This window comes from Cucumis melo, chromosome 3 (genome assembly GCF_025177605.1).
Source record: "Cucumis melo cultivar AY chromosome 3, USDA_Cmelo_AY_1.0, whole genome shotgun sequence".
Taxonomy (NCBI): domain Eukaryota; kingdom Viridiplantae; phylum Streptophyta; class Magnoliopsida; order Cucurbitales; family Cucurbitaceae; genus Cucumis; species Cucumis melo.
In genome coordinates this window covers 21,229,929-21,302,017 of record NC_066859.1, presented here as the reverse complement: position 1 = coordinate 21,302,017, position 72,089 = coordinate 21,229,929, and the positions used below count along the sequence as shown (strand labels likewise).

The window sequence follows — 72,089 nt, the reverse complement described above, 5'->3', positions numbered from 1 at the left end:
TTGATTGCCCTCCGAACTACCTTTGTTCTTCATTTCGGTTGCATCCTTTTCCAAAACCACGACCTCGACTGCGATATCCTCCTCTTCCTTGACCTTGATTCGTCAAACGATCATTGTCGCCATACTTTGGGACTGAATCCTATACCTGAAACACTTTTTTTTCGTTTCTTTTCGTCGATCTATTGATTCTCGACTCATGTGCTTGAAGAGATCCCATTAATTCAATTAATGTGAAAGTGGATAGATCCCTTAATTCTTCTATTGAAACCACTACATGATCAAACTTTGGAGTCAAGCTTCTCAATACTTTCTTCACTATGGTCTGATCTGTAATCTTCTCGTTGTAGGTTTGCATCTTCGTTGCTTGTGACAAAAAATCAGCAATTGATTCTCCATTTTTTATCATCAAGGTCTTAAAGTCTCGCCTAAGTGATTGCAATTTCACCACAAGTACTTTTTAATCTCCTTGAAACGCCTTTTGCAAAATCAGCCACGCTTCCTTTGACGTTGTTGCTGTAGTAATTTGTGAAAAAACGCTGTCATGAACTACTTGTTGAATGATCGCCTACGCCTTCGAGTCTTTCTTCCTGTTCTTCCACAACTTGCCTTCGTCCTCAGGATCCGCATAGGCTTGCTCTACCAAGTCCAATAAGTCTTGAGATCTGAGAAGAGTCTTTATACGAATGCTCCAAAATTCGTAGCCTTCTCCTTTAAAGATTGGAATGAGTGGTTGTGCTGTACCCATAGCATTGCCGTTACTGCTCATCTTTTCTCACTGTGTTTACACTCAACTCACTCTCTTAAATTTGCTCTGATACAAAAATTTGTTGGAAATTTTGAGACAACCGAAAAACAAAAGCAAATTATTTGACCAAATTTTTATATCTCGAATGAATAAACAATTAAAATGCCTTATATAGGCTTACAATAATAGATTCTTACTAAAAAAGACCATGTTAATACTCCACTTACCCACAAACTTGATTTAATTAACAACCCATTAATAGAAATAATAAAAAAAAACCATTAATTTAGGATCTAAACTAAAAATTATAACCACGTCATATTGAATCAGTCTTCAATAGAACTGTAGTACATTGTGTTTTCTAAGTTTGGATTTGATTATGATTTGAAATTTAGAATGTAGTAATTTGGATTATTTTATTTGCAGGAAAATTTGGACTGTATTAATCTAGGTTATGTTATTTGGATATTGTGTTTGCTAACAGATTTTAGTTCAAGAGTTGTTATGATTTTAATAATGAAACCAATCTGATTATATACTTTTAGATTCAGATGGTATATATTAAATAATATGGTGTATATCAGGTTATTATACATTATAATTTGAAGTTAACTGAAATGGAAACTGTGATAAATGCAAACTGTGATAAATACATTATAATTATAATTTGAAGTATATTTACAATATTATTACGTATATGATTTCGAAATGCAAAGTTGGACCTAGATAACTAAGGCAATTAATGTATACATCATTGGTAAATATGTAATTTTAAGGAAATTAGTGCATATATAAACTAAAAACTGGAATGTTCTGTATAATACTTTTTTCTATATATGTAATAATAATATGTATATAACATATAATAAACTTTGTAATCTGTTATACATTAAAATGGAAAGAATATCATGTGGTTGAAAAATAGGAAAATGTTGACGTGTATATTTTCAATAATATGAAGTATATAAGAACATATAAGTAAGGAAAATAATGTAAAGATAATTATAGACATATGGATTTTTTTTCAAAATTGAGGATACGTTTATAATTGAAAATAAATTTTTAACAATATTACAATATAAAAAATTTAATTATAAGTATAAACATAATAAATGAAGAATAATCTAGTTCAATAAGGCAACTTGCATCTCTTGCGGTTATGACTAACATGTCTACAACGGTCACATTTTATGTGTCTCTTGAACTCCATTCTTGAAGGAATTCTAATCTTCTTCAGTCGACCAACAACACGTTTTACATTAGGTGGAAGGATAACAATGGACATACTATCATCAGGTATTTGTCATTTGACGATGATCGCCTAAGAGATTTATTACTCCTCTCTATATTGAACTCAAAGTGCTATTCAAGTAAAGGGGTGAGACATATAACTTAATTGATAAATGTTTCATGGTGAAAACAACACATGCATGGACACAAGGTTTTTCCAATATATCCCACATCCTACAACTACAAACCTTCGTAGGTAAGTAAATCACATATAGGAAAGTTCCATCTATGACCTAGTATTTCATGTTATTAACCGGATTAACCTACAATGGAAAAATATAAGAGAATTTCTTAATGTACATATGAAATATGGGGACGTATATTAAGCATAGGTAATAATAGATAAAATGAGCATACCTTCATTGATCGACTACGTTCATTTCTTCGTTCAAAAAACCATCTTTGCAACATCATTCGCAAAACCTCAAGCATTAAGCATATTGGTAACTCCCTAACCTTTAGCATAACAAAATTCAAACTCTCAGATTTATTAGTGGTTATGATATTATATCTCCTACGTGGTGAGTAGGCACGAGACCACTTAAAACTAATGGATTGAAGCTCCTCACGTATACCAGGGAAAGAAGATTCCAACAAACGCATTTCGTGTTCGAAGTCTACAATATTAAATGCCTTCCCACATGCATGAAATACTGTATCGACTATTCTCTTATACTTCAACTTTAGGTTCCTAAGTAAATGAACAAGACACATGCAATGTAAAACGTTGGTAAATACTACCTCTATAGCTTTGCATATATTTTTATGCCTATCAGATACTATGACAACCTCATTCCGGCCACTTATAATTCTCTTTAATTGGTTGCAAAGCTAGGTCCATGAGGAATTATTCTCAGAATCCACAATACAAAAGGCTAGTGAAAAAAATCTTATCATTGGCATCAGGTGTCGAAGTAGATAACAAAGTACCACCATACTTGTTCTTCAAACTTTTTTCATCAATAAAAATGACTGGACGATAATGTTGCCAACCAGAAAGGGAAGTAGATAATGCCATGAAAAACTAAAGAAATCTACCATCGATATCAACTTTGTATTCAACAATAGAACCTATCAACATAAACAAAATCAGAACATATGACAAAAACATGTTAACAAAATAATGACGAAAAATTTGTAAAATAAATGCATAAGTATATTGCTAATATACTTGGGTTGTTGAGTTCCAATATGTATGCAAATCTGGATAGCATCTTGTAGAAGTCCTCTAGAGATCCACGAATATCATCCAATGCAGCCTCACGAGCACGTCATACTTTTTGGCAAGATATTAAACCATGTTCAGCACGAATGAAATGAACTATATCTTTGGGAGTTGACAATTCAGAACTAGCTAAAGATATTTTGTTCTTAATTAGGTCTTTGATAACAGTAAATATAACCTGTCTATGATCGGTTAATGGAATATCTACTGAACATGTATGTTCAGAATCAAACCTAATAAGTGTTGAGTTTTATGTCCTAAAACTCGTAGATAGTAAATATAATCAATTGACCGTTATTAATAAAGTGTTTTATTATTATAATTTTAATAAATGTTATTGATTATTAGTTTTGTCTTAATAACCTAAATCCAATAAACTAACATCCTAAGTTGTTTGATGAGTCTTGAACAGTATGTAGAGACATACGGGGATCAATGTTCAAGATCAGCTTAAAGGGTCTATAGTATAGGGTTAAAGTTAAGTACCTTATCCTGTTAATACTATGGATACGACTCACTTTGTATTTGATACAAACACATTGATCTAATGCGTTCATGTATGTGACATGCGAGTGAGGGTATTCTATGCAATGAGTTTGCATAAGACCGGACCACGAAATAGTAATCACTAGATATAGTTCCGCTAACTAGTTGGGTTTCTATTTCATTAGGATGACCTAGGTAACTCAGTCTTAATCCTAAGTGTATTATGAACTCCTATTTGCGAGGGATTGTCCTTTAATTTGTACAGGTGAGAGTGGCTAGATTGCCGACTCAATATGCTTATCATTTTTGGGACAAGACCGAGTGGGGAGCTGAGAACATAATCACACAAGATGGAATTCACTCCTTCCCGACTTTAGGGTAAGTAGATAAGTGTTCCCTTAAGTGGTGTCTTCGAGACTTGAACAAAGGGTCCTACCCTCTTTATGGCACGAGAGGGGTTTCTGTTTAGTGGTTGTATCGTAAACAGGTTGTTTATTAGAGGAGCACTGGTATTTAGGGACTAGAGTTAACTCAGGGGTAAAACGATAATTTGACCCAGCTGGTATTACGAACACTTGTGAAGGACTAACTTACTGGTATTGGTCTATATTCGTAGACACAGAAATATATCTACAGTGAGAAGAGTTCAGCTGTGAGTTTTTAGTAGAGTGTACACATAGTTAACGAATATTGATTAATGTGGTTAATGAGTTTAGGCAATTAATCTCGTATCGTTGTAGTTTATGATTTGTAGGTCCATTAGGTCCCCTTCCTAGCTCATAAAGAGTAATGCAATTTATTTATATTAGTTGTAATTTGAAATGTTCAAATTTACTTTGAGAATTAATATAATGTATGTTGATACATTATAATATAAAGTTTATATTTTAATTAGACTTTATTATACAAATTAATTTTGGATATGATTCAAAATTATATTATGAGAGGATAAAATATTTAAATGAGTTCAAATATTAATTTAATGTGAATTAGATTCATATTAAAACTATAGGTTAAAATTTAATGTGTATGTGATACATATTAAAACTATAGGATATGAGAGAAATTTAATATTTAAATATGATCCAAATTTTGGATTAAATTAAATATAAGATATTTAATTTAGAAATTAATTAATTGGATAATTAATTAATAGTTTAGTCTAATTTGATTTAATTAAATTTTATTAAATTAAATTAATTAAATTAAAACTATAGGTTATGCAAGAGATATTCATTTAAATATGATTTAAATGAAATATTAAAATATAATTTAATTGATTATTAAATTAATTAATTATTTAATTTAATTAATTAATTTAATATATATTTATTAAATTAATAGGGAACGTGGGTGGTTTTCCCATGTTCCCATTTATTCTCTCAACTTTTCCCACTTCTTCCGTCTGAAGAAGAGAGAATTTTTGCGTAACAAAACAGAAGGTGAGTTCTGGGAATACTGAGACTCTCCCATTCTCTCTGTAAAGAAAAATTCTTTCAATCCAATTTGGTTCCCACAAACCATCTCAATCGGAGAATAGGAAGGTTTCTAAGTGGTGGTGCCCTAAGTTAGTGTTGATAGATTCAAAGTCGTCAACAAGAGTAAGTTCTTCTTCTCTGTATTTTCTTCAAAGCATGTTTAGCCATAGAAATTATTTTTGTAATTTTGCCAATGTATTGGTATTTTTTAAAGTTCCAATTAAAATTGGATCTCTGTAATTCTTCAGCTGTAAAGAGTTTTTCTTTATCCCTTCAATAAGAACCCAAAATAACCTATCCCCATGAATACAACAAGAAGCACGCGAGGACCATTTGCAATTTCCAATGGCGCATTGCAAAATCATAACTTCCTCGAATGATTTCACAGTTACGTATTGAAAATTGTCTCTAAGAGCAATGACTTGTATGCACTGTTTGAACAAAGATTTGGTTGAATACATGCCATGGACTTTCAGTGCAAAATTGGAATCTACCTTAGACATATCTATGTTTTCAAAAAATCGACCACCATCATCATGAATTTGAGTTTGAAAAGAACTGGACGACGATGAATCCAAACAAATAGATAAAGGGCCAACATAATAAACAATAAGGGCAATATGACGCTCAACATTCGATCTTATTATATGGTAAACTCATTTAACATCATTACCATTCGTTATAGCCAAATCCTTCTTAACACATTCTATAGGACCTAGGCAAATGTATATATCAATATTGTTCATATCAATAATACTGCCTAACTTGGATCTAAGGATAGTGTACAATTCTTTATAGCACATATGTTCATTAACTGTAATCTTGGACACGTTAAATTAACGTAATTGTGTGATTCATTGAAAAAACCATCGAAGTAGACTGCAATTCTGACCATCTTGACAAACATATTACAAATATATGTAACTATTACTGTATATCCAAACGTATGTATTATGGTATATAATAAGAGATAAATATGTAAATAAGTATACTGCAATTGGAGCAATCTGGAAAATATAAAGGGGTATATATTTACAAAAATAGATAAGATAAATAACTACTGTATAAGAACTTATATGACTAACTGGATATAATATGTGAAGGCGGATGGAATCGTTGAATAAATTTTCGATGGTGAAGCTCTAAACATAGTGATACAAAAAGAAGTTTCCGGCTGTGGAATAAATTTTCGACAAAGAACAAATTTCCGACGATGGAGGACTTTTGACAGGGAAGAAATCAATAAATATTCTAGCAGAGGATCAAATAGAATTGGTGGATGATTTGATATACATGAGCCGACGAAAACAATTTATGAGAAGATGAGAAGAAGACGGCATACGAAAAAATGGGAATAATTAAATTAAGAAATCTATTTTTAAAAAATATTTCCATATTAAGACATATATTATTTGATTATAATTAAAATGCATTTACACAAGTAAACGTTTTTTTATTAATATAATTATTGCATATTAATTAAAATTATAATTAAGGAAATTATAATTTAGACAATTATGATAACAATAATGTAATTAAGGAAATAATTAATTCTTAATTTCGAAATTGGTATATAATTAATGTTAATCATAAGGATAAAATTGTCCTAAAAATAAGTGAATTCCTAGTTATGTAAAAAAATCATAATTTAGGATTTTTATGAAATTTCATAGGCAAATTAGACCTTTCCTCTAAATATTTCTTATAGTAATTATAAGTGCCCAGAAGGGGAATGACAAATTTATTTTTAAATTAACAAAATAGTAAAACAGAAAAATCTGAAAAGAAAATTGTAGGAGCAATGTCTTAAATGCCCTTATCTAAATGTCAAACTTGAATCTTAAATACAATTGTTAAATAAACCCCAAATACCCTATAATTAAATAAAATTTCTAATACACAATTAACACCTATCACCATCAAAACTTCACATAATTTTTGCAGTCATTTCATATCTTTTTCAATTCGTGTGCGTTCAGGCAAAAACAATTGAAGCTAGCTTCCAGCTTCGTCCCCTTCAAACTCTTCAAAGTCTTCATACATTTTGCGCAGATTAAGAGATTTTCTTCTTGTCAACTCCTCCAACCGAAGACTTACATGTCGAACAACCTACTACAAACCCCCAAAAGAACCACAACTAAAAAACAGAACACCCACGACGAAACTCATCGTAAAACCCACCGTAAACCCACGATCAACGTTGGACGTTGTCAAACACTGCTTGAAAAAGCCCATCGTCGCTTACATCAAAACTCTGATGTCTTCCTCTTCGTCGACCACACTTTTCTCCTCTCTTGTTTGTAAGAAAAACTTTCTCCCTCTAATGTTTGTCTCTTACGTCGGCTGCCCCCTCTCTCCTAATCTCCATCTTTTCTTTTCTCAAATAAAACCTAAAAGAAGAAGATTCAAATAATTACAAGAATGCCATTGAGGCATAATTACAATTCTAATATTTAAATTCAAATTGTTATTAAAAATATATATTATGTATTATTTAATAAATTATTTATAATATAAAAACTAAAAAATTGATATTTATATTTGGCATTATTTTACGGGAGGATCTAAAATTTAAATTCAAATTGTTATTAAAAATATTTATTGCATATTATTTAATAAATTATTTAAAATATAATAAAACTGAAAATCTTTTATATTTGTCATTACTATAGGGGAGGTTGTTGCAATCTTGCCTAGCAACAAAATAGCAAATTTAGTTAAGATTTACCAAATCTCAATGTTGTTTGCATAATAAACGGTCTTCATGTTATTTCCAATATCCTGTCTCATTTTTTGAGCTACTCAAATACACTGTATTTGTAATATATGAATTATCATATACTCAGGGAAACGATACTATATCTTGATGACCAAATCTTTTACCTTTTTGTATGTGTCCCAAATATATTGTTTATAACATCATTCATACTCGACATATACAATGTTTGGAAAATCTTAATTCTATTGGTTAGAATAAAGTCGTTTAGTTAAACAACCGTTATTATGATTCAATAACACTATTTAGAAAATCGTTCTTATTTTTTATTTTGTAATAAATCCATCTTAATGTTAAGTTTTTTGGATTTGAAAAGCATATGATTATATGAGTAAATAAATATTGATATTTGAATATATGATCATGATATAAAACGAATAGTTTATCACATTATTTAAAAATATAAATTATAATGTAATTGTGTTAGCAACATATGCTATACATTGTTTCAAATACTGTGGATCTAATATGAAAAGAATACTATTGTCATGTAACTCTATAGAAAATCAACACAATCAAACTTGGATGATTTAACCAATAAACCGATTTTGTTAAATAAAAAAAATAAACAATAAAATAAATTGAACAAATCAAATATATTCAAATTTATACTTCCCTTATATTTTTCAAACAAATATTTTCAAGTAGGTTAATGAAATATATTTATTTACTAACCATAAAAATATTTTTAAGGAGTTCAATAAAATATTTTGGATTAAATCGAATTTATTAATTTTTTTTGTTAATAAATAAACAAATTTTGAGATTATTAAAACAAATTAAAACTAATAAATTTGAATTGTTATTTTTAGCATTTGAATCATCCAATCAAATCGTTATTTGTAGCATCATTTTAGGGATAACGTATAAAATTTGAATTCAAAATAACAATTATGTATTATTTATGAAATCATTGTTAAATCAGCAAAATTTGGGGATGAAAATATTGTAGATGAAGTTTGTTATCTTTACTATTATTTTAGGGAGGATAATCTAACTCAAATTTAAGTTTAGCCTCTTTAGCATAATTTTAGAAATTCAAATTATCGATTTAAAATTAAGATTTAAAATTAAGGTACAAATTTGAATTAAAACTAACGATTTTAGGGTGAGATAGTTATTTCTAAACTCAAAATGTTAATAAATATCAATTATGTATTATGTATTATTTATGTCTATTTTTTGATAAATAGTTTGAAGAATAAAATATGCGAATTAGTTGAATTTATCTTTAACGTTATTTTAAGGATATGAGTTAAAATTTGAATTCAAATTGACGATTTTAAGGGATGATTTAAAAATGTAAATTCAAATTGTTATAAAAAATATGTGATATATATTGTTTAATAAAGTTTTGATAAATAATATGCAACGACCAAACTTTTTATACTGAGGTCATTACTACTAAAAGAAATTTAAAAACTTTCTTAACCAAATGAGAAAACAACCCTAATTTTAAATGAAAACCTCAAATAATTATTCAAAGTTATAAATAAATAAATAAATAAATGTAAAGATAAATCTAAAATAAAGTCCTAGCTCGTGTCCAATCTAGTTTTGAAGAAAATAACCAAATAATACAAAAACATACTGAAATCATAATTGTAAAGTAAAGGCGGAAGCAAAAAGTTTCCCTATGGCACGTTACGGTCACTTCGTGTCATTTGCCGGCTTTCCTCTACTATTACCTCTACCTCTGTTTGAAAAATTAAACATAAAAAGAGCCAATATAAACATATACTAAGTAAGGGACATACTATTAGTCCCGCAAGGTGTCTGTTAACTTCCCATTAGAGTCTTGTAAAGAAGTACCCCTAAACTGGCGTGTTTCTAAACACACACAATCTAATAATCCCTAGGAACATCTTTGATCTTCGATGAACTCAAAGGAACACCTAAGATAAAAATGGTCTTTCGTGAACTCGAAAGAACACCTAGGACAAACAGATCTCCAGTGAACCCGAAGGAACACTTAAGACAATTGAACTGTAAGTGATCCTGTCGGACCACTCATATATATATAACATCTCATGAGACTGGTGATCCCGTCAGACAATACAATCATAAAAAGATGGTGATCCCTAGGAACACCCATATGGGTATGACTCTAATAGATAAAGTTAATAGAATATCATATTCATGGCATGTAGCACATCATAACATCATAAACATGGCATAAGTATTAATCATAACGTTATAAATCATGAGATTAATATTTCATGCATTGACATAACGTTATAACTTAGTCATAACTATCAGTCATCATCATACGTCATCAATACATTATCAATTTTAGCTACCTTAATGCGCAAACTTTAACTTCATTACAAGGGTTTAGTAAGAAAATCTCTTACTTGGAGATTAGCTCAACCAAAAATAATCCTAATAGCAATAGTCAAGCTTTCCTAAACAATCAAGTCCTAAATACAGACAAAATTAATTTAATAATTCTGTTAACCAATATCTATCCAAATTTAATTAGGGGTTCCAACTTACCAACAAATAGGGTTGAAACCAACTCAACCTTAGGCAGAAATTCTCAGGTAACTACTTCTAAGATTCAACTAAAAATCCTTCAAGAAAAATAATCCAACTTAAAATAAATTTCCACTTAAATCCAAAATTAAATTACTTAGGGTCCAAAAATTAATATCTCATGAGTATTATCCAAAACCCATTAAAAACTTACTCAAATAAGGGGAAAAAGACAAAAACAAAATAAGCTTAGTGGCTTGAAAATGGATTAGTGGCTCAACTAGAAAAAGGGTACGGTGCGTGTAGCTCGGTTGAAGGAGGAGAAGGGTGCGCGTACGACTCGACTAAAGGAGGAGAAGGGTGCACATGCGGCTTAAATGCAGGGATGGCTCGGCTTGATGCAGACGTTTGGCTAGCATGCAGCTTGCAAAAGAGTGATTGGCTTGAGTGGACTCGGCTAGATTTGAGGAGTTCGACTGGGTGCTTACAATGACGAAATGACTGACGCTTGCGACTTGGAAGGGAAACTCAGCTTGGGTTGCTGATTGATGGAGGATGGCTCGGCTAAAGACTTGGCTGGTGACGTTGACGGAGGAAACGCAAAGGTCGACGAACAAACAACTGTCACGCGGTGGCCGACGGCTTGCGAATAGAGACGTTTTGGACGAAAACGCGACAAAAGACAACGGAGTGGAATGAAGGAGGAAGATGACGGAAGTGGCTGCGGACTACAACTTTGATTGGCGGCGATTAGGGTTTGTAAAGATGTACTAGAAATTTTTGAGAAGGAAGATGAAGATAAATAGTAACTTCACGCTTCACAAGGTCCTATTTAAGAAAAAATAATTATAATATTATTATTATTATTTTTCCTTTCTTTTTCCTTAACAAAACTCACCTCTTCTCTCTACTCATTTAAACAAATCAAATCTCCTTTTTAAAAACTCGAATATCCTCTCTCCTCATTAACTCTTCCCATCAATTTTTTTTATCTTCTCTTCCTTTCTCCCAAAATAATATATATTTTCTTAAATAATTATATTATCCCCACTAATATAATTATTCTTAACATTCTCACAAATTTAATTAATTATATATACACATATATATAATTAATCATAATTCCCTCAACTTTACCAAATATAAATCAACCAATCACACTTCACTAATTAATCCTACTTCCCAAAATCAAACAATTTCAACAATTAACTCAAATAACACCCAAAATAATTTCAACATGGTTAAAATTAAACTTAGGATAATTAAAATTAAAATTACCTTATTTTGGGGCATTACATAGTATGAAATATAAAAAATTGTGAATGAATTGATTTAAATCCTAATAATTTGCAAATTTAGTTGAAACTAAAGTCATATCTTTTAGGGGATGTTGATGCAATCTTTTGTAGAAAGAGAATATTTTTTGATTTAGTTAAGATTCACCAAAAGTGAATATGATTACAAATATACTATATTTTGTCTTGTTTTTTTTACCTATACAAATACACTATATTTGTATGCAAGGAATTGTCCTTTGTAAATGGGTATACTCGAGCAAAAAAAAAAAAATCAAAAAAGTTATCTAGCAGGCAGTTTTGCTATAAATCAACTTATTTTTTGGATTTGCTATTTTTCTATTTGCTATCCAATATTTTGCTGTATCGACAGTTTTCTTAGGTTAATTTTTCTGGATATGACAAAATATCAAAATATTTACGGGTCATCTTACCTTCAAGGCATGACTCACATACAGGTAAAGAATTTTCTTCTAACTCACTTAGAAGTCCATTCTTTACTAATCTCTCAATCCTATTGAGATTTATGTGCCCCAATCTTAGGTGTCAAAGATGAGCATTTTCTTTTGGAGAAATTTTAAGTCTTTTATTTTGAGTCATTGCAGTTTTGAACATTTCAGTATTAATAAGGGCTTTAGATGTTAATGATCTTAACACATAAAGATTATTTTCTAACTTTGCAGAACAAATCTCAACACCATTTTTGTAAATAAACACTTTATTTACATTAAAGTTAACGAGTAAGATTGTTCTAGTAAACACTTTACAGAAATCAAGTTCCTTTTTAAATCAGGAACAACATATACATTTTCTAATAAAATAAAAGATTTCTGTAAACAAAGTTGAAGCCCTCCCACTACAATCGCTGAGACGGCATGCCCAGTTCCAACTCGCATAGTCATCTCTCCAGTCTCCAACTACCGCCAGGAACTAATTTCCTGAAATGAAGAACAAACATGATTAGTGGCACCTGAATCTATTATCCAGGCTGAATCATCATTTTCCACTAAACAAGTCTTTAACACTAGTAAATCATATTTACCTTGTTTGGCCTTCTTCTTTTCTGCCAAGTACTTGGGACAGTTTCTCTTCCAATGTCCCTCTTGGTTGTAATGGAAACATATTCCCTTTGCAATCTTGGCTTTCTTGCTCGTTTTAGTAGCAGCGAGGTTAGCTTTATTTCCTTGGCCACCCTTCTTCTTCTTCCACTTTTTATTGCCAGATGAAGAAGGCATAGACTTAGTTCCAGAGGTCGAACCTCTATGGAACTTTCTTGTGGAAGTAGCAACATTTGCCTCTCCTTTCTGTCCCTTGATTTTCATCAGAGTCTCGAAAGTCTGTAGCTCGTTGAGAAGGGTGGTAAGGGTATAAGCAATCTTATTCATAACAGCATTGCTTCTAAATTGTAGGAAACTCTCTAGCAGAGATTCCAAAATAAAGCTAACCTGACTGGCTTCATCGATGACAGCCCCATTCATTTCTGCCACGTTGAAATGAACCATCATATTGAGAACATGTTCTCGCACTAAGGCTCCCTCATTCATACGGGCATTATAAATGTATTTCAGAGCATCATGCTTGATCTGATAAGAGGCCTGACCAAACATCTCCTGCAAGGAGTCCATAATCTCACGAGCAGTGAGCATTGATTCATGTTTCTTGGCCAATACTTCAGATAAGCTTGCCAAGAGGTATGCTTGGGCTTTTTCATTTGCCTTGGCCCAGCGCTCATATGCTTCTCGAACAGTTCGAGTTGCATTAGCAGCTGGGACTTGAGGACACTCCTCAACTAGGACAAATCTAAGGGCATCGATGATTAGCACAGTGTTAATAGTATTTTTTTCAAGATGCATAATTATTGCCATTAAATTTATCAGCAACCAGCATATTCAAAGTAGCACTCGTCATTATCAAATTGTTGAAAACATACAATTTATTTATATTAGTTATACTAGCATTTTCCATATAAAACCAATCAATTTAGCAAAATTTTAATGTATCCTAAGTGATATCTATTTTGCAATGATGCTTCAGTGAGGTAGGATAAAAACCTCTGTAGGGTGATTAATTATCCCTTCACTAAATTGAGACAATCTCAACTAAATATTACACCAAATAACTCTTATTCCTATAATAGTTAGTCATCATTGTTTAGTCAAGAAATGATTAACTTACTTAAAAATTTCTTGTAAGTGTAACCCTTCATTTTAGATTCTAGAGTTCCGCAAACCGATTGGAGCAAAAACTAAAGAAATCCTATCCATTTCTAGAGTTTGAGTAAAATCTAATGCAAATACCTTCCGTAGGGAGGACACAAGCAAAGGTGCCTCAAGGCCGAGCATGAGAATTTACTAGAAACTAATGAAAGATTGCGGGATGTGTTGACACACATCCCTCTCCCACTTACTATAAACACTATCTCCATTCACCTTGTTATTGACTTACACAAACACCACCCGTAGGGGGACACAAGCAAAGGTGCCTCGAGGTCGAGCATAAGTCTCACGGTGTGAATGTTTAAGTTGAAACATGAAAAGAAAAATGAAGTATCATATACCTCATTTCCTCCCACTTAGTGTTTTACTTAAAAATTAATTAACTTAGAAAATACGACTAATTATTTATCTAAGTCCATTGTTAAATTGGCCCAATATAACTCTTATACTGGATAGTTTAACAATATATGATTATTCTTCATCAAACACTTTGATAAATATAATCAATAATCATGTATTGTATGCTTATAAAATGTTTGACTAATTCACCTTCCAGGTCAGTTCCCAGGTAGGGGTGTTCCGTTACCGTCAGCTTAAGTACCCCAGCCTAGACAGAACCTTCCTTAGACAAAGGTCCCTTATAGACAAATATTTTATAAATTTAATCTTTTATTGATATCATTTTAATCCTATTAAAACGAGAAAAGATTAATCCTATTTCTAATCTCATTAGAAATATTATTCATTAAGGTCTAGGTGAATTAATTTTAAACTATTTAAAACTAATTGTGACCTTATGTTAGCATGCAACTCTTTATTATAGATTTAATTCTAAATTCATAAACTTATAACACTTATAAGAAAAGAAAATAATTAAAACCTATAAACATGCAATTCTAATGTCATTTAATAATTATATTCACTAAGTAATGACATGCTCAATGCATTTTCATTTTTATCACACAATACAACAATTATATTAATGCAATGAAAATAAAAACATCCATCAATCAAACTATATAATACAACATTTTAAAATATAGGATGATGCATGGATATATTAGTTATACATGCTATCATATAATATAACAATTATATTAAATATGATGAATGAGCATGCTTAGAAAATCATGCAACTAAAATACAACACTTATATTTAAGAATGATGCATGATAATTATAATCATAAGGTGAGATTTTAAACTATATGACATATATTATGCATATAATTAGTTTAATCAAACATCACATGCAATAAAAGATTAAATAGCAAAATAGACCGAATTTGGCATCCCTAAAAAAATAATCAAATTAATATAATCAAATTATATTAATTTAATTAATTAAAACCAAAAAGAAAAAAAAACGAAAAAACTACACGATCTGGAACTTGAAGCCACGATCTCATACATCAATTTATATTATATCATATATAATATAACCAATGGTTTAGATCTCTCATATAATTTATAGTTCTAATATGAATCGAATTCAATTTTAGCCTATAGTTTATTTATGAATCTTATTCATATTATTATTATTATTTGAATCATATTCAAATATTAACTTCTCTCATAAAAACTTTACATTATAATGTATCAAATACATTATATTAATTGTATCATATACAATTTATTCCCTTTAATCAATTTGAACAATTCAAATTAAACCAAAATTTGATTCTCATCTATCCTTATTGAGCTAACAAGGGGACCTTATATACCTACAGATTGAAACTCCAATGAAATGAGATTAATTAATTAAACTCTTTAATTAAATTAATCTCTATTCATTAACTATTAGTCATTCCACTAAAGACTAATAGTTTCACTCTTCTTACTGTAGATATATTTTTGTGTTCATTAGATATAACCAATCAACAGTGCAATGACCCTTCACAAATTGCTCGTAAGTACAGCTAGGCCAAAAATTACCGTTTTGCCCCTGTAGTTACATCTAACTCCTTAAGTACCACTGATTCCTCTAATGAACAATAATTATAGTCCTACTATAACTGAACTCCTCTCAGACCAAGAGAGGGTGTGGCACCACATTGTTCAAGCCCTGGAATCAACCCTTAAGAGAGCAATTTCTCTACTTACTCTATCTATAGAGGAGTGAATTTCTTCTTGTGTAGCTGTGTTCCCAGCTCCCCAATAAGACGAATCCCCAAAATGGTAGGCATATTGAGTCGACTACATAGGCCACTCTCACCAATACAAATCAAAAGATCGCCTTCATAGGCAGGAGTTCACAACTCACTCAGGATTCAGGTCAAGTCACCTATAGTCATCCTGGTGAAATGTAGTCTCAACTAGTGACGGTGTTAATAAGAGAGACTATTCATTTCATGGTCCGGTCTTATACAAACTCTTTGTATAGAATACACCCGCTCTAATGTCTCGACATGAATGATTAGAATCAAATCATTTGTAACACTTTAGAACAATTGTAACAACTACAAAGCAGGCTGTATTCGTAGTGTCACTAGGATAAGGTATCCAGCCTTATCCATTTACTACAGACCATTTAGGTTATCACTTAAACATGATCCACTTGTATGTCTCCACATACATGTTTAGGTTACAGAAGATAACCTTGGATGTTAGTTTATTGGTTTGTGAGTTAATGCAACTAAATGTCAAATAAAATAGAACACATTATTTTATTAGATAAATAAAAAGTTTGTATAATATATACAATAACAAACTACAAGATCACGAGATTTAGGGCATCAACCCCAACAGTCGCGACATTGTTCAATATGTCTAAGTACATATTACTTATTTTCATAAATAATATCGTGAGCAACATTGTATGCAAAAATGTTATTAAGTTATTTAAGTATGATTCCATTTCTTGTCATGACATATAATTTTATCAAGATCTCTTTACTATCTTTTTTTTTTTTTACTTTAAGATTCTTATGAGTACTCATATTCAGGATTTCTTCTAGAATATACATATTCTTAACTGATTATTAATTGATTATTTCTTCTTTAAGAATCTTTCTCTTTAGAACTCACATTTGCCTATCATGCTTCAAGCGTGTAGTAGACAACTTGTTGCACTAGGATATCATTCTTAGATGGTATCTTTGTAACCACTATAAGTCGATCACTTTCTTACAATTATAGATGTTATGTAAATGTATTTACATTTGATTTGATATCATTTTATTCCAAATGAGATATCTTTTGAACTTCTAGTTCAAAATAATTTGTATGATGATCAAAATGAGACAATACTTATGCATTTCATTCAATTTATTTTTCCAACATTTTCTTAATTTCTCCCCCTAATGTTGGAAAAAAATTGTCTCATTAGAACTAGCAAATTGCATAGTAAATATATCATCTATCCAGGCTTTAATTGTTTCATAATCTAAACATGATTTCATACCAATTTAGAAGCTTTTCTATTCAAACATATGTTACAATATGTTCGTTCACTTATCTCGATCAATTATCAAATGTTTTGGATGCAAACTCACTAATATTCTTAAATCAAAATAATAAGTATATATATGGTCATCAATAGGATGCGCCAACAAGAATTAATAAACCATGAATCTCTTCCCAAAAGCATGAGAGTTTCAATTTCAAATTTCGCTAGTGAGAGTTTGATAACTAACCTCTTGAGAACAAGAGACCCCTTGACAATTTATTACATGAAAGAATCTTCTAGTTCTTCAATGGATGTCAATGTATATTTCCAATCTTACATTAATTTCATTATTGACCCAAAATGACTCTCATGTAAAATAAAATTATGTTTGGATCAATGAACTTCAGGTTCATTGTTGCATATATATCAATTACACGAATGTGTGTGTAATATAATTGAGAAGTAAAAGTAGGCAAAGTTTCTATATGCACTACCCGCAGAAGATTATATATAATATATGCATATGATATATTATTCTTATAGTCAATCTCTGTAGATATGATATCGATTACAACATATATCTTTCCAATTTACTAAACTTCTCTTTGATAGATTTACAAAGATAGTAAAGTATATCAAGACTATCAAGACTATCAAATCTTGAAAGTGTATTGTTTAGTTTTAAGTATAATATGCATAGATGTACTATATGCAACACATAAATATCAAGAGATTATTCTTATTCTCTCCAAGAGATTAAAAGGAAATCCAAATATTTCATCCATATATAAATGGGCAAAAAGAATAATCATCTCTTCTGGAGATTGTAAATAATATGTGATATTCGAATAATATTATATTTATAAGGTTAAAATAAAAACTATGATATCTTCGAGAGATACAAATAATTTGTCAAAGTTTGCTTTCGTACATCACTCTCCTTAAGGATTTTAATTTTTCAAATAGACTCTTAATGTACGACAAGTACAAGATTATTGTATCTTTTACAAACATATTTGGAAAATAAAATTCTCAATGGTTCTAATCAAATAAACCCTTATTCTCTATTAACATAATTTCGATCTTACTAAATATTGTAACATTCACTTCAGGCAATCTTATTAAATTATTTGATCAAAATTTACCATTTCTATTTTGGATCACTCAAAACAAGTTTATTTAAGTTTCTCAAACATAAATTTTATTCCTCAACAAATATGAAAATTATCTATGGTCTAAAATAGTAACCACACACATATACATATAATTCAAATAGAATTTAAGTTTGAATATATACTTATTCAACACATATGTCATGATATACATATCTCATGCACCCAAAATTTAACATCACTGAATTATACCATGAAATGTCATACATAACTTGAAACCACATTAAGGATCGTTTTTCATTAAATCTATGCAATCGCAAATTTTTTCTATTTAGTCATTCTACCAAAATATGAGGATAAAGTACATGCAACTTTTGTCGAACATATGAAAATATGAAAAAAGTTTTTCGATTCAATCAAATCAAATTGTAAAACTAATAACAAATGTACCTTAACAAACAATTTAACAGTTAACATATATTGCATACTTAGTTATCAAGAAATATGAATGATGATGATGAGAAGATCAATGATGGATACACCAAATACATACATATATGACAAAATCATCAAAATCAAAATATTCACCATATTTGGATGAGATTCTAAATACCTCAAAAACTATGAAAATAATTCTAACCGGTCTTTAACAAGAATCAAAATCAATTGCTACAAAACCTTTAAATTAGTTGAGACTCGTGCTGATAACATGTTATGAAATAAAGAACAATGAAACAACCAAAGAGAAGAATAAAGGAGAGAGGAAGAAGGGAAGAAAATTGAACTAAATTGTGGTGTGTATACAAACGATCTCTACAACCTCTATTTATAGGGTTGTGAGAATAATGGTTACAAAACCAAACATAAATAGGGGACAGGAAAGTTATGGAAATTGATGGGGAGGTTATTGGATGAATTTGTAACCTAAGGAGGTTATGGACATCTAATAATATTTGACTTTAATGTAGAATATTCATAACAGAAAGAATTAATATGTGGGTTTTTTTTTTCAAAATATACAAAAACTTATAAAAATATTTAAAAAATAATAAAATTTTACTTTCTACATGGTGATGAATAAAATAAACATCTATAATTTTAGTGATCTTGTTGAGTCTCCCCTAATATTTGATTAGTATATCTAACAAATATTTAAGATCTCAATGGAAAGATTGATAAACTATGAATATAGAATGATATAAATAAATTTTATTAAAATAAAGTAAATATTAAATTGAAACATATTCTATCAAATCAACTAGTTTATAATTAACACAAGTAGAGGCAAATTTTGAAGATGGTGTCAATGTGTAATGATTTAGATATATTTTAAACTTTAGAAATAATGACCCAAAATGTTAAAATTGTTTTAGAAGAATTTGGAGTGTTGTGTTTTATAAATACTCTATGGAATTTCCTTTGGAGTCTCAACTTATGCTTTAGATCTTCTCCATAGTTTTAAAGTTCAAGAGCTATTGAAGTATAGTTTAACAAATTACGCAATAACAAAACTTATGACCTTAGAATGATTTAGAAAAGAAGGATTGAGATATTTGTTAACAACTTATTTGTGCAAAAGGTTAAACGGTAGACGATGTTGAAGAAGAATATGTTCCTTTGTAAGTCATTGAAGATCTAAGAAAATCTTTAGAGGATAGAGAAGGAGTTTAAAGCATTTGATACCATGTTAAACTCACGAGTGTATATTAAACCTGCATCAAACTTCTCACTAACGAAGTTAGACTATAAATAGCCACATGTGAATAAGTACAATTGACGACTAATGACAACTCATTAAATAACCAACAATAAGAAATGAACATATCTTTAATAAGAGTTCTAGAGAGTCTTACGACTTTTTGAAAGTCTTATGAACTTTAGTCTTTCGATATCAAAGCTTCAAAAGGGTTGTGTTATTCAAATATCTAGAACTTCAAATATCAAAGCTCTAAAGCTTAGGAGTTTTTGTTTTTATAGCTCAAAAGCTTCAACCTTCGGTTCTTCTAATCTACTATTGAAGTGAAGAAAAATTCCTATATTTAACGAGTTTATCGAAAATCTCACATGGTCTGCCCAAAAAATTTAACATAGACTTGACCCAATCTTTTAGTTTGCTGAAATTTCCCACATAAATGGGCTTATGTTGGACTCAATAAATTAAAATTAGTTGGTTGGATGCAATTAAGCTCATTGAGAGTTGAGTTACATAAGTCAATCGTTGTGCTTAATTGATCAAAATGAAGATTATACGACATCTTATAATTCACTACCTATTTGTCTCCAAAATTTCAATTTAGGGGCACAATAGTTCTTATTTGGTCAGCAACTTAATAAAATTGACTTTTGTTGTGATAATCCGACATATTTGATTTTGATTGGACACAATTTCTTCTACATGTTACATGATGAGTTTTAGAAGTGTGCATTTTTAATTGAAATTTCAAAAATAACTTTAGTGAGAAGATGATTTTAAGAACAATATTTTTTTTACTAATTTAAAATGCCATATAATTATTTAAAATATCAATAACAAAATAAATTATTTTAGTAATTTTTCAAATTAATTCTTTAAAATTCCGCAACTAAAACTACATTTTCAATGAACACTCCCATTTTTAAAATTTTAGAAATAAAAAATGGTATATTTTGAAACTTAGTAAATATGGTTTAAAATTTCAAAATTATTAAAAATAAAATTATCAAAAATAGAATAATAGACTAAATATATCCCATTCTAGGAAAAATAAGTATAATTTTATTTTTTAATCTTTCGGTGTTTTTTTTTTTTTTTTTTTTTTATCTAGCTAAAATTATTTGTTATTTTTTTTTATGATTATTTTTTAAAAGCCCCCCATTAAAATGGTAAAATTTTCTTTTAAGTTTATAGTTATTTTGTTGATTTAATTTTTCTTTTTTCAAATTAATCCCAAATGTTTTGTAACAAAGATAAAGGAATAGAATATCAGGTCACTATTGTTAACCTTGAGGCCTTATTCCACCCATCAAATTTTCAGAATCTATATTATATAAAATTATAAAATTATAAAATTAAAAAGAAAAATAAAAAGTTCAGAATCTCTCCCAATCTCAGGCTCTCTCATCAGGAACACAGCAATATTTACATAACATCCAAAAAAATTTCTCCAAATAGATCAAATTCGTCGAGGAAAGGACACTGCTCGGACGACTTTCCTCTCAGTTGCGAGAGAAATCCGATACAACGTTGCCTCTGTTCATAAATCGCCTTCCAGGTTATTCTCCTTCTCTATCCCTCTTTTATTCTCTTTTAAAATGATCTGATTTCTCTTCAGATTAGCTCTGAATCTGAAGTTTTTAAGTTTGTTTTCACAATCGAATTTTGAAATTACTTTAACCGGTTCCCATTTGTTTCATTCTGATTTTTTTGTTCTTCATGGTTTTGATTTCCGGAGATTGTACTTTATAGTAGCAGATCCTTCATTATTGCTCGAATTTTTACATTGCGTGGTTTTTTTTTTTTTTTTTCCCTCTTCTGCTCACGCATTGTGTATGAATTTGATTGAAATCAGTGAATTTATCTGTTTAGTTGATTGTTTTTTCGTTAATTTGTTTTCTGTGACAATTTTTTTTCTTCAAAGAATACAAATGATTTGTTCTGGTGGCTCTTAGTTTCGATATACAAAAGAAATCCCATCCGATGGTACTGACAAAAAACATATCCACTGTTACGTGGGAGTAGTTAAGTTGTAGTTACAAAAGGGTGAAACCAAAAGTAAAGTCTCGAGGGAAGTGCGAGATTGATGGAATATAAGTGACAACAATTATGTTCTTACCGTATGGGGTCTTTTGGGTGAAACCAAAAGTCAAGTCGTGAGGGTTCTTATGTTCATAGTGGACAACACGATACCATTATGGACAGCATCAGACCATCATGGAGGAAGACCTTGATCATCTCTTTTGGGTTATCAGTATGTGCGGAGTGTGTGGTGCTTTTCAGGAGTTTAATATTTGCGGAGTGTGTGGTTCTTTTCAGGAGTTTAATATTAGTTTTGTTGGCAACAGAAGCGTTCGTGCGACGATCGAGGATTTACTCCTCCATCCGCCTTTCAAAGAGAAAGTCCATTTTTTGTGACTTGTCAGAGTGTGTGCTGTAATTTGGAATATTTGGGTTGAGAGGAATGATTGGGATTCGGGTGTTTAGAGGTAGGGAAAGGGACCCACATGAGGTTTGGTCATTAGCGAGATTTCATGTGTCCCTTTGGACTTCGGTTTCAAAGACCTTTTGTGTCTATTCTCTTAGTAACATTTTACTTAGTTGGAACCCTTTCTTTTAGGTGGGATGTTTTGGTGTGCTTGTTTTTTTTGTATGCCATTGTATTCTTTCATTTTTTCTCAATGAAAGTCGTTACTTTTCTTATATATATATATATATATATATATATATATATATATATATATGTAATACATATATCATACCATTATGGAAGTGGGCAAAATTTTCATTGTTCTTATCAATTGGCATCAGAGCCATGATCTTCTTAGTTGTGTACCATTGAAATCCTTTGGGTACAAACAAAACTAGCAAGTCTTAATAGTTTTATGACATTGTCGATGAATCTCTAGATCAAACAAAAAGTGCTCGAGTGGCAAACAGAATACAGAAAGAGGAAGAGTAGGCCTTTAGAGATCGAAGGAGCATATCTTTTGTTTCCAAAAGTCAAGAAAATTTGGAAGTGATTTGAAGTAATCTTCTCAAGCCTTCTGATTGAAGCAAATGAAAACTAAATGAATTTTTCCAATTGGTCAAAAGTGAAGAGAGACTAAGAATTGAAAAAGGGAGGTACATTTGCTCCATGACATAGTAATGAAGATGATGTTCTAAAAAAGTGTCATAAGTGCTCTCTTTCTATCATGGAAATGGTGGTCAATCGTTGTGTATGTGAGGAGGCTAATAATCAGATTGGGTAGTGCTGTAGCCCATCCAAAGGATAGGGTAATCTTTCCAAAATGTAGAGGCAATAGGGCAGTAGATGAAGAGATGAGAAGATGTTTCACAACCAGCTCTGCAAATTAAACAGCAATGAGGAACACATGGATGAGCACCTCCTTTGTAATTTATCAGAACCGACAAATTGACAAGTATTGATGGCTTTGTGGCTAATTTCAGAGGACGGATTTAATCTCTTTAGGATTTATGTCAACCCAAATCGCCCCATAAAGTGTGTGGGTAGGATCACACCTATTAGTAACCAAATCAAGAGAAAGGGTTTTGTTGTGAAGATGCCTTAAGTGTCCAAATTCCACACCACCGGTTCCGGTAAGATAGATCATATCTAATTTATCCATAAGGCTAATCCAATTCTCTATTTCCTCAACTGTGATGGGCCTCAATAAGAACCACGTTTTTTTAATAAAATTTTCTTCTTCTTCTTCTTCTTACTTTTTTTATTTTGATTAAATCAAATTCATTTTCTTTCTGTTCTGGATAACTTTTGAAACTTGGATTTATTTAATGACTTATGGTTCTGATATATGAATTTCATGTGCCAAATAGATCTCGTGCATTCAATTTTTTTTTTGTTCTCACCTATTCTCTTATTGATGTGGAGTAACAGAGAGATGAAGCAAGCGGGCGTGCCCACGTTGGATTTGTTTCTTGTTGTTCTCCTGGCGGCAGCGACATTTAAGCCCATCTCTTCTTTGCCATCTACTATTCCTGCATTTCTCTGGTCCCCTCACCATCGCCACGGGTATGCTGCTTGATTTTTTTGTGTTTCTATGTGTTATGTGCCATTTTTTGTGTATCAACTTATTTCAAATGAATAATAAACACATCCCGACATATCTACATCAGGATTTTGATTTTTGCCTTTCTCCCTGCTTAGTTGATTAAGATTTATCGTCATCATTTTAAATTTTAGATTCCCCATTGTTTCTTTTCTTCATTCTGTTTGGTTAGTTTCCCCATTATCATCCTTCATTTGTTCTTTAACTGGTCTAAACGTGTTATGATAGACTGCATCATTTTTCTTTGTTTGATTAAAAAGTTGTACCGTATGGCTGCAGGTTTTCTAACAACATTCTAGAAAAATATGTTGATTATCAGACCATTTCCCCACAGGAGCTGGCGAAGTCTGTTCTAAATGAAGGAGGCTGGTCACAACTTCTGGTGGGTTTGTTACATTTCAAATCTTGTTCTAGAGTTCTCTGTCATTAGTTTTTAAGAATCACCTCTGCACAATTTTTAGTTTTTTAAAAAAGCTACATGTTTTGACTTTTGGTATATCTTTTTCTTTAGTTTGATTCTTTTTTTTTTGGGGTTGGTTATGGTCCTTATGGATCCCCCTTTTATTCTTTCTTTTTTTCTTTTCAATCCCAATGTAAATTTAGTTCTTCATAAAAAAGTTCATTTTCTTGGTTTATTTTCTCATATTTTCATATTAACCATATTAATTATTCAACTCCTTAGTGCACGGGAAAGGAAGTAAAGCAGCCTGTGGATCTTGCAATAATCTTTGTTGGTTCCAAGGTAGGAATATAAGAAGTTCGAGATTTACGATTCTTCATTGTGTAATTCTTTCGGTTGCATTGAATTTGTTTGATCACTCGTATGGTTTATTCTTTATTTCATACTTCATTGTGTTTTTTCTTATAGCTAAAAGTATGTTGTTTATGGAGTTTGAATTTAGGATTATTGTTGGAGGTTAGAATATTTAAGAGACTTAATTATGCTAGACGAGTTATCCTAAAGATGCACTTCATGTTTCTATCATTTTTATAAAATAGAAACCAACTTTTAACGTGTTCACGTTCCCTAATTGACCCAATTTTAGCTGATAAGTTATGGTAAATTTAATTATATCAACGGTAAAACTCCATGAACTTGTGGGCTAGAAATTCGTAGAAGACCCATTGAGTAAGGGACGAAATGACGTTACAGAGGTAGGGGTTTGAGGTTTAAACACAGGATTTCCCCGCTGCAGAAGAAACCAAAAAGCTCTTCTCCCAAGCAAGCGACAATCTCTCCCAACAAGATGAAGAGAGATGCAACATCTGTTGCTTTCCTATAGCTCAAAGAGCAGAAAAACCCAAATGAAAAAGAGAGAGAAAAAAAAAAGACAGAGCTCCTTGACCCAATTAAGGAATTAGAAACCACCTTATTCTTAAAGGGAGCCAAATGATAGAAATAAGGAAACAAAGAGAAAAGGGAACTAGGTCGCACCCAATGATCCTCCCACATTTCATTCCCTTCCCCCATCGGACATTGAACCAAGTGAAAGAAAGAAGGGAACTCAAAAGAAACATCTTTCCTTAAGTTTCGGTAAGTTCCCACCCAATGGCCATTCAAAATTATGAGGACCAAACTTACTCATGACAATCATAAGCCAAAGAGAGCTGGGTTCAAGGGAAAAATGCCACAACCATTTGGCTGACAAAGCTTTGTGGCTTTTTGTAAAACATCGAAGTTATTAATCTTTCCCAAGGCAACCAACCGAGGAAGAACTAGGGTTTCTTAAAGATTTTAAACTCCACAGGGTGGGGAAGAAAGAGCATGATGAAAGAACAAGATGAGGAGGGAACTGAGAAGGAAACGGAAGAAACAAGAATCTACAAGAAAATGACAAACAAAATTTTAGTAGGATTTTGACGTTTTCTAGCTGGAAGTTCAATCCTAATTGAGAAAATACTTGATAGATTTAGTGTCTTTGTGCCTCTTGCAGGGATTAGAAGAATAACACCAAAATATTGCCTACATTTGAAATAATAAAGGCCCATTATGCTGTAAACTCAAATCTTAGAGAAGTCCTTTCTTATTTAATCTTTTAAAACATCAGTGCCTAAATTCTAGCGATATAAAGACTACAGACCAGCCTTTAACCCTAAACTAACCTCAAGCAACAGTTGTAAAATAATAAAGTGGCTGCAGTGCTAACTTAGGTGGATTGAATAAATGCTTAAAAACAGTCTTAAGCGATAAGAAAGTCAATCCAGACAGGCTCTTAACCTGCGACTTAAATAACCTATCAACTTGTGATACCAAAGTAAACATAAAGGCAAAAATCCAAAGTGTTAAACAGCCGGGACAACTACTGAAACCTAGTACATGTGTTATGGTTTGGAGATCTTCATTATTATGATTGTAAGTATATAATTCACAATAAAATACCAAAGAATAAAAATGAACGATTCTATTTGTGATTATGATGTTAATGTTGAAAATTACCTGTAAAATCTTTTCTCAGTAAGTGAATTAAATGTTAAACTTTTATATTTTTGTTGTTCTATTTAACAGTCAGTGCACTTAGAGAGAGAGCGATTGCTTAACCATATATCATTTTACATTTTTAAGTTATCAGTCATTTTTAAGATTTTTTTTTTTAAAATGAGTGTTTTTACCTTTCTCTTTTAGGAGATTAATGAGAGTAATAATGGTTTTTGGAAGTATTTTATTGATTTGCTTATAAAAACTAAACATCACATTGAGGCGTGAATGGATATGCAGAAGAGTGTATGCTTTAAATGCCCCTTATAACCAAGGCATCCTCACCTCTGATTTGCTAAGCCTCCAATCTTCTTATCCCCAACCGTATTTGGGAGGATATATCCATGGATTTTGTAGAGGGTTTACCATGTTCCAAGGGGTTTGACACCATATTGGTGGTAGTGGATCGCCTAAGCAAGTATGCTCATTTCATCATCTTGGGTCACCCCTTCTTGGCCAAAATAGTAGCTATGGTGTTCATTGAGGAGGTAGTGCACCTTCATGGATATCTCCGTTCAATAGTATCTGATCGTGACCGAGTGTTCTTAAGCCACTTTTGGAAGGAGTTATTCCGATTGCAAGGTACCCAATTGAAGAGAAGCACGGCATATCATCCCCAAACGGAGGATGTTAACAAATGCTTGGAACTATATTTAAGATGTTTTTGTCAAGAGAAGCCGAAGACATGGAGCGATAAGATTGCGTGGGCCGAGTATTGGTACAATACCAACTACCAATCTTCGATCAAAAATACCCCCTATTCTGTAGTTTATGGACAGCCCCCTCCTCGTATCATTTCTTATGGCCAAACGGATACAACTCCGAATAATTGGTTGGAGTATCTTTGCAATCTCAAGATGAAATTTTAGCAGCCTTGAAGAGGCATGATTTACAACATGCCCAAGAGCAAATGAAATTACAGCCTTATAGACAGCAGTCAGTAGCGAGCGTTGTGAAAAGTTATCTCCTAGATATTTTGGGCCATATACGGTGTTGGGTAGAGTGGGAGAGGTAGCCTACCTACTGGAAACTGCCAAAATACACCCGGTTTTCCATGTATCGCAACTTAAGAAGGCGGTAGGTGACAAACATCAAGTCCAGCTGGCCATAGCAATACTCAATGATCAAATGGAGTTAGTTTTGGAACCGGAAAATGTGACCCAAATTCGTTGGAACAAGGCTGAACGGGATTGGGAATATTTAGTCCAATGAAAGTATCAACCAAGCCATGAAGCAACATGGGAGTCCTACGCGATGCTTAGGCGTCAATTCCCAAACTTCCACCTTGAGGACAAGGTGGCTCTTCTCCATGGGGGTATTGCTAGGCCTCCAATCAGTCAAGTTTACCAAAGGAGGGGTAAAAAGGAGAATTCCACCTACACAAGGATGGTCAGTGGTCCTTGCAACACGTGGCAGCAGGAGAAATGGAATATATCTATGTGTTTTGTGTTAGGGTTCATCATCTTGTTCGTTATGCATTTTGAGTGAACATTGTTCATTGTGGAGAGTGCAGCCCTCTTATTTAGCTGATTGTCTTCTCTAGAAACTCTTTTGTGTAGCTGGTGATTTTATATTGAATATACAGCTCTCCTCTCTATTGATATTTCTATTGTGTGCTGCTGGAACATTTGTGTTGTTTGTGTGTGTTTTGGTTGAGTTATCTGCAGGTATAACAGAATCCTACCATCAATTGAGGTGTTTTCCTATTTATTAATCGATATACTACCATCAACCAAAACACTTCTTGGGAAAAACACCTCTCAATTGTACCACAGGAATAAGCAGAAAAGTAACAGAGAAATTAAAAAGAAACCAATAAAAAAGAAAGCAATAAAACTGAAAACCCAAGAATTTACGTGGAAAACTTTCAAATCGGAGAAAAAACACGGACAAAAAAATCACTATGTGAAAAATTGCTACAATCAAATAGAAATCTCTCCCTTGACCCCAACTACAAGATCATTCTCTTCAAAACTTTTGACTACTCACACCCTTTTACTTTTTCCCGCACTCAAAGTACTAAAACAAAGGGGGAATTTAATTAGCAAAGAAAACTTAAAGGTTAATTGGGATGGCACCCCCTTCCTCAAAAAATTACCGTGGTAAATCCCACATCTTGCCAGCCAATAAATTCCACCTTGGCAGGATGTTTGAAGAATTTACATCTCTAGAACATCTATTGTCTTCCCAACAATCATCATTCCCAATTCTCTGCACCTAGGTGTCCTTTTCAATCATAGAGAGGACAAGTGTCCTGCAACATTTTACAACATCACAGACAAAACTAGTATTCATTGAAGTAATGGACATAAATTAGATGGACAAATTCTATTTGTTTTCGAATATACTATTCATTAAGTTGAATGGTAAAAGATTATGGAGCTTGGGAGGTGATGGAAGTATAAACAACCCCAAAATTGGAAAACTGAAAACTTTCCTCTGTTTCTTTTTAGAAAAAGATCTTGTATACACAACCCTCTTTTGACAATAACCAAAGACTATTGGGTATACACTATGTACGGTTATCGAAAAGTGTTTGCAAAGCTTGAAATGAATTACTATGAATTTTTGAAGTGTCACGTCATCCACGTTGCATGCTTTTTGTAATTCTTCTTCTTCTTCTTTATGTATTTGTTCGTACTCAGATTATGATGCTAGTTCAAAACTTTCTTTTATGTCAGTGTCACAAATGGCATTTCTTCTATCAAGGATAATAATTTGGTGCACTGTTATGTTGGTTTCTTGTTCAACATTGTGTTGGTTCACATTGTGACGAGTCTCTTGTCTCTGTAGTTGCAGTCAGATTTCACATCAAGCAGGCACGTGGATCCAAATCTTATGGATTTACTTAAGGTTTGGTAAAGAAATTTGTCTTATAAATTGTCAAGCTGCATGTCTTGAGTCTGAACTCTAAATCTAGGATCGATTTTCACAGGTCTCTTTCTCAAGGTCTAACTTCTCCATGGCCTTTCCCTATGTGGCTGCACCAGAAAGGGGTGCAGTAGAAAAGTTATTGATCTCAGAATTCAAACAATCGTGTGGGCATGACCTCAGAATCAGCAATAGTGCTTTCCAGGAGTTGTCCTCTGTTGAGGATGAATCATTCCAGAAACTTCCGCTGCTGCCACATTCGATTAATGTAAATCTATCTTTATATGACTAAACTCATCTGTTTTCTTAAAACATTAATGATATCCTTATTTATGTTTTCTGTATTAAACGAGTAGGATTATATGGTTTCAAGAATGGAAAACAAGCCAGAGGGAGAGACAGAATTGGTCATTTTCTCTCATGGAGATTTCAGTTCTCCTGAAGAAGGCAATCCATGGACTTCTGAAAGTATGATGACTTATTTTATTTTGTTTTGAGATGGTCATTAGTACAAGCAACATGATTGGTGATATGTTACGATACAGGCAAAACTTTGTCGGAGATAATGACTTCTGCGGAGCATGTTGGGGCAAAGTATGAAATTCTCTATATATCAGATCCCTTTAGGTCCATTCGCCATTCCTATGTGGAGCTAGGAAGATTTATGGCTGAAGGTTCATCTGGAAATGGATCAGCTAAATCAGAAAGTTTGTGTGATGAAGTCTGCCAAATTAAATCATCTCTTCTTGAGGGCCTCTTTGTTGTGAGTCACTAACTCTTTTCATGTGATATTCCAGCTTTACGCTTAGTACCATTTGACCTATTTCTGCACCAAGTACTAATTTTATGGTTAATAAACTAGACCTGATAACATGTAGTTATATTTTAGCCAGTTTTAGAACCTACTTTAAAAGTTGAAAGTAGGTAAAAGAACTTACGCTTGGAAACCTGGTTAGTTGTTAGGACTATGTGGTCATTTCATGAGTCTGATTGTGATTGTTAAGGCTTTGATAATGATTTTGAAATTTGTGCTTGTTATCTCTCCATTTTTCTAATATCGTTTTCACATTTTCTTAGAGGAACACTTGAATTGCTAGTTGAATTTTAAAATCAAAAACAAATTTTTTTAAAAGTACTTTGTTAGTTTTCAAAATTTTGTCTTAGTTTTTGTAAACATTGATAGGAAGTGAATAACATAATATAGAAACTTATAGATGGGAGTAGTGTTTATAAAGTTAAATTTCGAAAACTAAGACCTGTTTGATAGCCATTTGGTGTTTAAAAATGAAACTTAGAAACACTACTTCTATCTATTGATTTTTTTATTTTCTATCTAAGTGGTAGAAGTATTTTCATAAACCAAGACAAGATTTTAAAACTTAGAAAATTGGTTTTTGAAGATTTGATTTTAGTTTTTTGAATTTAGCTAAGAATTCAAATATTGTTTTAGTTAGGAAAGATAAAAACCATAGTAAAGAAGTAAGAAAAAAAAGCATAAATTCAAGAATCAAATTGGCAACCAAACAAAGCTTAGATCGTCCTCAAAACGAGACATGTAACATTTCATTTTGACTTACATTTTGTTTCCAATCTCCAACTATGCAGGGGATCGTTTTGCTTATAATCCTATTATCAGGCCTTTGCTGTATGATGGGTATTGACACTCCAACGAGATTTGAGACACCTCAAGATTCTTAAAAAACCTCGTTTCTCAGAATCATTGCATGAATTTTCTGGTGATGTTTGAGGAAAGGAAAAAGGTAAAGCTGATGATGATACCATTAATATGTCATGCTAGATGTTACGGTATTCTTTCTTAAACTCGTTTTCTTGTGGCATGGTCTTTTGCTATGCTTACTGGCTGGCAGCTTGTAGTGTTATGTATGAATATTAAAAGCATTTTGGTTTGTTCTTCTTAACACTATTATGCGATTTCATTTAAGCAAAGGAGAAAAATAAAGATGTGTTATTCCATCATACTACTCTACATCAAACTGAACAGATGGTAGCTTGGAGGGAACAGTTGTGCCATGGGAATGAATGCGATTGTTCATTTGACATTGACACAATTCAAATCTTCTCGGTGAGTTTGTTATGATTGACGGATAGTCTTTTTTTACTGTTGATGTAGGGAGAGAAGTGTCCCAAATTTATATTCAGTGGTCAGTAGGGACATGGAAATTATTAAAACAGTTTTCGGGAGTAATTTTATCTCTGTGGTTGGTGAAAAAAGAATGATTTTCTTTTTTGTGTAATAAAATATATTTTAAAATCATAAAAGTATTGTATTTTATCCCGTGTGTTATTACGTGTTTTTGGATTGAACCATCAAGTTTGAAGGAAGTATAGCTACTTTACCTACTGATTTATGTTCGATCAGCTATACTACTATGTTCTTATTTTCATATGTGAAGTAAAATGGATTTATATTATAATTTGGTCATTGGAAAACTTAAATGTTGTTTTACTAAATACAAGATAAGTTCTTGACATATAACTCGTGTACCACGTACATGAGTATATTTTATGTTCTTTTGTATAGAACATCATTGCAACGTCTAAGTCCATGTGTGTTCGGCCATGCTAGTACTATTTAATTGCATCATATAAGATTTAGATTAAACATGGTATATATATGTGTGTGTGATTTATCTACTCTATGTTTTGGAATATTTTCAAAACTATCCTATATTTGTTTTCTTTTTCCAATGTTACTTGTCAAAAATCCAAGAAATCGAACCAGTTGATACTTAGACAAATATACATTTCTGAAGTTGCCTACTAAAAGAACGAATTCTCACTTTTTATCACTAACAAACAAGCATTTTTAAATTTGCTAAAAGTTATAGGTATTAAAATTCACTCTCATAATAACTCGTTGAAGGTGACTACCGTACCTTTATTTTCTAAAATATACCGTGCAGTGGTTTTTAGTTTTTTTCGTTAAAAAAATTCAGAAAATCAATATAGAAATACAAAAATTAATGTACAAAATACAAATTATTTGAAATAGATGTTTTAAAATCTCATTAATTAAAAAAATGCAAAAATCAATATAAAAACCATGTTTTAAAATCTCATTAAATAAAAAAGAATACAAAAATCAATATACTAATCCTAATCTAACAAATCATTTAAAAACGTTTTTTATTAGTCTTTAGAATTATTATTGTTATTGTTATTTTGCTAGGATCATTATTATTACGAAATTTAAAATTGATTTCAATAGAAAAATAGGTGTATTATTGAACTAAACTCATATCTACGTGTATAATGAACGTATAGAATAAATAAAATGAATTTATAATGTAATAAAAGGGAATTGTTTTAACAAAATAATGTTCTTATCTCAATAGCAAGGTGTCAAACAAAACGGGGTTAGAGTAAATAAACAAAATCAATGGTTGAGGAAGCTCAATGACTTAGACTTAAAACCCTAATTTTCTCATATTATAATCACAACCGTTGACTTTAATCACATGAAACGACAGACAAGGAGGCTACGTGTCAATCTCACAGTGGTCCTATCCCTATGTCGTACATCGTAAGCAACGCTTTGTCAAACCCCACAGATTCCTTTCCTTCCAAATGTTTCAATTGTTATTTACTTTTACGAAATTCATTATTTAAGGTTGAATTTTTTTTGTAATTTTTTTCTATTTTTTAATCCAAAATTTTAATTATTATTAATATGCCTTTCACATCAATTTAATTACAATTAATAGCGTTGTTAGGTGCAAAAAAGAAAAAACAAAAATGAATAATAAAAAAGAATTTGATTCGATGAATGCGTTAAAGTTAATTATGACTTGTATTATTTCAACAATAATATTTTAAGAACATTATGATTTGTAATGGTAAAATAATATAGAATATTCGTTGTTATTTAATCATGAAAATATGACATTGCCATTATCTCATTTCTTAGGAAAATTTTAAATGAAAAACTTTGATTAAAATATCAATACATTGTCTAATTTTTCAATAAAAGGATGTCACGAGGTATCTAATGTCGCATCAAATAATGTTTTAATAAAAGGTGCTAATTATTAATATTCACTATATCTATCTATCCACATTATTAAAATTTAGGACACTGCATATAATATCAACCAATAAATAGTAAATTAAGGGATGATGTAACCAAATACAAATACAATAAAATCTTGCTATTTTTAGGTTTAATTGGAAATTTGTCTCATCTAGGGTTAGATGTTAAAAAGAAACTAAAAGATAATATCATTGGTTGGAAATTATTGACTATAAAATTGAAAGATGTTGATAACTACAGAATGGGTTTTTTTTTTTTTCCCTTGGATTATTGATGCAAATAGTTAATATTGTTCAATTGATCAATGTCCAATAAAGAAATGCAAACACAAATTAAATGAAACACCAAATAATGTGTGGATATTAATTCAATTATTTTGCATGATATATTATATGTGGATTGATGGGTTAAATAAGAAAAATTATTGAATGTGGTATTTAGCTACAACAATGAATGAATAAATAAATAAAAGAATATTGGCTTATTCTACTTTTTTTTTTTATTTTCCAGCATCTCTAGCAGATGATTCGTATTATTGGGATAGATCTATGTCTAAAATATTAACTTACGACAAACAAATTTATGATATGCATATCAAATGTAGTGATTAAAATTATGTTTTAAAGTAATTTTGAACTTGATTCTTAACCTTTTGACACTTAATAATAATTATTAAAAAATAATATCTATTTAACAATATTCTAAGAAATACTTAATTTTTTTTAAAATATACGTTTGTTAAATAACGACGCCAGATTAATAATTTTAGGAAAAGTTCAAAGATTGTACTCATGTTAATCTTAAATTTTCACATCAAAATAGATAGCTTGTATCAATTAATTTAATCATAAAATCAGTCCGTTGAAACATTAAATCAATCTTTATTAGGATTAAAATTAATACAAACTACCAAAAAATTGATCTTTAGAGTAAAAATATATTTTTTCTTATCTTGATTTATATTAAGAAAAAAAGATTAATGGTTCAAGAATTAAAATTAAAATATTTGTTTTATATGATGTATGTGCATTTGTGTAATGTCATAACAAGCAATCAAAATCAAATAAGATATATATGTTATACACACAAACGAACTTAATCATAGTAATATGAACATTAGTAAGATGGAATTTTTATTTAATATGAACATATTATTAAGTCAAAGAAAACATTCAAAAATAATAACTAATTCTTTACTCTCACACATTATAAATAAATAAATAGGTAAAGGTATGATTTTACTCCCACTCGTCATAAATAAATAAATATGTAAAGGCATGATACTTATGAATTTGTGTCCATCCACTTCACAATATTTTTGTAATTTTTGTGAATGAATTCGTCAAAGACTTTTATATATATGCCGGTAAAAGACATGTGCATGGCATGTATAATTCGTAGCTTTAGATTATAATAAATATTACGTGTATAATTTTAGATTGTGCTAAATTTAAAGTTACGAAGTTTAAAATCTAATAGAATTAAATGTATATAGGAAGAAATTACATTAATTAAATTAAAATATAATAATTTAAATGTAAGACTTGCATATATCAAAAAATGATTTCTTTATAAATAATATTTTTTTTGTACAATTTGAAGGTAATTTATTGTCACCTATGGGCTTGATTCAAGCTTTTGTTGTCTTCGTTGAAATTCCTCTAGATAGTGCAACATATAAAGTTGTCCGTGAGAATACATATCTTTCAGGAAGATATATTCCAACATCAGGAATTGTTTGTCCTTGTATTTTGTTAATTGCCATTGCAAAGCATAAATGAGAAATTGTTTTCTCTTGAATTTGAATGAGTATCCATTGTCATTTGGTGGGCTTAACGGTATTCGTGGAAGAAAAACTTGTTTCCCTACATAATCACTCATTGCTATTTCAGCATATATAATATTGTTGCTAAATGATCGACATACCAATCTTGTCCTATTACACAATCCATTGGATAGATTCAAATTTCTCGATAACAACGTTGGTAGAAAACATCAAGGAAGCTTTTTATATAATAGAAAAAAAATGTTACAAAAACATTAACTTTCATGTCTTTAAATTTGTATTATTAATTAGAACTAATAAGATATTTAATTTGTAACTAATTTCTAAAATGTAAATGAAAAAATATTTGCATTACAACTCTTCACATTCTACGTACTTTAATTCTACAAACCTTAAGTATAATTAATTCAAAAAGCAGTAGAAGATGATATGCCTTTTTATAATTATACGTATTACAAGAAAAAAAATAAAAAATGAACTTACTATAAAACGAAAAAACTTTCTCCACGTTAAGGTTTTTATAGATACTATATATATATATATATATATAAGAAAAATGAAAACAAAGAAATTAAAGCAACAACAAATAAGAATACAACATATTTGGATGGAAGTAAATGAAAGCATGTAGAGTAGAGTGAGAAAAAGAGATGAAAGAAGAAGAAGAAGACAAAAGGAGAGGAAATCTATGGAAAGAGAGATACAGAGAAGATCAGTTATTGATAGCTTTTTCTCTACATTTTTCTATTTTGCCATTAATTAAATATAATTTACAGAATAGCGGTTTTTTCTTTTTCTTGTCTTATTTACATGAAAAATGCTTTTATTATTTAAATTTAATTCATCAATTTGTCAAACCTTTCTAATAATAAAAGCAAACCAAATTAAGGTCATCTCTACCTAAGTTTTGCAATCAGAAATGAATAAATGAGATTAAGCTTATTTGATGGTTTGTTATTATGTATGTTCAACATACGTACTGATACATGAGACCAACGGTCTAATTCATAAATAAAAGTCGCAATTCAATTGATCACGAGCCAAAAGTGATCGATTCGATTGTCTATAAAAATTACATCCCACCATATTATTGTTACTATTTGGGTTTAGATTATGATTATCATTATTTTTACTTTTCTAGAAGAATAAAAAGAAAATCTTAACGTTAATGCTTACTATTATATTAACTCAAACTATAACGGTTAACGATAAATTTGATTAAATTCATCATTCTACTTAGGTAAAACAAAATTAAAGATAATTCAATTACATTTGCAATTTCAAGTAATTACGATTAATTTTATCAATAAAATTTTATTATCGTTACACCTGTTTTTATTACGAATAGACAAACATGGCCTAACGGTCATAATATTTAGATCATAAAATGCACATGTATTTTATTTTCTCTATATGAATTTCTTTTTGAGTTGAAAAAAAAGAAGAGAGAGGAAAAAATGGTGACCTCTAAATAAAGAAGGAGGCTATTAATATTATCAATTCGTGATTGGTAGACTTTACACGTGTCCTGCTTTTGAATATGGTATGGATTTATTTAATTAATCATAGTTGAGCTTCATAAATATGATAAGTCCATTTTTTAAAATTTTTTTAATTTTTTATTTATAATTTTGATTAGAGGTGATTTCATTAATAACTGAAGATAATGATTCCCATAAATACTACATCAACCTCTACCACTGACCATCCCCCACGTAGTCTATGTCAGTCTTCATCAATAAATAAAAATAAAACAAATCCATTATTTCATTCTCGGAAATTTCAAACAAATCCATTATATATTAAATGTGAGACTATTTGGTTGAAAGTCATTGAATTTTCTTAACTAAATTTTAAATATTAAAACAAGATTTTTATTTTTTTCTAAATGGAAAAATTTCAAAATTAATAAAACGGAATTTATAAATATTTATATAAATCTAAATATTGATAGGAAAAAAAAAAAAAAAGCTAATAGAAAATTAAGATTTAAATAAATATTTATAAGCTTAAATATATATATATATATATATATATATATATATATAAAAGAAAGAAATTAAAGGATTGCCCTCAGGAAAGACCCTAAGTATGCCGTTTATATAGTGGTCAATTAAATTGTACTGATATTGACAAATTAATGTTATTTTTAAATTATAACATTGTTGATATTAATTTTATATCCACGTATGTACTTCAAACTTATATTTTATTATCACTATTTGTAAGTCCCGATTTTGTTGAATAGTGTGTTTAGATTTAGTATTCATTTGATTTCTATTTTCTAAAATAGTATTCTTACTTACTAAGTTTTTATGGTTCAAAGTTTAATTCAAAGTGGGAAATGGATGTGCTTCTACTGGCCACTATCCTTCCATCAACCTCAATTCTTAATTAAATATGTTCAAGCCAATTAAATTTAATGTGCAAACTAAAGGTCGAGGAAAATGTGAAAAATATTCCATATGACTTCTATTGAATTTTCTCCACCCCAACATCAAGAAAACTTCAATTTTACTACAACTTTTATCATCATCATCATCATCATTATTGAAAGATTTTAGGAAGGAAAGTAACATTATTTTACTCTAAGTAGGCACTCCCACGTTGCTATCTCATTGTTAGGAAAGCAATGTAGAAGCTCATTCATATACATATACCTTCACTTATGAATTTGAATCCTAAGAGGTGTTAGATTTATTCTTAAATATAATATTATCATTAATGCGGCCCAATTGCATTATTTATTATTTATTCTTTTTGGACTTATTATTTTATTAGACCCATTAGGTTAAAAGATAATGCACTAATTTAACACCATGATGAGTGGTGTCTATAAATAGAACCTTAGGATTGGTCCTCTCACTGCGTCATTAACTAATTTATTCTTCCCATCAATAAACTTAAATTAAGTCTAAAAGGAAGGTAAGTGAAAGAAACACAATTTCTCAAGAAGATTATTCATAGATCAAGGTATGCTGTTCTTTAACTGATTATAATTTGTAAAGTTATCTAGTTCAAAGATCTTGACATTTAAGGTTATATACAATGTTATAATTTATTATATATTCATGAAATTAAAGTTTACAAGTGGTATCAGAGCCTTGATTGAGAACTTGTAATTTTACATTGATGATTAATGATTTGTTTTAATGTTTCCACTGCATGTTTTTCTTTTAAATTTAAATCAAGATTCTTCGATAATTGATTATCATTTGAATTAAAGATTCTTTGATTAAAGATTATGAATTTGAAAATTTGTTTTTATGGAAAGCCGGGAGAAGAAAAGAAAATTATAAAACTTTTTTAAATTTACCATTTTTTCTTCAAGGGGTTAATTCATCCACCGCCGGCAATCTTCTTTTCCTTTGATAAAATTCATTGAGTCACTTATTAATGATTAAAGTGTTATGAAGATTTGATCTTTTTTTAAAAGAATTAAGATATTGTTTTGATATAAATTTCAATTATCTATTTGAAAGGTCACAAATTAAATTAATTTTATAATCCTTGATAAAATGAATTAAAATCTAATAAAGATTACGATATTGTCGAAAATCTAATTCATCGTAAATCTAATTAAATTTAGATTTTAATGATTTTCGAAATATTGCATATATTTAGTTTATGATGAAATTGATGATCACGTGTTAATTATATTTTATGTGTTATGTTTAAAGTATCCATTTATCTCTAAAATTTAAATTGTACAATTAAATTTTTGGAGGATAATGTATGAATGTATGAATTTTTGATGAAATCCTTGTATCTAACTGTAAATTATGAGGCAAATCACTTGCAATTATGTTGTTTGATATCTATATATTATGAATAATTTGTTAGTCACCAAAGTGACCAAATTAGTAAGTTTTATAAATATTCTATTGATGGTGTTTTGCAAATTAAGAAAATAATTATTTGTGATTATTTTAATATGATATCTATATTACGAATAATTTGTTAGTCACCAAAGTGGCCAAATTAGTAAGTTCAATAGATATCAAATTAAGGTTAAACTCAATTACTCCTATTTATGTAATGATGATGAATTATTATTATGAGTATATTGATTTTCATTATTATAAAACTTTTAAATTGCCTAAAGGTAATTAATAGTTATAATTTTGAATCTTATTATGGTTAATTGGAATTGTTTTATCATGATGCCTATGTTATGAACAATTTGTTAGTCACCAAAGTGGCCAAATTGGTAGATCTTTAGACATCAAATTAAGATTAATTCAATTACTCATGTCTATTTGATGCTAATGAATGAGATAATATTATGAAACATTAATGATTTGTCATGAGTATATTGATTTTCATTATTATAGAACATTTAATTTGCACAAAGGTAATTAGCAGTTTTATAATAATGAATCTTATTATGGTTAATTGAGGTGTTTGGTTAGATATTGTTAGTATATCCAAAGATAACTAATGTATCTAATTTGAGCATTTAAATTACCAATTATATGAAACTAAATCTAGCATCAATTAAGTGTAAATGTTGTACATTGTTGTGCCTTCCAAAGAAGAGCTTCAATGTATAAATTAATGGTTATTTAATATTATCCGAATATATGTTAATATCTTTAAGTTTATTTCTCAAAGCAATGATGTATAAGCATATTTATTTTGTAATTGCAACATCTGCTCCTGTTTCTCTTTATTCACATGCTACATCTATAATAAAGTTTAATGGACTCAATTTCTCTGATTGGTGCGAACAAATCCGATTCCATCTTGGAGCTTTGGATCTTGATTTAGCACTTTTAAGTGAGAAACCTGTTGCAATTACTTCTGCTAGCAGTGATGAGGATAGATCTTTCTATAAAGCTTGGAAAAGATCAAATAGATTGAGCTTAATGTTTATGCAAATGACTGTAGCAAACAATATTAAGTCCACAATTAAGAACACTGAAGATGCTAAGGAATTTATGAAATCTGTGGAGAAATGTTCTCAGTCAGAGTCGGCTGACAAGTCACTTGTTGGAACACTTATGAGTACTTTAACCAACATCAAGTTTGATGGTTCTCGTACTATACATGAGCATATCCTTGAAATAACGAACTTGGCAGCAAGGTTAAAGACCATGGGAATGGAAGTTAATGAGAATTTTTTGGTAACGTTTATCCTTAATTCCTTACCTTCAGAGTATGGTCCATTTCACATGAACTATAACACTCTGAAAGATAAATGGAATGTGCATGAATTACAAAGTATGCTCATTCAAGAGGAAGCGAGACTTAAGAAACCAATAATTCACTCTACCAATCTCATGGGTCATAAAGGAGCTAGAAAGAAACCTGGAAAAAAGAATGGCAAGGGCAATCATGGACAATTAAAGGTAAAACAGTCATCTGCCCCAATCCACAAAAAGGGACAAATTAAGGATAAGTGTCGTTTTTGCAACAAACCTGGACACTATCAGAAAGATTGTCTAAAACGTAAGGCATGGTTCGAGAATAAAGGTAAGCATAATGCTTTAGTATGTTTCGAATCAAACTTAACTAAAGTTCCTTATAATACATGGTGGATTGATTCTGGTTGTACCATTCATGTTTCCAATACGATGCAGGGATTCCTTACGGCCCGAACCACAAACCCAAATGAGAGATTCATTTTTATGGGAAACATAGTCAAAGTTCCAGTTGAAGCTGTAGGAACCTATCGTTTAACTTTAGATACTGGACATCATTTAGACCTTTTTGATACCTTTTATGTTCCTTCTTTTTCTCGTAATTTGATTTCCTTGTCAAAACTTGATACTTCAGGTTATTACTTTAAATTTGGGAATGATTGTTTTAGTTTATTCAAACAAAACATTTTTATTGGTTCTGATATTCTTTGTGATGACTAATATAAATTAAAGCTTGATAATGTTTTTGCTGAGAATTTGTTAACCTTGCATCATAATGTTGGTACTAAACGTGATCAAACTAATGAATCGTCAGCTTACTTGTGGCATAAACGTTTAGGTCACATATCCAAAGAAAGAATTAAAAGATTAATAAAGAATGAAATTCTTCAAGATTTGGATTTTACTGACCTTGGAATTTATGTGGATTGTATTAAAGGAAAACAAACAAAACACACAGTTAATAAAGAAGCCACAAGAAGCTCACATCTCCTTGAAATTATACACACACATATTTGTGGGCCTTTTGATGTTCCATCTTTTGGTGGAGAAAAGTATTTTATCACCTTTATTGATGATTTCTCACGTTATGGTTATATCTATTTATTACATGAGAAATCTCAAGCAATAGATGTCTTAAAAATATTAATAAATGAAGTTGAAAGGCAATTAGATAGAAAGGTGAAAATCTTAAGATCTGATAGAGGTGGTGAGTATTATGGAAAATATGACGAGAATGGACAATGCACCGGTCCATTCGCTAAATTCCTAGAAAGTCATGGCATATGTGCTCAATACACAATGCCAAGAACACCACAACAAAATGGTGTTGCAGAAAGGCGAAATCGTACATTAATGAATATGGTTAGAAGCATGTTAATTAATTCATCTTTACCTGTGTCCTTGTGGATGTATGCATTAAGAACCGCTCAATATTTATTAAACAAGGTTCCTAGTAAGTCAGTTCCAAAGACACCTTTTGAACTGTGGACAGGAAGGAAACCTAGTTTAAGACACCTACATGATTGGGGTTGTCAAGCGGAAGTAAGAATTTATAATCCACATGAAAAGAAACTGAATTCAAGAACAACCAGTGGTTTCTTCATTGGTTATCCAGAAAATCAAAAGGGTATAGATTTTATTGTCCTAACCACAGTACGAGAATAGTTGAAACTGGAAATGTAAGGTTAATTGAGAATGACATAATTAGTGGGAGTTTGGAACCGCAAAAAGTGGAAATTCAAGAAGTTATGGTGGAAATTCCTTCATCTATAACTTCTTCTCAAGTTATTGTTCCTGTAGTTGTTGACTCTGTTAACAATCCACAAGAACGACAAATTAATGTTCAAACACCACATAATGATATTGTAACAAATGAACCTGTAACTGAGGGACCACAAGAAATAGAATTAAGAAGATCTGTAAGATCAAGAAGATCAGCTATTTCTGATGACTATTTGGTTTATTTGCATGAGTCAGAATTTGACTTAAGCATTGATAATGATCCAGTTTCGTTTTCACAAGTCATTAAAGAAGATAATTCTACCAAATGGTTAGATGCCATGAAAGAAGAGTTAAAATCTATGAATGATAATGAAGTCTGGGATCTTGTAGAATTGCCTAAAGAAAGTAAAAGAGTTGGGTGTAAATGGGTCTTTAAGACCAAACGTGACTCAAATGGAAATATTGAACGATACAAGGCTAGACTTGTTGCCAAAGGTTATACTCAGAAAGATGGCATTGACTACAAAGAGACTTTTCTCCTGTCTCGAAAAAGGACTCATTAAGAATTATTATGGCTTTGGTAGCTCATTATGATTTAGAGCTTCATCAAATGGATGTGAAAACCGCCTTTCTAAATGGAAATTTAGATGAAGAAGTGTTCATGGATCAACCAGAAGGTTTTATGGTTGAAGGAAAGGAACATATGGTGTGTAAATTAAAGAGGTCAATATATGAACTTAAACAAGTTTCCAGACAGTGGTATCTTAAGTTTAATGATACCATCACATCTTTTGATTTTAAAGAAAACATCGTTGATCGATGTATATACCTAAAGATCAGCGGGAGTAAGTTTATAATTCTTGTTCTATATGTTGATGACATCTTGCTTGCTACAAATGACTTTGGTTTATTATGTCAAACCAAAGAATTTCTTTCTAAAAACTTTGAAATGAAAGATATGGGTGAGGCATCCTATGTGATTGGAATTGAAATATTCCGTGATCGAATACATGGATTGTTAGGATTGTCTTAAAAGGCCTATATTAATAAAGTTTTAGAGAAATTTAAGATGGACAAATGCTCTTCAAGTGTAGTTCCAATTCATAAGGGAGATAAATTTAGTCTCATGCAATGTCCAAAAAATGAATTGGAACGAAATCAGATGGAAACTATTCCTTATGCATCTATTGTTGGAAGCTTATTGTATGCACAAACTTGCACTAGACCAGACATCAGTTTTGCTGTAGGTATGCTAGGCAGGTATCAAAGTAATCCAGGAATGGATCATTGGAAAGCTGCAAAGAAAGTTTTAAGGTATCTGCAAGGAACAAAAGATTATATGCTTACTTACAAGAGATCTGATCATCTTGAGGTGATTGGATATTCAGATTCAGATTTTGTCGGATGTGTGGATACAAGAAAATCCACTTTTGGCTATTTGTTCCTTTTAGCTGAAGGAGCAATTTCATGGAAAATTGCAAAGCAGTCTATTATCGCTGCATCCACTATGGAAGCTGAATTTGTAGCATGCTTTGAGGCTACAGTTCATGGTTTATGGCTGCGGAACTTTATCTCAGGACTTGGAATTGTCGACAGTATTGCCAAGCCGCTGAGAATTTATTGTGATAATTCTAGTTTTCTTCTAAAAAAAACGACATGTATTCTAAAGGTGCTAAACATATGGAATTAAAATACTTTGCCATTAAAGAAGAAGTTCAGAAAGAGAGTGTGTCAGTTGAACACATTAGCACTAAACTTATGATTGCGGATCCACTGACTAAAGGATTGCCACCAAAGATGTTCAATGATCACGTTGAACGTATGGGCATCAGTAGATATCATCATTGAGATCAAGATTATGTTATTTGACACTTTAAGCTCATTTATTTATTGTTTCTGATTTTATCTTATGGTTCTGTTCTTATGATTAGTATATACATAAAAGAATTATGTAAACCAAACAGGACATCGTCTTTGATAAAGCACTTATTGTTGGACCATTATTGATTATCTTTATTATAGATCATGTTAATAGAAGAGCTATTTCAGTGATACATGGAAGGGAGTATGTTAATGCAATGATGTATGACCGCCGTGATCCTTTAGTAGTTTCTTTGACTTGACACGATATGTTATGAAGTTTAATTTTGTGCATTATGTCTATGAATGTATATGGTAAATAATGTCAATGGGTCAAGTGGGAGAATATTAATATAATATTATCATTAATGTGACCCAATTGCATTATTTATTATTTATTCTTTTTGGGCTTATTATTTTATTAGGACCATTAGGTTAAAAGATAGGGATAGTTGCAAAAGTAGCAATTATATTCAAAATAATTAAGTATATAGCAACATTTTTAAAAAATTGCACATATAGCAAAATCTGTCAAAATTTATCAATGATAGGAGTCTATCACCGATAGATCATGTAGCAAATGTTGGTCTATCATTGATAAACCATAAGAATCTATCAACGATAGAAGTGTATCGTCACTGATAGATTTTGCTATATTTGCAATTTTTTTAAAATATTTCTACATACTTAATAATTATTAATTGCTACATATTATAATTACCCTAAAAGATAATGCCCTAATTTAACACTATAATGAGTGGTGTCTATAAATAGAACCTTAGGGATTGATCCTCTCACTGCCTCATTAACTAGTTTATTCTTCCCATCAAGAAACTTAAATTAAGTCTAAAAGGAAGGCAAGTGAGAGAAACACAATTCCTCAAGAAGATTATTCATGGATCAAGCTATGTTGTTCTTTAACTAATTTTAATTTGTAAAGTTATCTAGTTTAAAGATCTTGACATTTAAGGTTATATACAATATTATGGTTTATTGTATATTCATGAAATTAAAGTTTACAAGAGGTACCTAAGTTTTGGAAGAGAAGAGGAAATATGCAAGACTAGTTGTCTAGTGGCATCAAATAAAATAACTTTTTGTTAAAAATTTGTTTTGAATTTTCAAAAACCCTTAACTACATATTAATTTCGTTGAATTAACTTCAAAACTGTTGTATGATCGGTTTTTTCTTTGACCATCATAATAACGGACAATTACTGTCATTATTACCTGACCGTTGGAGCCTTCCCATCTTCTGTATAAACCCATCTCACTTCTCATTTGTTATACAACAAACATTCCACCATCTCATATCTCTCACTCGACTTCCACCACCTCCTATCTCTCTCTCGACTTCCACCACCTCCTCACTCTTTCATTCTATTTACTTTTAGGTTTTCCAAGCATAATTGTATCTACTAAGTGTTGGTATATCGGTTTGGTTTCATTGCAATTCCTACCGACGAAATTAGAGGTTGTTATCCTTGGGACGACGGGACACACGATATCTGTTTACACATCCGAGCAAAGATGTGAAACATCTCAAAGAGAGCGAGATCCATATGACTCGCCCTATTATTAACGCACTTCTATTTTGCAGACTTTCTTACTACGACAGTTGGCTCCACCAAAATGCAACAACAATATATACACCAAGAACTCTAAAAAAAAAAAAAAACCAACAGACTAAAAACTTGAAGAAAAATAGTAAAACGTAGTATTTCAAATATTGTTTTACAAATACACAAAAGCAAAATAGGGCTTTATGTAGTATCTTACAAAAACAATCTTTCTTTTAAGAAAAAAAGAGTCTTGGCAGATATGTCCAAAGCACACTAAATATTACGTTAAGGACATTTTCATCCTCAATCAATTTAACACATTTAACAACATATAAAATTTTTTTATTTAAAAAAAGAGAGATTAAAACAGGAGACATTAAATTGCAACTTTGTTAAACATTAAACAATATAATCACAACTAAATTAAACTAGCTCTCTTTTCTTAATAACAATAATTTTAGGAAAACATCATGATGCTCCTTTAGTTAGACGAGAGGTGAAATGATTTCATACGTTATTGTCCATGTCCATGCTATTGAATGAGAAATTTTGACAAATTATAGATTATTTTCAAATAATTGCAACAAAAACTAAATAAATGATCGATGTCACATGTTTTCAACCTAGTCATATGATTACTATAGCAAGATTGATCAAATTGCAATGATAGTGATTAAACACACAATTGCTTATTTAATTTATGACCCAATTGAGCACAAAATAGTAATTTTGACTAAGTTGAGTAAATTAAATTGTTCGGGATCAAGGTCCAACTCGCATTCAAGCGGTAAAAAATGGATAAAGAAACAATTGAACCCAAATGATTAGTAAACTCAAGTCTATAGATGCAAAAGTAGTTGGGATCAAGTCAATGTAATACCCTTAAAACCGTGTAAATAGAGATTTTCCAAATATCTAAATACTAAAACTCATAACATTCTCTAAAACTCGTTAAGTGATAAACTCCATAGATAATCTAAAGTATATATAAATCAAAGATTTTATAAGAAATTCCATAGAGAATTCAAGAAGAAAAAAATATTAAACTCTTAAAAATAAAAAACATTTCAAAGATCAGACAAAGTCCAAATTCAAGAACTATAGCTCCGAAAATAAGTAGAAAAATCCTCAAGACAAATCTACATTTTGATATCAAACTAGAAAGATCTCAAAACAAATTAACATGTAAAAACAAGTTACAAAGCCTTCAAAACAAAGTAAAATATAAAAACATCAAATATTAAATATATATCGTACTCACCATACTTTAGAATCAATACAAACTCAAAATTAATTCTAACAAATCTTGATAAAGAGACAACTCCAACTTTGTAAATTTAATAAACATATGTTATAACATTGAGCAAAAGAAAAAAAAACAATAAATAAAAAAAAAATGGTCACGTAAAATTGAGATAAAAGAGCGGCAGCCCCCAGCAAAGTTTGTTAACAAAGGAAGCATCATAAGAAGAAATGGAAGTGAAGTATGAAGTGATTGTGGGTACGATGGCGTCGCATCGGACCTTATCTTTGTGCATATTATTGTGCGGACTACATACCTTCGCTGTTTTGTTGCCTAATGCCTACTTGCAATTTCTTTTTATTCTTATTATTGATTAATACTAATTTAAATGTATCCCATTCCAAACTTATAATATTACATGCCTGATCCCATCAAATAATATCACTTTCAATTCCATTTTTCTTTCTTTCATATATAATATTGTTTATTCTTTCTTCATAATCATAATGTAAATAGTTATTACAATCACACAAAAATCTCTTAGGACTTTGATAAAGTCAGTATCAAACTACTTTAATCACTTATCTTCTTTTATAGTATTTAAAGTTAATTGGTTTCTTAAACCTTTTATCTAAGAGTCAATTATTCTTAATGTTTAATTTAGAAAAAATTAGTATATTTGGTTGTCAATAAAAATAATTTTTATAGTATATTTTAAATAATTTTCCAGCTTTTTTTTTAAATCAACGAGTCTTTCTGTTGCGCACACACTTCCAAGAATAGTCCAATAGTAAGTTGAGTTTTTTTTAAAAAAAAAAAAAAGAAAAGAAATAATTATAATAATGAAATAACAACATTTTTCAAAAATAAAATAATTATAATAATCAAATAATATTCGTAAAACACACTAAATTGCTAAAAACAAAAAAAAAACAGCATAACCAACCAGATACAATTTATTGGATACAAAATACAATCCCTTGCCCACAATAATAATAATAATAAAAGTAAAAATAATTAACACTATATTATTAATTTTTTCCCTCAATAATAATAATAATAATAATAATAGAAATAAATTAATTAATTAAGTAAGTAATGTAATATTGAAATAGAACATAATTGGGAGAATAAAATATTGGTCCCTGTTGTTTAAAGGCTGATGCGACCCATCCAATTTTTCAGAAACCTCTCTCTTTCGCTCTTCTCTCTTCTCTCTTCTCTCTTCTCCTTCAATATTATTATATAACCAATCGAATTACCTCTTCATATTCATCCATTTTATTTCAACAATTTACAAGACACAATACCTCATCATCCTCTCTCTTCTTCATCTTATTCACCCACTCATTTCCAGGTTCTTCTTCTTCTCTATCATTTCTCTCTCTAGATTATTAATTACCTCTTAGTTACTTACTTTCATTTTTTTAATTTCATAAATAAATTACTTAATTAATCAATTCCCCATTCGTCTTCTTAATTTTCTGTTCTTCGATTTATTAGTTTTAGTTTCCACATATTTACTTATCACCAGAACAGATCTTTTTTTTTTTTTCCATTGTGTTTTGGGTATGTTCTGATTAAATAAACAGTTAAATAGTTTATTTAATTTCATTGTTTTTTTTTTTTTTTTCACGAAGAACGGAGTTTATTGTTCTTCCGGCGGTTCTTCGTTTCAAATGGCAAAGAAAGTCTAGCAAGCAGTCCCCTTCCTTCCATTTCATAAAAGAAAATAGATAATATTTCTGTAATTATACAAAATTCTCTAAATTTTGTCATTTATTTAAAAAATTATCTCAAATACTTTTTTTTTTTTATTAAAGTTTCAATGTTATTCCCAACTTTCCTTTAATGTTTCTTTAAAATTACTTTAATGGTAATTAGAGTTTTCACTATTCTTTTTTTTTTTTTTTTTTTTGGTTAATAATCATTATTCATTTTAATAAGCTTTTGCAAAAATGTACAAGGAATGGATGGATGCCGCTGAGGAAAAAATAAATGTAATATAAAAATTCTACTTTTTTTTCTTTCTTTTTTTTATCTCTTTTTAAAATGTACCTAATATCTCCACCAAAAGAAAGCTTTATTAAGCCACTATGGCCAAGAAAAAAAGGACCCTGAAAATTCAACTGACAAAATTAACGTATAATTATGACATATCATCAAAATTAAATAAAAAAAATCAAACTAATTTCAAATTTTAAATCAAACATTGGTTCAGATTTTGATCCACTCGTATGGTGCTAAAATGAAAGACAAAAAATAAAAACAACATTCATTATAATCAATCAACAAATAACATCTAAAAATAGTGAAAATCATAATTTTTAAAAATTAATTAAGAAACGTTAATACTATGAAAAACTGAGCTTAAAACGTACATAAACTAAATTAAAATTTTATTGACTAACTAATTTGTAACATTGTAAAATTGAAAAGCAAAAATAAACAAAATATATGAAAAATTAGAATATAAATGTATAAAAACATTGATTCCTTTTTTAATTAAAAAAAATAAAAAGAAAAATAAAAAGAAGATCGGGTCCCTCTCTTGCACATGCATATACAACTTGTTCGGTTATTTATTTGCCCAAAATGAGAGAGACGCCTCCCTCAATTTTATTTTTCTTTTATATATATATATATATATTTGTGTCGAATGGTGTCATCGCTTGAAACAACAAACAAGAAAAATGGTGTTTGTTTCTGTAACACAAGGGCCATCCTTTACAAAATGGGTTGTACTTAATTCCTTCTTTTGCAACACAATCTCACAACACACCTACTTCCCCCATACTCCACATATCCTTCTTTTTCCTTCCTATATCTTAGGGAACAAAATGTACTAAGTTTTCAATTCCTACTCAATTCTTCCAACATTATTCACTGAATAGGAAGAAGAAGAACAAAAAAAAAAAAAAAAAAAAAAAAAAAAAACAGTTAATATTTTAAATATCTATGCTTCCATCCTTATTCCTGTTTTGGTGAACTTAACATTTATAAATATGAAAAAGAAAACTACACATCATTATTTTGTTCACCGTTTGAGATTTTGATCAGAACGGTACATATATCCCTACCTTAATTAGAAACTCCTCATATTTATAATTTAATTAATGTCAACATAATTTTTTCTAGTATAATTAATGGTAGTGAGTTTCAAACTACTAAACATATTACTAAAATACTCATGTGTGAATTGAATTATGCACATTTTGAACCCATAAATAAAGATATACAAATAAGCATACAATTTAGTGATGAAAATATTTTAAGTGAATATTGAATTATATATAAATTAAGTGACTTTGACAATTATACCCCCTCCGGTATATTTTTTAGATTCATAATTTAGAGCTCAATACTTTTTATGCTTTTTTTTTTGGTTTGATAACTTTTTTTTTTTTTTTTTTAATTTACCTTTTATGTTATTTATTTTATTTTTATTTAGAGATTTAAGACCTTTTTTTTTTTTTTTGGATCTGTTAAAGGGAGGCATATGGGGCATTGAAAAATATAGTAACTAGAAAACATGAATACAATAGAGTCAATATTGTCAATATTCTAATGATTTTGATAGAACAAAAAAAAAAAAAAAAAGGTTAAATCTAAGATTAATTGAGCATGTCATGTGCCAGCTTTTGTGTTATGCTTTTACAAGTGGAAAAGGAACACTATTGAAAAGGTCCCATTCCCATTGCCCAAAAGTCTTACTTAACTTTACTATAAATATATTTATTCTTTACAAATCCCTTCATAACTATAAAGTTGTTAAAACCACTTCCAACATGCTTAAAAATCGTTTGCTTTTTAATTCAACAATTTTAAATCTAATTTTCACACCCTCCACTTTTGATTAAAATAATATTTCATCATGCTTTTAATAATGATAAAAATAGGACGATTTTAGTCATTTTAGAATCAATTTCAAACATATTCTTATTCATACAAAATTAATAAATATTTAATAAATTAAAATTAAATGATATTTTGATTGATTTTTCAATGGAAGTAGTCACATAAGATATTCCATGATTCCATCATTCCACTTTGAAAAGTAATTCTCAAGCAATTACCGCCACGTTGAAAAGTAATTTTAGAATTCTAGAGGTAATCTTGTTTTTCAAAATTCTAAAGTAAAAGATAAAAACTTTTGACTGTATATAGTTTGAATCTAATCTCCAAATGATTCTTGCATAAAAAATGTTATAATTTTACTTCTTGTATTGAGATTAATTTATGTTTAATCTCTACATTTCATATTACTATATGAATTCTAATTAGTTTTTAAAACTTCAAAATTCATTTTATTTCGACTACCTCTCTATCATTATTAAAATTAACTGAAAAATTAACGTTTTGATTATTTATAATCAATTAACTAAAGCTTAACGATATCAAATACTTAAACTTTTTACATTAATAAAAAGTCAAATGTAAAATAACAAAATATATAAAATACAAAAATCAAATTCAAATATTAACAGTAAAAATGTAACATTTTAAACAAATTCAAAGAAAATGATACTCGTAATTTAGAGACCATAATGAGAGGATTTGTTTTCGTTCAGTTTTTAAATTGTGTGGACATAGTAGACAGGTATGGACCAAAAGATGATTAATTATCGGCCTTTTTTAACTGTAAAAACTATAGTTTTATTAAAGTCTAACAAAATAAGAAATAACAATGAAACAATTGAAGACGTTGAAACATAAGGAGTCCCAGTGAATTTATGTGTCATTTACATCAAACAATCCCTTCCCAACTAATCTATTATTAATATTATTATTATCCTTATTATTAATTTTTTAGTTTGCAAATTGTAGTTGGAAAAATATGTATTGTTAATTAATTGAATTAAATTTGTGCTGAATTAACTAAATTTCAATTAAATAACATTAGTATTTAACCGAGTATATACAACGTGTATTGTTAAAAAAAATGTTTATAAAACAATGTTATGATATTAAATAGGTATAATGATAATGAAATATCAATAAAATTACAATGTCCAAATAGTTTGTACTTTTTATTATTGTTGAAAAAACCCAATTTGTATAATAAAAGAAAATTTAGAGAAAAATATTTAAATTAACAATATTTATTTAATAAGTTAAAAGATTTTATTATTCCTTCTTGAAAATTATTTTAAACAAAAAGATTAAAAATATTTAAAAATATAACACAATTTTATAATCTATCAAATGATAGATGTTAAGAGACCTTTATCGACAACTCGCAATTTCATTTATAGAAATTTAGTTTATTAATGTTTATTATTGATAGAATATAACAATTTATAAATATTTTTGAGAGAACATGACATGCTGAAAATAAAGACGACTGACCATTTCTAATAGTCCGTTGAAGATAAGGAAGGACTTGATTGATGTAGATTTAAAAAAATCATAATCAACCATAGTTTTTTAAACCAAATAATTGATCCATTAATGGTGGATTTATACAACCTCGATTTGAACAATTATTTAATCGAAAACAGACTTGGAGATAGTGAATACTGATTTCAAATATTTTAAAATGGATGTTGTAGGTGGATATAAATGTATTGATAAGTAAAAATAAAAATACCAAGACCAAGACAATATATTTATTTAATGTAGTAGAAAAAAAAAGAAGAGTATTATTGTGGTTAGGGAGGTCATTGGGTTGAGGTGAGGAAGCAGTATGTGCAACGTGGCGAAATCCTCCAGGTGATGATAGTGGAATGATGTTCTAGGATGTTCTAAGTTCTACGTATCCCGCGTGGAAAAGCGAGAGGTGTCGACCCTGTGTGCTTTACTTTGCAAACCCCAAAATCCATATTCAAAATCTCTAAAACACCCATAAAATCCTTTTACCCTTTGACCCAACCTCAATTATTCTTAATCTCCTCTTTATTTACTTACTTTGTCACAAAATTATAATGTTTGAGAATAATTGTGGATTTTAATTTGATTAATTATTGGTAATTACAGTTGTTTTTGTTTTATAATAATTAATAAAAAGGATATGAAAACATTACATCCACTCTCCCAACGCATAACTGCCCAATCAGCATTGTTTAGACCCATTCTTCTTCTTCTTCTTCTTCTTCTTCGAATCGTCAACTACTCAAGCTTTTGCTTCGTTATTCTTCCTTGTTTCTCTCTATTTCTCTGTTCTTAGTTCTATAGCTACCTTATCAGATGAGGCACAATTCCAAGAATCAACCTCAGGTACTTCAACTTTCTCCATTTCTTCTTCCTCCCTCTCCCCTCTCGCTCTTTGTTTGATTTTTCTTTTGTTGTTAATTTCGAAAAGATGAGAAAATTTGCAGAGAACATGGGCTGAAATATGTTGTTTCGGTTGCTCCTGCCTACAGCTTTTCTGGCCCAGAGTGGTCTTGCGTAAATGGCTTAATATCAGCGCTAAGGAGTCGGATTACAGTGCCGATACCGAAGATGATGAAGATTTGAATTCTTCCGATTCTGATACTGAAGGTGATGTTTCTCTCTACTCTTCAAATTCATTTGGGATTTTAGAGTTGTCGGATACTTGATATTCATGTTTAGCGTGAATGTTAAGGTAGCGGAAATGTAATGTGTTTTTGGTTTTTGTGGTTTCCGTGCTTGGTGTGATATTTTTGTTCAATCTTCATGAGTTTAATGCAATGCAGTGTGATGTTTTGGGAATGGCTTGTGTTCTGATTTGAATATTTGGTTACTTTATTAAGCAGACTGTCGTGTTAGGGGAAGAGAATCACGCTTTAAGGTAGACAACAGGGACGAACCACTGGTTGATGCTAATGGTAAATTTTGAAGCACACTTTACATTTATCTAAATTACAATAAATGTACATGAAGTATGTGCCAAAAGATTGGCATTCTAGGAATCTGTCAGGAAGATGAGCTTTAATTTACTTAAGAAGGTGTTTGAGAATAGAAATTGATTTAGGGATAAGATACAGTGCGAAAAATCCATTCCCCCTATCAAGAGTAATGAATAAAATTTGATATTTCTCTAAAATTTTGAAATAAATTCATAATTGTTTTTATTTTAAATTTGATTGTCTTCAAAATAAGGAAATGGCTTTGCCTGGAGGTTCATTGCGAGTGTTTGGACAGCCCGTTTCTTCTATTCAATTACTGTCAGATTTCAGCAGATACATTTTTGTTTGACTAGTTTAAGCTCAACTTCTCATCATCTCCCTCTTTTAGTTCAAGCCGTTTCTACGTTCAAGAGATTTGTTTCCTTTAATATACAAGTATATCTTTCTGAGAAAAAGAAAAGCTCTATTTGACCGTCAAATCCAAATTCCAAATTCCAGAGTCCCATGCTCTCATTCTCTTTATCTGCGATGCATAATGTTATGCTTCTCTCCTAATATGAGATTACCTTTCAGCTGTATAAAGTGATGCCAAAGTTCTGTTTGTTTTGTGTATTTCAATTCATTGACTTATCATTAAGTTGCTTCAAACTTTAGATGTGCTGCCAAGGTTGAGAAGAAGAAATTCAGAAACATTTAGGACGCAATATATCAATACAAAAGAACTCAGGTATGATCGACCATTTGGAGACTATAGTAATCTAGAAGAGTTAGATTGGTATTTCTTTCTGTTGAGTTGAGTTATTTACTTTATCTCGGTTCAGAATATGTGTTGGGACTTGGAATGTTGGAGGAAAACTACCTCCTGAAGATCTAGATATTGATGGCTGGATAGATACCAACGAGCCGGCTGATATCTATGTCCTTGGGTGAGTTCTTTGTTTTTTTTTCTTTTTAAAAGAATTATTTTTTCTGTCTTAATGATTGGATTTTGGTCTTCCATTTCATATGATGGTACATCTTGAGTTATATTTATTGGACCAATTTGAGAAAAGAATATCTAGATTGATCCTAATGAGTTATGGTACATTTTGTTCATTTATTTATCTTATTATGGTTTCCTCGTGTTTTGTTAATTGTTATTGGTATTTAGTTCTGCTTTGCCTTTTCAGTCTCCAGGAGATTGTCCCATTGAATGCTGGAAATATATTTGGTGCTGAAGACAGTCGCCCAGTTGCAAGGTGGGAAGATATTATCCGCGAAACATTGAATAGGGTTAGACCTGCTACAACCAAGATTAAGTGCTTTAGTGATCCACCATCCCCATCAAAGTTTAAGCCATCTGACGACATCCCAGATTTAGAGGAGGAGATTCTGCAGGAAAGTGATAGTGACATTGGTGAGGAAGTGCATCCATGTGATGAAGAATTCTTTGGCAAGGAAAATGTCGATGGACTAGTAGGTGATACAAATCTAAGCATGAAGTTCCCAGTTTCAGAACTTTCTGCGAATACCAAATCAGGGATACCTGTGGAACAGGATTTAATGAGGCAATATTCTTCTCCAAAAAGATTGGATCGGTTAAATTGCTTACGGACTGAAGACAGCACAGAGAATGACGAGGCTGTCTTGCTACAGAACAAAAGATTAACTAAAATGCTTAGTGGGTCAGAAAGGATTGGTCTGTGTTGGCCCGAGCCTCCATTACACTTACTACCGCACAATGTTTTAGAGAGACCCAACTCATTTAAATCAATAAGATCGTTTAAAACATCCAAGTCCTTTGTGGCATTTAATTCTTTCAAGTCAACCATGAATGACATGCCATCAGGGGTTGCTTTACTTGGAGAAATTGATCTTGAGTCTCTGCTAAAACGAAAGAGAAGATCCTCCTATGTTAGAATAGTAAGTAAACAAATGGTTGGCATTTTCCTCACAGTATGGGTTCGTAGGAGCTTGCGAAGGCACATTCAGAATGTAAATGTATCTACTGTTGGTGTTGGTGTAATGGGCTACATTGGCAACAAGGTTCGCTCCCCTTTTCATTGCTCTTTAATGTTTGTTAATCTATGGATCCTGTTGTAGTTACCTTGTTATGCAATCTTGTGAGTTCTTATAACCTCATGTTGTCTTGGCTTTCTACTAGAGTTTTAATGCAATGCAATATTATATAGTATGGTGATAGATATTCGTACCTTGAGATGCAAACAGACATAGATGAAAGTTGATAGTGGAAGCAACTAATATTTGTCAGTATTAATTTGTTGAATCAAAATGATATTTTAAATGGTTAGATAGTTTGGATTTCTTCTGGTTGGCCCTGAATTCTTTCTTGTTACATTAAAGCAAACTATTTTAGGTATTATAACGAACTTTACTGTACTCATAACAAGTCATGAATTTACAGTTCAAGTTGTCTCTTTATAATTGATAGAAAAAGCATCTACTTCTTCAGGGATCCATATCTGTCAGCATGTCCATATATCAGACCCTCTTTTGCTTTATATGCACTCACCTGACTTCAGGTGAAAAGGAGGGAGATGAACTTAAAAGAAATGCTGACGTGAGTGAAATACATCGAAGAACTCAATTCCATCCACTTAATGGTGTTGGGTTTCCTAAAATAATCCACGACCACGAGTGAGTATACACAAGATCCCTGTTAATATCTTTACATCTAATTGGGTTTTGTCTAGCTTTTTCTGTTTTCCCGCGTGTTAACTATCCATATTCCCTATATGCATGACATGACCATTGAAGTACTATTTTCCTAGTTTAGTATCTGCACGTGAACTACATATTTCCCGTAAGCATGACATGACAATATTCAGAGAAGGCTTACAAGGGAAGAGCTTTTAATTTACACCAGTCAAGCTATGGTTTGGAGCCCTATGCAATCGATGTTTATCTGTTATTTTCTTCCTCTCCCGGCATTTTTTGAAATAGAACCCCAACCTTCTTATTTGTCTTATACTGCATATTTTCTGCCTTTTGATCCTAGGTTAGGCTATTGAATTAGACGAATGCACATGAGTTTTGTTCTTCCTTGTGACCAGACAGGAAACTATTTGTCTTCTTCTATATTCCTGTTTGGTAGATTTATTTTTGTACATAGTCTGCAACTGCATGTGCGAAAGGTCTTGATTTTTTTTTTAACGAACAAAATAAAATGTATTTTCTAAAAAGATTTAACTTTTCCTAATCACCAGACACTTATTTTTCCAAGTTCCAACTACGTGGAACCTTCATGAGGTTTAGAATAGGGTGTAACTCAGTATCCACCTTTGACAGTTTACTTGAAGAGTTTTCTACTTCTGTTGTTTTATTATCCACTGATTTGAGAGCTTTTTGAATTTTCTTCAGCCTTTATGTTGAATTTGAACTTTCCTTACAGTACATGTTTCTATTTTGGAAAATAATTGTTTCTTATCCAAATTAAAGCAACGGTTTTTAAATTTCTCCAGATAATCTTAGTTATAGAATTTAAGGTAGAGGGCCACAACATCTCAAATAAAAGCAAACAATGTAAAAATAGTCGATTTAGATGGAATTGACCTCTTGTTCATTTTGATTACCGGCATTCATTCTACTGAATGCTCTTTCTCAGACATAACTTTTTTTGTTCTTGCTATGTAAGATTTGATAGATTGCATGTTAGATATTCTCCCCGATTTTCCAAAGATGCTGTAGTGCAGCACATCCACAATACCGTGATTGCTAGGTTTTGATGATGCAGCTCTATCATATCTTGATTTCTTCTCGAAGAGATGTACCATTAGGTCATACTTTTGTCAAAGAATGTTAATGTAATTATTTCTGGAGATCAATGGTCAGTCTTGTATGTTATTTTAGCCTCATGGATTGTCCTTGATAGTGCTTTAGGTTGATGAAATAAAAACGTCTATATCTATCTAACTCAAAGTAGAAACTACTAATTGTGTCCAACTCTTTGACATCTCATTCTCTTTCGTTTGCAGGCGGATAATCTGGTTGGGTGATTTAAATTACCGGATCAACTTGTCTTATGAGAAGACAAGAGAGCTTATCTCGAGAAAAGAGTGGTCCAAATTGGCTGAGAGTGATCAGGTACTTCCATAAAATAATGTCTTGCGGATTATTCATTTTTTAAAGTAAACACAAATGCCTTGGAGTTGGGGTGTGCGTATGTATCACAACAAAACTTCAAAATAGACGACTCCTGAACTGCAGGCATTTCTAGGTTTCTTAGTTTTTCTTTCTTTCTTGAATCAAGAAAAATAACGTCTTCTAATTTAGTGAAGAAGAAAATAAGAAACTTTCTTGCTTAAAAGCCATGCCCTCAGCCTATATCAATTCATCAAGGCATATGTCATCAACCAAGAAGTCAAAAATTTGAATTTCACTATTTGTGTTGTTGAACTCAAAAGCCATTTACAAGGCACTTCAGTCTAATTATTCTTTGATCCATTTTTCGGAAACCAAAGTTTGTGATCTTGCTTGGATTCTGCAGATAGTATCTGATTTCCGCTGAAAAAAAAACAATTACTTAACAAGTACTTTATTGTATTGTATCAAGGAGATAGGGAAGTGATTAAATATGGGCTCTGGAATATGGTTATTTTGTGTTCAATTGTGAATGATATATGACAAAATGTTTTCTTGTTCATTGAATTATGTTCTTGTATTTTGTCAGTTATTACGAGAGCTTAGAAAGGGTCGTGCATTTGATGGATGGACTGAGGGAAACCTAAGTTTTGCACCGACCTACAAATATGAAAACAATTCAGAGAAGTATTACGGCGAAGATCCAAAAATTGGAAGGCGTACTCCAGCATGGTAAGCTTTTATTGTTGCAGTACATGTTGATTTCAACATCTGTAGATGGTAATTCGTATACAATCTACAAATGAATTGATGTCCACTTTTTTGTGTTACTTTTATCTCTGGATATCCTCGGTTAAAAAAATTTTATTTGTTGAAACATATTGTGCTCATTGGATATATAAAAATGTAACCATTGAATTTTCACACACTAGGAAGAAAGTTCATATATATTTTGGAATGCTTATAATAGCAATCTCATGCCGGAAATTTCTTGTTTGTTTGCTTCATTTTCAGGTGTGACCGTATACTCTCATATGGAAAAGGATTGAAGTTGTGCAGTTATAGGAGGACTGAAATTAAATTTTCTGATCATAGACCAGTGACAGCCACCTACGTGGCCGAGGTTGAGGTTTTCTGTCCTCGTAAGCTACAACGTGCTCTAACATTTACAGACGCAGAGATCGAAAATGAGGAAATAGCAATGGATGTATACTGAACTTTTATCAGTTGCTTAAATACAGCTTGGGTTAGAATTTATCTAATCTTTCATATGCCTTGAATCGATGCTTGATATTGCGTATGGAGGATTCTTTCAATCAACAAAGATGATTTGGAGTAGCTTTCTGGTGCAACAAGCATTTCAAGGTAAATCCAAAGAGCTCAATCTTTTATGAAACCAAAGTTTGGGCTATTTGGCTAACAAGTTTGTGCTTGGAGATCATGTAGCTCATGAACTTTGTTGATTAACTTGTATTTTACTCCATTCTTTGGATCACATTCTTTCTGTAGTTAGAGATGTGTATTGATGTGGTTGTGTACATGAGTTATCTCTCTAGGGTTTCATTTACAAAAGATATAGGAATGTACTCTTATTTTGTTTCTACTTGCATAGGTTTTTCCACGTATATGAGAGCTTAGCATTGTATAGCAATAAAGTTTGATTAAGATAATTTGGAGATTTAGTCATCTATCGTTTTGCTCTTTTATCGATTTCTTGGAGATTTGGTGTATTTTTTGAAGGGTAGGAGGCCGGTTACTTTTCGTTTTTTAGTACAATAGGTAGAGAGATTTGAACAACGAATTTTTTTTGGTACACTGTTTCATTTGAGTAGTTAAGAAGTTGAGATTGTATTTATATTAATAGATGGTTTATGTTTACCCTTTTTCTTTAAAAAATAAAACCTCGTTCATCTTTTACTTCATATAAGATAAAGATTTGAATCATTATTTGACACATGATAAATGAATAATTGATAGAACATAAATAAGTAATTTGAATCAATTGGTTGAATCAAGACTAACATTATAAATTTTAGAAACACTTGATTAAAAGTTTTGTTTTAAAATGTCTTGAAAATGTGGGTCTAAGACCTTAATACATACATTGATGCATTATTTATTAATATAAAGTAAACAGAAAAGTTAGATCTAAGATTGATTTAAAATGGTGTTGGTGGGAGAGCTTGGAGTCTTCCAACACAATTGTTGTAAACTATCATAGGATTAGGTTCATAGACTTCCAAACCAGGGAATTCGTACCAACCAGCGAAAGCATGAGCACAATATTTTCCCATGATTTTGACGAAGACACAACACTGTAGATCCAATTCCTTCTTGCTTATATTGAAGTAGTAATTGTAAAGTTGTACTTGACATTTTGCACTCTTCATCATATCCAAACATGGTCGTAGATTTGAAGCTCTATCTTCGTCCACCCACCCATTCCATATCGGTGAATTGTAGTCATCGTCTACATCCGCCATGGAAGGATGAACTAAGATGGCCAAATTTACGGCCAATAAAAGAATTGTCAATATTCCTCCCACTGTGTTAGTTCCGTTTGCCATTGTTTAGTGCTTTCCTCTTTTGGAGTTATGTTTTTTCTAATGCTCTTTTGTGTTTTATTTGATGCAAATACGGTAAGCTATTTATAGACAGGGTGGAAAAGAGAGTAAAAGTAATTCATAAAGATATATTTAATTGCAAAAGAAGTAATATTTGTAACTTATATGTATTTATTAGGTGAAGTTAGTGAAATTAACATTTAAATCACTTTAATGAAAAGAGATCGATGGTAACAGATCACATGGGCATGTTTAAAGTTCAAGTGACAGTTAATTTTTGGTGAATATATAGATGTTAGTGGGTGTAAGCATTCTAACAAGTTAATATTTGTCACAATATATTGAAATTGATATCCATTTGTCTACTTAGTCTATTATTTAATAATAATAAATAAAAGAAATAATTTTTTCAATGTTTTCTCTTAGCTTTGAGAGGAATGAAATGTTATAAAATTCTATAATTAATTTCATAAATGTTAAAAGTAAGTGACCTAAGGAAGTTACTCGTGCTATTATATAATTAACTATTGTGAATATTGGCAACAATATCCTTTTAAAATTGTGATTTTGTTCACATTCGCTATTCAAAATTAGACTAAAATAGAGACTTATTGAATAAGCAAACAACGATATGTGTGTGTTTATATATATATATATATATATATATATATATATATATATATATATATATATAAGAAATTAATTAGTAATCTTTGGTGTAATTTTTACACACGTACGTGTCAAACTTGATACAACGAAAAGAAAAATATTTAAGTGTGCTATTAAATATCTTCAAATTTCAATAGTTTTGATATTTTCATGCTATTTGAGAGATTATGGAACATTTGAGATAAAAAGTTGGTTATTATAGTTAGGTTATAATAATTTGTATTTGAAGTTGTAGATTATTTTGATTTGAGTTATAATAGCTACTATGAAAATAGCAAACAGTCAGTAGAAAATAATAAAAAAATTGATGAAAGTAAAATAATAAAAATGGTAGAAAATAGAAGGTTCTCGAAATAATATTAATGGTAGTTAATTGAGGAGTAAAAGATAGTATTACTGTAGTAAGATGTGGTTATTATAATCTTAGATAATCCTTATTCCAAACACCTTTTAATAATTTACAATGTTGTCTTGAGAATTATTTTTCTTTTTTTAAATTTAGCTTTTTCTCTTCGAATTTGGAACATAATTTGGAAAGTCTTTTACGAGGTTTGGAAGAGAGTTCGTAAGAGTTTTTTTTATACCGTTTTCTTCTCTTTGCATTACAAATTGATTTTAGGGAGAATATTAGTCTATGATGCTAAAAACATTTGTAAGACCGCGAGGTTTTAAACCTATTGATAAATTTCATTCTTTAGTGAAGGGTTTTTTTTTTTAATTCTTATTCTTATATTTTGGATTTTGTTTAATTGACACTTGAATTATTTTAGTTTCTTGTATGACTGCCATGATTTCATAATCTATAATTGTGTCTTAAATGATTACGTAATTTTAGCTAAGATAAGAATATGTTGAGTCATGCCTGTGTGTTTTCTATAACTTGTCTATGATAATATAGCTTGCACGATAAACTCTAGGATAAAAGAAGCAACAATTGTTTAGGTATATATAGCTATTTCACCTGATTGATTTTGTCTCGGTTGTATGCATGCTTATTGATAACATGGAATACTATTGTGACTTTTCAGAATAGGTAGACCTCCACACTAAGATACGGTTTCAGTAAGGTCAAAATTATTAAAATTGGAATTGGATGATTGGATGAGACTCCCTTAAATTAGAGTCTTTGGTAAACATTTAGAGTCTTTTATGCAAATTTAATTTTATGTTTATTTCTCACACTTATTCTCACATCAAAACTCCCTATTTTTATTGCTTTTATCAGAGTGAGAACATTGAGAAGTTGATTACATTTGTTCCCTTGGAATTCAAAAGGATATCACCATTTTATAAATAAGTACTTTCGACATGTTCTCCGACAATGTTGTAGATTATAATTTATGAGATAAGCATTCATTACTTTTGAAAAGGAAGATTAAGCATGAGATTATGAAAATTTAATGGGTAAATAACGTGATAATTAATCAATTTGTCTACATCAAATTGTAATGTTTCACTTTTATGACCTCAATTACACTGATACATGAAAGAGTAAACCGCTTCATATGTAACTACTTCGATCGAGCATGTAGGTTACAATGAAGAACAAATAAAAATTACTAAGAGGAGTTGTAAAGAAAAAATTAGGATGTAAAAAATTCCCATCACAACCATTCTGACAAATGGGAGTAACTACGATCTTTTAATCACTTTTTACTCAAATGTCAACGACTCCAAATTTCTTGTGTCAATATATTTTTTTAAACAATTTCTCTGTTTGGTATATTCATATTTGATCTTTCAAATTACTAATAAAATATAGCCCCATAGGTAGTGAAAAGTAGTTAATTAATTAATAATAATATTACAATTTTGTCATCGACCGATCAAAGAAAAAATCAAATGGATTTTTCATGCTCTATACACACATAGGTGTATTGTTTATTCATATAATAAAATATAGAAGTTACTTCTAAAAGTTTAAAAAGGTGCAGGTGGAGGTGCATCAAGTCTGGTAATACAATTATTATAAACCTTCATAGGATTAGGCTCGTAGATTTCCAATCCAGGAAATTGGTACCAAAAAGTAAAAGCTTGTGCGCACTTCTTTCCCATGACTTTAACAAAAACACAACAATTTAGATCCAATTCCTTCTTACTTATATTGAAGTAGTAATTGTATAGTTCCACCTGACATTTTGCACTTCTCATCCTATCCAAACATGGTCGTAGAGTGTATCCTCTGTCTTCGTCTACCCATCCATCCCATATAGGTGAATTGTAGTCTTCGTCTACCCCGGAAGATTGAACTAATTTTGACAAGTTTATCGCGAATAAGAGAATCACTATTGCTCTCATTGTATTGGTTTTGTTTGCCATTGCTAAGTATTTGTTGTTTGGGAGTTTTGTTTTTGTTTTTTTTTTTCGTGGGATGAATTTGTGTTTTATTCCGTGCAAATCTCCAAGCTATTTATAGATATGGTGAAAAAGAAAGCAATTAATATATGAAGATGTTCAATTACAAAATAATTAAATGATATTTGTAAGTTTCATATATATATGTTTTGCTCAAAGAATTTAATTTGAATGTAGTTAATTATTCTTTTATGAAGTAAGTTAAATCGATATTTAAAGTAATTTTAATGGAAAAGAGATCATAACATCCATATTTGATATGTAGTAAAAACTTTTTAAAATAATTCTAAAAATAGTATTTTTAAAAAATACATGTGTTGTTTAAAATAATTTTCCAAGCTATCACTTTATAGCTATTTGTTTTTTAGTTCATAGGTTTAATTGTAATCGTAATAATAAGCATGTACGCAATGCAGGTGAGAATGGTATTTTAGTATATGTGTTTTGGGGAAATGAAAAGGTTAATTACAAAATCTTAGAAATAAATTTAAAAGGCAAAGTGAAGTGTAGGTTATTTCATAAATGTTAAAAGGTAAATGGAAAATATTGTGGGTATGTTCACGTAAGAGGAAACAAAAAGATTTTTTTAAAAATATTTTTAAGAGTTTTTTTTACATATAACTGTTCACACGAGATTTTCGAAGAAATTTGATTCGTGGAGTTGAACTTGTTTGATGTTGTATTTATGTTGATTCGATGCGATGTGGTTCGATCTTTAGAATTAGTTAGGGTCAAAATAACCTTAGTTGGATAGATGAAAACCAAAATCAACCTACCGAGGCTTACCGAAAAATGTGAATCAAAACAGGACTAAAAGGGAGCTTGGCGACTCAGCTGGCTCGACTGGAGAGGCGAAAATCGACTAGCGGCTGGCTGGAAATTCGGCTCACGAAGAAGGGCGCAGGCGCGGGCGCGGCTTGCGGCTTCGAGCGGGTCCAAGCGAGCATGACTTACGACGTGGAGCGGGTCGGGCAGCGACGCAGAGCGACTGGAGCGGGCGCGGGTCGGGCGGCGACGCGGAGCGGCTGGACGTGCGAGTCGGGGCAACGATGCGACGACGACTAGACGCGCGATCGACGGGGCAGCGAAGCGACGGTGACTGGGCACGTGATCGGGTCGGGCGGCGATGCGGAGAGGAGAAGACGCGGTCGGGCTCCGATCTGAGGAGGACGGGCGGCTGGAAGTGCGGGTTTGGCGGCTAGGGCTGACGGCGGTGGCTAGGGTTTTGCTTCTTTTTTTTCTCTTTTTCTTTTCTTTTTTTTTTCTTTGCTTTCTCAAAGAAAGTGATGATGGCTTGCACGAGTCCCAGTGGTCCTTTTTAAAGAGAAAATAATAATAATAATAATAGGCTTAATATTATTCTTTTTTTCTCTTTCCCTAATTTCATCAATTAAATCATTTAATCTTTTTTTTTTCTTATTTAAGCCCAACAATCTCCATAAAAATATCAAAATCACCCAATCACGTTAATCTTTTCCCAAATAAATATCACCCTTAGATATTTTCTTGATGTCTAAAAAATCAAATGTTCATAAATCATTTAATTCAAAACACCCAAAATTTCAACAACTACACTTAAGATAATAAATTAAATTCCAAATTGTTGGGGCATTACATTCATTTTATACTGTTTATACATCCTTTACTATACACTTACATCATCACAATGAAGAATAATATATATATATATATGTATATATATATGTTGACTGAACTTAAAGTGAATTTTAAGCTGTCTACGTATCCTTTATAATGTAGGGATTAAGTCATAACGTAGTTCAATTTTTTTATTTACTTAATGACGTTAAGCATAAATTTCTTGAGAAACTTGCCATTGATTGGGCCAATTTTTAATCCATCTCGATCAACAATCTTGTACGCGCCATTTGTGTAAACTTCTTTGACAATATAGGGTCCGTCCCATTTAGGTGTAAACTTATTCCCCGTAATTCAACAAGACAACACATTCACCCACATAAACACATCACATTCACTTCATGATGAACAACACACTTCAACAACATAGAACACATACACACTTCAAATATGTTTGCCTATTCAACCATAACATGATTGAGTACATACCTTATAGAATGCCATAAGATTCCCTTTTGCCTTGTTAAGACCTTTGTCAACCTAGCAAAACCAAAAAGAACACACTTCAAGATCAACAACACACTTCATGATCAACAACACTTCTTTATCTACAACACTTTTTTATCAACAACACACTTCAACAATAATTACATACACACTTCAAGATCAACAACACTTCTTTATCTACAACACTTTTTTATCAACAACACACTTCAACAATAATTACATACACACTTCAAGATCAACAACACTTCTTTATCTACAACACTCTTTTATCAACAACACACTTCAACAATAATTACATACACACTTCAAGATCAACAACACACTTCAAGATCAACAACACTTCTTTATCTACAACACTCTTTTATCAACAACACACTTCAACAATAATTACATACACACTTCAAGATCAACAACACACTTCAAGATCAACAACAAGCTTCACACTTCTTTGCATAGTCCATTGAATCTTGAACCATCTTAGGCCAATAATAGCTCATTCTTCTCAACTGAAATTGAAGCTTTGGTTCTGATTGATGTGCTCCGCAGACACCTACATGTGCTTCCTCTAGAGCTTTTATCGACTCTTCCTTTCCAAGGCACCTAAGAAAGAGTCCTTCAAGAGAACGACGATATAAAGTTTCTTTGTAATAAATAAAGTGTGCAGCCCTTCTTCGTACCTCAGTTTTATGACGAGAATCCTTCGAAAGTTTTCCAGCTCGGCTCAGTCCTCGACTTCACTCGGCTCGCGGCTCAGCTCAGTCTTCGGCTCGGCTTAGCTTCGTGGATCAAATTGATAAAGGATGGCTCGGGTCGGGTCAGTTGGTTGGCTCGGTTCGAATCGCTTGAAGACGGGGCAACTAAGGTCGATTGGTTTTCCGGCGAACAACGGCGGTGGCGTTTCGCGGACGATGCACGGAGAAGTTCAACTATCAACTCTGCTTCAACGTGGTGGACGACCAACGAAGGGGACATAAGACGGCGACTGGTTGCGTGAGACCGAAAGGAGATCAGAAATGGGGGCGGCCGTGACGGCTATTCGATGCAGAGACAGAGGCGACGACGGAACGGGGATGGAGGCGGGACGCGTGCTGAAGAGAAATAGATGGAGAGATGGTTGTGCGGTCAGAAGGCAGGCGGAGCTGCGTTGGGCGGCTGTCGGGCGAGGAAGGAAGAAGAAGAAGAAGACGAAGCGACGGGGGGGAGGGGGGGGTGTCGTCGCGGGCGGGTTAGGGTTTGATTTAAAAAAAAATTATTATATATATATATAATAATAATAAAAAAAAATAATAATATAATTAATAATAATTATATATAGTTATAATAATAATAATATTAAATAATAATAATATTATTAAATAATAATAATAATATTAAATAATAATAAATGATAATGTTAAATAATAATAATAATATAATTAATGTTATATTATTATTATATTAATTTACACAAAATTAAATTTAAAGAAATTCATATCCCTAAATTTCTTTTTCTTCCCTCTTCAAAACCAACCAAGAATTTACACCAAAATTTTAAATTTCTGAAAATTTACATAAAATGATAAAAATTACCTCGAGAAATTCGGGGCGTTACATTCTTCCCTCCTTAAGGAACTTTCGTCCTCGAACAATTCGGGATAACGGGACCTCATGTCATCTTCTCGCTCCCATGTAGCCTCTTCGACCCGGTGATTCCGCTATAAGACTTTAACTAAAGGAATTTCTCTATTCTTCAACCTTTTCACCTCCCTAGCCAACACCTCAACGAGTTGTTCTGTATAGCTCAAGTTTTCATCAATCTCTAGTGGCTCGTAATCCACTACATGGGATGGATCTGACACATACTTCCTCAACATAGAAACATGGAACACATCATGAACTACCGAGAGTGATGGTGGCAATGCCAAGTGATACACTACAGGGCCAATCCGCTCCAGAATCTCAAACGGCCTAACAAAACGGGGACTCAGCTTTCCTCTCCTTTCAAATCGTAAGACACCTTTCATAGGTGCTACCTTCAAGAACACCTTGTCTCCCACATCAAACTCAAGATCCTTCCGTCTCACATCCGCATAACTCTTCTGCCTACTCTGTGGGATATGCATACGTGATCTGATTTTCTGTATCGCTTCGTTAGTAGACTGAACTAACTCAGGACCCATCAATCTCTGCTCCCCTACCTCACCCCAGCAAACAGAGGATCTACAACATTTGCCGTACAAGGCCTCAAATGGTGCCATGCCAATAGTAGCCTGAAAACTGTTATTATAAGCAAATTCCATCAAATGCAAGTGGGAGTCCCAGCTACCTGGAAATTCCAATGCACACGCTCGCAACATATCCTCTAAAACTTGGTTCAGACGCTCAGTCTGACCGTCATTCTGTGGATGGAAATCTGTACTAAAGTCTAACCTCGTGCCCATAGCAGTCTGCAAACCCTTCCAGAATTTGGAAGTGAAACGGGCATCTCTATCAGAAACAATCGACACTGGCACTCCATGTAGTCTCACTATCTCAGACATGTACAGCTGTGTCCACTTACTAGTGGTATAGGTGGATTTACCCGGAACGAAGTGCGCTGATTTGGTAAGCCTGTCAACCACAACCCAAATCACTGTAAAACCCCTCAGAGTTCTTGGCAGTCCTGTAATGAAATCCATGGACACGTTTTCCCACTTCTATTCCGGTACGCTCAAGGGTTGTAATAAACCCGTTGGTTTCTGCCTTGGTGCCTTAACTTGCTGACACACCAAGCATTTACTAACAAATTTTACCACCTCTTTCTTCATATTACGCTACCAATAAACCCGTTTCAGGTCCTGATACGTCTTCGTACTACCCGGGTGCATGGAAAATGGGGAAATGTGAGCCTCAGATAATAATTCTGTTTTAACCGCACTATCTGATGGCACACAGAGGCGCCTCTAAAAAAAAAGTCCACCATCAGAGGATATGGAGAATTCAACAACTTTCCCTGCCTCTGCTAGGCCACGCTTCTCAACCAAATAAGGATCGTTACTCTGAGCATCAATGATCTTTTGCCTCAAAGTCGGCTGTACCGTCAACTGGGCTAACTGCATAGTGACTGCCCCCACTGACACATCTCAGCCCTCTCAAGATCTCGATGCAATGGGGCCTGTCGGGTAATAAGTGCTGCTGAATTTGTGTTTTATTCCTTGCAAATCTCCAAGCTATTTATAGATATGGTGAAAAAGAAAGCAATTAATATATGAAGATGTTCAATTACAAAATAATTAAATGATATTTATAAGTTTCATATATATATATATATATATATATATATATGTTTTGCTCAAAGAATTTAATTTGAATGCAGTTAATTATTCTTTTATGAAGTAAGTTAAATCGATATTTAAAGTAATTTTAATGGAAAAGAGATCATAACATCCATATTTGTTATGTAGTAAAAACTTTTTAAAATAATTCCAAAAATAGTATTTTTAAAAAATACATGTGTTGTTTAAAATAATTTTCCAAGCTATCACTTTATAGCTATTTTTTTTTAGTTCATAGGTTTAATTGTAATAGTAATAATAAGCATGTACGCAATGCAAGTGAGAATGGTATTTTAGTATATGTGTTTTGAGGAAATGAAAAGGTTAATTACAAAATCTTATAAATAAATTTAAAAGGCAAAGTGAAGTGTAAGTTATTTCATAAATGTTAAAAAGTAAATGGAAAACATTGTGGGTATGGTCACGTAAGAGGAAACAAAAAAAATTTTTTAAAAATATTTTTAGGAGTTTTTTTTTAAATATAACTGTTCACACAAGATTTTCGGAGAAATTTGATTTGATGAGTTGAACTTGTTTGATGTTGTATTTATGTTGATTCGATGCGATGTGGTTCGATCTCTAGAATTTGGTCCTCTGATTCTCTCTCTGCTGGATGCTTACGCTTGATTTGAGGAAGCGAAACACGTGATATTCTTGAAGTTGGAGTCTTGGAAGAAAGCTTGTATCTTCGAAGAAGCTTCAATCTTCGAGGGTGTTTTTGAAGTTAAAGACTTGGAAGAAAGCTTGGATCTTCAAAGAAGCTTCAATCTTTGAAGGTGTTCTTGAAATTGGAGTGTTGGAAGAAAGCTTGTATCTTCAATGGAGCTTCAATCTTCGAGGGTGGTCGACTTGAGGAGTTGAGGAGGCTTCTATCTCCTGGAAGAATTCTCTCTACACCTTCTGGAGTCAAAAGTTTTCAACCCCCACAAATGAAGAGAACTCCTCTATTTATAGAGTTCTCTAGTGGGCTTTTATGGACTTGAGTCTGTTCTAGTCCATGGACCATACCCATGGGCTCAATCACATGGATGGGTCATATTTTATTTTAGGCTAAATTAAGCTTATTTTTGGGCTCAATTGAATTTTAGCCTAACTAAATAATATTTAATTTAACCAAAATAATTAATTTGATCCAATTGACATAATAAAGACACCTGAATCATTAGAATTGTCCAATTTGTCTTTAAATTTAATTTGGGACACATGTCAAGTTTTAGTTAATCCCAAATACAATTGTTTTAGTAAATGATGCGGCAATTTGTGATTGGTTCCAAAATCCTCACTGGCACGTCTCCGAACACGTGCAATCGGTGCCCCCATAGGAATAAGCTGGTCTTTGGTGATTTCCAAGGGAATACCTAAGACGATCGAGCTGTGAGTGGTCCCGTCGGATCACTCACGTCATGTCTATGTCAATGTCAGACTGGTAATCCCGTCAGACTACGCAGTCATAAGTGTGAACGACCCCGTCGGGTCTCTCCATCATGTCTGTGTCATAATAGTGGTGATCCTGAAGGACACCGATGTGGGTACGACTCTAATAAGAAGCTAACATACACCCTACACATAGCATGTACACAACATCTCATCAATCACATCATAACTTATCATACATGTCATAATTACGTTAATTCATGCTATAACATATCAGACCATAACGTACCAACCCTAACATATCATATCAGTCATCCTCAACTACACTATGTCGTTAGAACGAAGACGGTAGCATCGACATACTATTCACGCTAACCATAGAGTCAATCAACAGGCACAATGTCAATATCAATCTCTCTCTCTCAACAACCTTGAGTTAGGTACTTAGCTACCATTCATAAGTAACCATAAATTCAAACATGCGGTCTCTTTAATGTAAATTGAAGGTCTAATAGGAGAATCTCTTACCTGGAGGTTACTCAACAAGTTCTAGCAGTAACAACACGCTCCCCAAGCGGCGAAAATCCTAAATGATCAGGAAACCACAATTTAATAATTTAACCCTCAAAGAATTTAGGTCCAAAAACTCACTTGAAGTGACTTACCCAAGATCAAGGTCGAACTCGGTTTGGACTTAGTTGGACAAATCCCCAGCTCGGCTTCCAATTAACTAAGTCAATTTAATCCAACAACCAACTTAGTTAGGGTTAAAATAACCTTAGTTGGATAGATTAAAACCAAAATCAATCTACCAAGGCTTACTGAAAAATGTGGGTCAAAATAGAGCTAAAAGGGAGCTTGGCGGCTCAGTTGGCTCGACTAGAGAGGTGAAAATCGTAGCGGCTCGGCTGCAAATTCGGCTCACGAAGAAGAGCACAGGCACGGGTGCGGCTTGCGACATAGAGCGGGTGCACGCGGACGCGGCTTGCAGCGTGGAGCGGGCGCGGTCGAGCAACGACGCAGAGCGGCTGGAGCGGGCGCGGGTCAGGCGGCGACGCGGAGCGACTGGGCGCACCGGTCGGGGCAACAATACGTCGGCGGCTGGACGCGCGATCGACGGGGCAGCGACGCAACGACGGTTGGGCGTGCGATCGGGTCGAGCGACGACGCGGAGGCGGAGGAGACGCGGTCGGGCTCCGATCTGTGGAGGATGGGCGGCTGGAAGCGCGGGTCTTGCGGCTAGGGCTGACGGCGGCGGCTAGGGTTTGCTTCTTTTTTTTCTCTTTTTCTTTTCTTTTTTTTTCTTTCCTTTCTCAAAGAAAGTGATGATGGCTTGCACGGGTCCCAATGGTCCTTTTTAAAGAGAAAAAAAAATAATAATAATAGTCTTAATATTATTCTTCTTTTCTCTTTCCCTAATTTAATCAATTAAATCATTTAATCTTTTTTTTTCTTATTTAAGCCCAACAATCTCCATAAAAATATCAAAATCACCCAATCACCTTAATCTTTTCCCAAATAAATATCACCCTTAGATATTTTCTTAATGTCTGAAAAATCAAATGTTCATAAATCATTTAATTCAAAACACCCAAAATTTCAACAACTACACTTAAGATAATAAATTAAATTCCAAATTGTTGGGGCGTTACATTCATTTTATATTGTTTGTATATCCTTTACTATACACTTACATCATCACAACGAAGAATAATATATATATATATATATATATATATATTTACGTGCGACTGAACTTAAAGTGAAGTTTAAGCTGCCTACGTATCCTTTATAATGTAGGGATTAAGTCATAACGTAGTTCAATTTTTTTATTTACTTAATGACGTTAAGCATAAATTTCTTGAGAAACTTGCCGT

At 31.4% G+C, this 72,089-nt stretch overlaps 3 protein-coding genes across 8 annotated transcripts; all 3 read left to right on the top strand.

The window, feature by feature from the left end:
* The first annotated feature begins 21,362 nt into the window (after nucleotides 1–21,362).
* On the top strand, nucleotides 21,363–31,574 carry LOC103496586 (uncharacterized). Of its 2 annotated transcripts, none has more exons than XM_008458506.3 (9): nucleotides 21,363–21,735; nucleotides 24,079–24,213; nucleotides 24,530–24,632; nucleotides 24,933–24,992; nucleotides 29,520–29,579; nucleotides 29,662–29,865; nucleotides 29,954–30,065; nucleotides 30,143–30,360; nucleotides 31,203–31,574. In XM_008458506.3, the coding sequence occupies exons 2-9, from the start codon at nucleotides 24,083–24,085 to the stop codon at nucleotides 31,293–31,295; spliced, it is 981 nt and encodes a 326-aa protein (XP_008456728.2). In that variant the 5' UTR covers nucleotides 21,363–21,735; nucleotides 24,079–24,082; the 3' UTR covers nucleotides 31,296–31,574. The 2 variants fall into 2 exon arrangements, with proteins under 2 accessions (XP_008456728.2, XP_008456729.2); XM_008458507.3 differs by having other exon boundaries at nucleotides 21,527–21,735; nucleotides 29,526–29,579.
* An 11,795-nt stretch (nucleotides 31,575–43,369) lies between these two features.
* Nucleotides 43,370–44,423, top strand: LOC127148686 (secreted RxLR effector protein 161-like). Its single transcript, XM_051082882.1, has 2 exons — nucleotides 43,370–43,895; nucleotides 44,323–44,423. Exons 1-2 carry the CDS (start codon nucleotides 43,370–43,372, stop codon nucleotides 44,421–44,423), a joined length of 627 nt encoding a protein of 208 aa, XP_050938839.1.
* Nucleotides 44,424–48,154: 3,731 nt separating this feature from the next.
* LOC103496587 (type IV inositol polyphosphate 5-phosphatase 3) lies at nucleotides 48,155–59,536 on the top strand. Of its 5 annotated transcripts, none has more exons than XM_008458512.3 (11): nucleotides 48,155–48,322; nucleotides 53,132–53,181; nucleotides 53,328–53,445; nucleotides 53,682–53,753; nucleotides 54,429–54,501; nucleotides 54,596–54,700; nucleotides 54,944–55,799; nucleotides 56,227–56,411; nucleotides 57,749–57,857; nucleotides 58,444–58,586; nucleotides 58,869–59,536. In XM_008458512.3, exons 2-11 carry the CDS (start codon nucleotides 53,152–53,154, stop codon nucleotides 59,068–59,070), a joined length of 1,893 nt encoding a protein of 630 aa, XP_008456734.1. In that variant the 5' UTR covers nucleotides 48,155–48,322; nucleotides 53,132–53,151; the 3' UTR covers nucleotides 59,071–59,536. The 5 variants fall into 5 exon arrangements, with proteins under 5 accessions (XP_008456734.1, XP_008456731.1, XP_008456736.1 ...); XM_008458509.3 differs by having other exon boundaries at nucleotides 48,200–48,322; nucleotides 53,283–53,445; XM_008458508.3 differs by lacking the exon at nucleotides 48,155–48,322 and having other exon boundaries at nucleotides 52,387–53,181; nucleotides 53,283–53,445.
* The last annotated feature ends 12,553 nt before the right edge of the window (nucleotides 59,537–72,089 follow it).

Coding starts and splice junctions, on each gene's coding strand:
- LOC103496586 (XM_008458506.3), top strand. CDS start 24,083: ATGAAGCAAGCGGGCGTGCCCACGTTGGATTTGTTTCTTGTTGTTCTC. Junction 24,214..24,529: donor TCCCCTCACCATCGCCACGG/GTATGCTGCTTG, acceptor GTATGGCTGCAG/GTTTTCTAACAACATTCTAG. Junction 29,866..29,953: donor TGCTGCCACATTCGATTAAT/GTAAATCTATCT, acceptor TTAAACGAGTAG/GATTATATGGTTTCAAGAAT.
- LOC127148686 (XM_051082882.1), top strand. CDS start 43,370: ATGGACAAATGCTCTTCAAGTGTAGTTCCAATTCATAAGGGAGATAAA. Junction 43,896..44,322: donor AGGACTTGGAATTGTCGACA/GTATTGCCAAGC, acceptor TCTTTATTATAG/ATCATGTTAATAGAAGAGCT.
- LOC103496587 (XM_008458509.3), top strand. CDS start 53,152: ATGAGGCACAATTCCAAGAATCAACCTCAG. Junction 53,754..54,428: donor ACCACTGGTTGATGCTAATG/GTAAATTTTGAA, acceptor TTCAAACTTTAG/ATGTGCTGCCAAGGTTGAGA. Junction 57,858..58,443: donor AATTGGCTGAGAGTGATCAG/GTACTTCCATAA, acceptor GTATTTTGTCAG/TTATTACGAGAGCTTAGAAA.